We start from the raw sequence: 72,089 nt of genomic DNA on the forward strand, positions 1-72,089 counted from the left end.
CAAGGAGCAGACCCTCAGATGTTCTTGTAGGAAGTTTATTAAGATGTGTTAACTGCAACAAACCTGTAAGGGAAAAAAACAACAGAATAGATAGAAAAATAAAGCCAACTGTAATATAATTATGCAAGGAGCTGAGATGATCCAAAGTTACTACAAAAGTCCTGGGTATCCTTAAGCTGATGTGTATTTTCAAAGATATCACTAATTAAGGAAAGGAAACTGGAATTCATACTCTGGTAACAAAAAGTCATTGAGGACAAGGTACCCATGAGGGGAATATTAAATTTAATGAGAACTTGGGAATCAGAATTGAAGTATCAGCAGTCAACATTACTGACATTTGAAGAAGCAGAAGATAGTGGTAGAACACCATACTATTTATACACATCTTCAAAAATCAGTCATAATATATACACACACTAAATCTTCTGAACTCAGTGTGATGTCTTCCTCAAAATTCCAAATCAAACCAAAAGGAAAACATGTTTGTGTGTGCTTGAACACACCTGGAAGGGCAGGAGGGTGAGGAGAGGAAGATTGAGAGGCTGAGGGTGAGAGCGAACCAAAAGCAAGGACATTTGAATGCAAAGTTCTTATTTAATTACAAGAGAATGTGAGAAAATAAGAAATGTCTAAGCTTTATTTAAATAATCAATTGAATATTTGCTTTAGCTTTGGAGATTATCAACCAGAGCTCTCTAAAGCAATATTGTATTCTCAAAAGTAATAAAAATTACATGTGGTTGCAAATTATTTATAGCCCTGTAAAGAACATTAAAATACATTTTTAAAATAGAAAAAAAGAATCCTTCATACACAGAAAGTACTAAAGTGAATCATTGACCTAAAAGTTAAGTATGAGAGTGATTGTGATAATTTGCAAGTGTAATTTTTTACAAAAGCATCAATATTAACACTGTAATTCATTTTCTTAATTTGATGGAACACCCATTTCACTTGTTTTATGGTATTAGAAGGTATTGGCAAAGCTAAAGTTGCTATTTTGTCAATTATGTTTTTCAATTAGTGGGAAATCTGGGTCCTTGGATGCAATTTAATATGGATCACTGTGAAAAGTTAAGTAAGCTAATTGAGCATATCAAATAAACTATACCAAATAAGGAAAAGTAATAAATTCTATGTGTCTATTGATTATAGCAGCCAGTCTTTCCAAAGCCTACACAGATTTTCCTCCTTAATCTCTGTGAGCTCTTTAAGGAGGTATCTTAGTGCCTAAATTATATCTGACTATTCAATTGGGCTAAAAAATGCCAAGAAAAGAGTCAAAAATATTTTATTGTGACTCAGATTTCTGGTTGAGAGCAGTCAGAGAGAGCACTTTTATCTGATGGAATGAAAACAAACAAACAGGAACATTTGCAATACAATCATGGAATGAAAATAATAAACCTAAAACAGAAAAACAGTTTTCAGTGAGGTGTCCTTCATAAATATTCCTAGTTATTTTCCTAGCAGAAATAATTGTCTTTAAAGCTGAAATGGCTTTCCTACTTTCCCATTGTTTAGAATTAGTTATCCTGTTTTGGGATTATAGAATAAATATATTTGGTTATAAAAAACTCCAAAATAAAGTGAAATATATAATCACATACAATCTGAGTCTGAGAGTTAAATTATTTTGACTAATAATCATCGGCATCCTTTTTCTATGTATGCCATATATACATGTACATATAACTAAGTATGTGTAATATATGTACATATATATATATGACTGTACATTAACCATACTTATGGTACTGTAGTATAGTACACTTTTCAATTTAATTGATTAGACCATTTTCCCACTCAATAAATGGGCAAAGATCTTTTCTGGGATTCAATGTGTCTTAATATTTGTATCCATTTTTAATTGCTGGTAATCATATTTATTTGTAATCATTCTATATTTGATATTTATGTCATTTTAATCAAAGCTATAGTAACTATTCTTTTATCTATATCTTAATTGATTTCATTTATTTTACCAAAGAATAAATTTCTAGAAGTGGCCAGATTATTGTGCTTTTTAACATTACCTTGATACACATTTTAAATTAAAGTTCCCCCATTTTCATTCTTATTTTCTTACAGAAGAATTTCAATTTCTAGTGACTTTTTAAGTTCAAATGTTTATGGGTCGCTGCATTTTATCGTTAATAAATATATTTTGTTCATTTTTCAATTGTAGTTTTGTCTTTATTATTAAAATTTATTTATATATTAAAGGCATTAAATCATTCCTCCATTGTGTCTAATTTTTATTTTCCAGTTATTTGTCTTAACTTTGCTTAAGGCATTCATTGTGCATTATCATTTATTTTTGCGATAAAGAAGTTTTCAATTTTTTATGTTGTCAACCATTGGTATGTTTTTAAAATAATTCTGGCTTTGCTGTCATGTTTAAGATTTCTACTGCCTGATTTTCTGTTCAAGATTGGTTTTGGAACATGTATGTGTTATCTAAACTTCCTTAAAATTTTTCTTTGAAATGCCAGAATATATTAAAAAAAAGAACAAACATAACACTCTAGAATCAAGGAACGCATCAACTATCCACTAGAATATTTAAGAATTTCTACACACAACAAAATAAAACATGGACATTTCCCCACCTTGGACCAATTAGCTGTCTAGTCAAAACCTTGTGTTGATGCTGAAATTAGAGTAGAAAATGGAAGCTCATGTGGGTTGGACAGCTAATAGTTTTTTTTTTTATATATATATTTTCTTAGAACAGCTGCTCTTCTAGTTAAGTGCAAATTTTTGTATTTGGAGCAGAGCTCCCAATAACTTTAAGCATTTGCACTGAAAGCATTAGAGTGAGAACTGAGGCAATAGAGACAAAAGGGTGAAATAGGTGCAATAAGTTCCAAACTTTAAGATGTACAAGGTGGTCCTGAATTCAGAATACTTACTTTTCAATAAGAAAGAATTGGCACAGAAGTCATCTGAAATTTATAACAGGCAGTATTCTTATAATCAGTTTCTGTATTTAAGGTTTTCAGCACAATAAATTTGAAAATACTAAGGAAATTTATCCATGTTACCAAGTTATACCATGTTAAACTGAATCTGTACCCTCATATGAATTGGCAAGAATTACCAGTTTTTGAAGAAAACCAATGCTATAAAATAGCAAACTGAACTACAGAAGTAGTGAAAATAAAGTCCAAAAATTTTTTTGTAATGTTTATAATTTGACATTGGAGAGATTTTAGAACATATCCAATCCCAAAGTAGGCAATATAGAAAAAAAAAATCAATGACTTTAGAAATTAGGAAGATATCTTTAAGATCACTGTTGTTTAAAAAAATCTATATATATATATATATATATATATATATATATATACGCACACATAAACCTTTAGTAACTCTAATATTTGATTTTAAGAGATGAAATAGGTATCTAGTTGTATTTTATTTTAACTTGTTACTTTGTATAATGTCATCTACATCTCTGTTCTATTTCATTCATTGTTCATATATTTTTATGTTAGTATAACAGCATTTTAGCTATTATAGCTTGTGTGCTTTACTTTTTTGCTATATCTTTTAACTATTTACTATCTAATATGTTGTAATTATATTTTTAAAGATATTAATATTAAATATTCTTTGTGCATCATAACAAAAATGACAGAATTTAAAAAAACTATATTAAAGGGATTCTTTTTGAGTAATTGTGAAGATTTGATTTGGATTTAATAATATTATTTGGAAATATTCATAATCATTTTTCTTCTCTTCTTTTTTTAAATCTTATTAAAATTTTTGTTGCTAACATTGCCCAACATCATGATTTTTAGATTTTCTTTGTTTCAGTGAAATAAACTTCATAACTTGGACTTTTTCCCTAGACAATGAACATAAATGTTTGTGTTTATGTTCTCTAATAAACAAGTATAAAGAAACCAGCTTGGATATTTTATTGTTAAAGATAACATTTGATGTCAGTTTCAAATAGTTCCCTCCTTTTACATTAAGTAAATATTTTCATATCGTGTTTGCATAGTGAGCAAATTTTAGAACAGAAATATAGACATTTGTAAATGACTTTTTTAGTAATATTTAGATTGTGATTGTTTTCTTTAACCTATAATTGAATTAATATCAAAAATTCCATTAATTGCTAATCCAGTATTATTTTATCATTATGTTCCCAAAATACTGCTTTGAGGATTTTAGATTTATCAGTTTTTGGATATCAGGTTTTACAGGTAAAAAAATTTAGCATTTTTATTTTTCTTAAATACTGCATATTACATAGACCACATCTTTTGCTTTATTTAAAAAACTTTCCACTAAATTATTTCTATTTATCCCATCTTGGTGAGAAGGATTAGGTAATTCTTTAACATTTTCTACAAGATGGTTAAAAATTATTTCAGGTTGCCTGAATCTTCTTGACTTGATATTTTTAATGTATTCTTTTGAAGTAATCATCTCAACATTGTCCAAAGCCTGAATATCGTGATCTGCACTATCAGATCCTTCTTTGCTTTAGATCCAGTTATTCAGTAGTCCTCATTTGTAGTCCTTGCACAATCTTGATGCTAAGTGACATGTAGGAAAGAAACTCTCTACTTAACCATTAAAATTTCCTCTTACTCATCACTTTCTCATTTGTAGCAATCCTCAGGAAGGAGTTAGATGTTCCATTTTCAGCCAAAATGTGACCCTTACCTAGTTTCCAGTGAAATAAGTTTTTTTTTTTTTTTTAATAGTATGGTTGGTGTATTTTAGTGAGACATTGAAAGAATATTGATGCAAATAAAACTTTGAGAACCATCTTGATATTTTCATAGACTTTAAATATGCTGTTTTCAACAAAAAGAAATGAGATTCTAGCTCTATGTAATTTTTCCTAATTGTAGGTTGTAATGTCTAATACTTCTTTAAGGAAAATATTTCATTGTTTATTGCATTTTTCAAAAACAACATCACTTTAACTGGTTTATAATTTAGCAAAATATAAGGGATAAATTGTTTTAAGGATAGCAAAAGGACAGAAGACAGATAGCGACTATACATGAACTGATAGGTCTGGATTTTATCTATGGAGTTTTTCCCTTGAAGGGGTGGACTGTGAAGGAGATGATCTTCTCCAGCTTTGGCATTCAATGCTTCTATGAACTCTCTCCATTCTTAATAACTCCTTACACAAATTTAATATTTTTCACATTAAACCATTAATAGTAAGATAAAATAGTATCTTTATGGTCAGATAGTCTTGTATTTTTTAGGTGCTCAGTTTAGATGATAGGTCATATAATTTCATTTTGCAATTTCAACTCATCTTTCTGAAATGAAATTGGCATTAGCTATAAAAATTACTTTAGAAAAATCACCAAATCCTTTTAGTACTGCATATTTATCTCTAAATATGTCTTTTTCTTGAATAATAGATAATTTTCCATTATTCTCTAATTTGTTCCTATGTCCATTTTGCATCCTTTTTCATTTTTCATTCATTTTTGATCACTGACTGATATGATCTTGCTATGTTCATGGTGAGCTTTTCTTTTAATCATTCTCATTATTATTTGAGTGCATGTTCGAGAAAGAAAAGTCTTGGGACTTTCTTCCTTTAATTTCCTAAGAAATGTGAACATCAGTGAAAATTATAGTTTTATATGCTGTCCCTTCAACTTATCAGTAGTATGTTATATGCATCCCTTTAGCTGAAATTTTAATGTTTAAGTGGGTTTTTATTAGGATGGGTTCTCAGAGTTTGTAATTCAGATGTCAGAGGTTGGCAGCAATATCAATAAGAAACCATCAGCATGGCCCTTATTCCTAATTCTCATCTTGTCATGTTACAAAATAAGCATGATAATTTTATGACTTCTTTTTCTGCCTAAAATGTAACTACATTAATCTGAAAGACAGCTGATTTTTCAAGGTCAAAAGTGCTTAGTTACAAATTGATGAGCTATTATGCGTGTCTGTGGTTTCCTTGATGGCACTATATTAATAATACACATGCAGAACAGGCCATAAAAATTCCATTTAAAGGTATTAAGGCATACTGGGACATTTAATCAGGCTAAAATTCCTGTCAGTTGGCTCCAGGCACGATGTTGTTCAGTCAGTGATTAACAAAGTGTGTGGAATATAAAGATGCATGTCTATTACATGAGTTCAGATTTCACTGAAATGACCTTTTTTGTTTTCTGCATCTAGCAAATGATTCAAGTAAATGCATTACAGTGATATTCATTGTTTTAAGTAGTTCCTGCTGTTTCCCAGTCTGGATTGTTTTGATTAGAAAATCGGGAGATAATATACTTGTAAAGGTGCTGACATTCTTTCTAGGTAGGAAAAAAGCACTAAATGATGAAATGTTTGTAATATTTGAATTAAATTGTAGGCTTTCTTTCTTATGTGATTTATAAAAGCTATCTCACCAGGTATGCTCTTACAAAACCAAGAAAGATTAACTGAGAGAAAGCTATTGAAAGCAGTCTTCTGATACTTTCATGTTACACTTTATAAGTCAAAGTAATGTATAACTTAAAATACAGAATATAATGTAGTAGAAATTATAATTAGTCTGCAGGAATATGTGTATTTTATAAAACAAAGTCACAAAAAAAATATTTGCAGCCTCTGAAAATCTCACTCTTTTTTTCAGTAATTGTCAAAAAAATTAAAGAACTATATGTGTTTTTAAATATTTATATAGCAAGCAAATTGCTAACTGTTCAGGTAGCAATTATGGAGTTGTAAAAATTACTCTTCATTTTCAATTGTTAGTGAACATTCAAAATTTTCATGTGTTTTATACGAATATGAATTTATTTTGATAAATATTAAACCAATTAAAAAGTAACTGGCTCAGTAACCTGAATTATCTTGTCCTTAAATTTGAGAAGAATGAGCATTTCAGAGATAAACAGTATTGTTTCCCATCTCAGAAACTGAAGTTCTCTTTTGTATGATGTCTTCCATCCATATTTTGTTTTAAATTACTAAATTCTTAGAGCAATTTTGGGCTTACAAAAAAATGAACAGGAAGTACAAAAGTATCATATCCTTTTCCTTCCACAATTTCCTCTAGTTGTTCTGTCACATTTGTTATAGTTGATGAACTGTATTGATACATTATGGGCTAAAGTCTATAGTTTACATTAAGGTTAACCTTTTGTGTTGTGTAAGTCTATGGGTCTTACCAAATGCATAATATCATGTCTACCGTGACAGTAACATATGGAGTCGTTCAGTTTCATTGTCCTGGAGATATATATAGATTTACATAACAAAGTCTAATTAAGATATTATTTGAATAATGAAACGAGCTAATATTTGATGAAAGTTACTATGTGGTAGGCATTTTTCTAAGCTTTTTTTTATCATTACTGAAATCCCATGTGGTAGTTAATGCTATTATCACTATTTGTAAAATAAATTGAGACTGAGAGATTAGGTAATTTGCCTAAGGCCACATGTAAATTGTGCATCCATAAAGTAATTCAAGAAGGATAATTTCAGGAGCTTTCAATACTCTATAATACCTAATATTCTGTACTTAGTACATCTAATTATCTGTAATCTATACATTTTGTGTTGTAGATCATCTTCTATTCTGCTCACTGTATCTAATACTCTGTAACATCAGATAGTAAGATGCAAGAAGGTGGAAGGAATAGTGAGAACAGATTATAATTAGTACAACTCTAAGAAGTCTTCTATCTCTATGTCTATAAATAATGTCCAAATAGCAACTTGATGATAAGGCATAATCCTAGCAAGCATATGCAATATGGAGATAAATATAATTTTTCTAGAATTACAGAGACCTGATTTAAGACTATAACAATGAAAATGCAAAAATGGAGATAAATATCATTTTAAATCAAAAGTAGGCATAATTGATTAACACATCTCTCTTTTCTCTCTCCTTATATAATATTAACTGAATGTCTCTTCTGTGTGCTGAACACTATACTATATTGTTGTACAAAATAAATAGGACATCACTTCTGTTCTTAAAGTTTACCTGGTACAATAACAAAGAACTTTTTACATTTCTTAAGAATTATTCCAATATTTGTTAGTCTAAATTAATTATAATTAAAAGCAGCAAGGAAATTATAACAAAGATAGGCATTTGTAATTTGTATTTGTCCTTACTGTGAGTACTGGATTTTGAAAGCCATTATCAGAGAACAGACAATGGAGTTGGAAGTGTAAAACTAACTCATGTTTATAGCATTATACATTGTTTTTAAAAATTAGAAAAAGTGTATTTTATAGCATCAACAATTAAATGCAACATCTTTTTCAGTTGCCTTGTAATTTAGAGGAAATTTTAGAAACCTGTAATAATAGAGGGGAGAATCAATAAAAGAGATCAATAAAGCATAAAAATATAATAGCATTTATGAGCATTACTTTGGGGGAGTCTAGAGGAAGAGTATATGTTTTCCTGTGAGAAGATGGAGAAGACTAGAGAGAAAGTCAACTAATTTTGAAATGAGTTTTTAATAAGTAGGTAGATGGGAGAATACATTCCAAACAGAGGATAAAGACATGCAAGGCACCTTAACCAATGGCTATTAGGGAATGATGGGTAGTTATTGGTGATTGGAATGAGAGATTCTGGGATGAAGTATTGAGTTCATGGTTGGAAATGGAAGTTTCACTTTGTAAGTAGGATTATAAGAAGATATAAAAATACTGCAAAATAGGGACTTAGATGATGACAGTTGTTTTAATAACAAAATTCTATTATTTATTTGGAAGATGACTTGTTCAGAGGAGCTAGTTGTAGGGAGCTATAGGGCAATTTGGAGCTATTTTTGGGGGTTAGGATATGCATATTTTCATTTATATAATAATATATAATAATCTAGCTATTGGTTACATACCTGCTGTCTAAATTCTTCAAAGTGTCCTTTATTATTTAGTTTTCTTGGCCTTAGATTAAATCAGTTTATGTATGTAGAACATAGAAGCTGGGTTTTGAAACAAAAATGAATATAAATTTCTTTAAATGATTGATAGACTGAACTTCAATCTTACCCTAAACTATTTAGCCTAGTATGAAAAATAATAATATATTATTATGCTAGATAGTCTCTCTTAATCTGAAATTAAAGTTTTTATTACATTTAAGAACTCATTTGACAAAGTTAAAAATTCAGTATAAAACTCACATATAATACTATTTTATATACTTTATTTATGACTGCCTGCATTAATTATTGAAAATTATACAAACATGAAAGAATAAAATCATGTTTTACTTCCTCAATAATAAAGATAATATTATCCACCATTCACTGATTGCTCCTTAAAAATGAAAAACTGCTATATGCTTTTTCCATAATTTATTATACCTATATTTCAAATAATGAAATCAAGGCTGAGACAATTTTTTAAAATTCATTAAGGTGACATTCAGCTATCCCTCAGAACTGGGATGCAAATGTAGGTCTACCTACTCCAAAGCTTATGCTCCTTTAAACTAGATGATGTAGTTTCCCTTATTGTTCTCTTTGTATTAAAAATGCTTTTTATAATAACAAGTCTGTCTTTAAGGATAGAGTTTTGCATTTAGTTGATTCTGTAGTTTTTGCTATCTTGTCATGCCATGTCTTCATGGGTCTAAAATATGTCAAAATATATTTAATATCTCTCTAGTCATTACTAAAAGTCTGTGCCACATAACATTTCCATTATGAAGAAATGAAATTCATCTTTTATGCACCTTCACCAATGGCTGTTACATGGGAAATATCTCTCACTTCTAAAAGCTGTTTCAAGCTTTGTGGAGTTTGATTTCAGAACACATTATTCCTATTAATTATTTTTTCTCACATAGATGAAAATGGTATAGTAAACTGTATCAATTGCATGTTTTCAATTTTAATGTTAGATTTTTAAAAAGAAAAAATCTGTTATATATTATTTTCAACAATTTTTATATACTCATTAAAAAGCATTGCCCTTTCATTTAGTGATGTGATTTCACCTAATGCTTTTTCCTTCCCAAATATTTCACATGCTTTTGTTCCATTGACAAATATTACATGTGTTGTCAAAGTTCAACCATTTATTTGGTGACATTTTCACTTTAAACTATCCCTATTTTCAGTATCTAAGAGAGAATTTTAAGAAATTATTTTGTGTCTAATTATGTCAACAGTTTATGAAAAGTACTTTGTGTAATTTATTTGAATGTTGTGCAGGAAATGTCATGTTAAAGTTTAGATAACAAAATGCAATTTTCATATATAGGATAAGCCTGCTTTGCCAATTGAACATTCATGGTAAATGTCATTAATTCTTAATTTAGAGATGACTGATGACTTGTTGATAGAGTCAGTTGGGATAAATAATTTTAGCATTTATTGGTGACACATGCATTAATTAAAAATAGTACAGTAATGGGGAAGCATTGCAACTGATTATCATTTTATATATATTTGTATGTATATATATAAATATGTACATCAAGCAATTTGATGAGAAACTATAAACTTCTGATTGCATTTCTCTTGTGCATTTCTTTTCACATTTTTAACTGTCTTCTCTTTACATCATCAGTTAAGGTTACATTCCTAGAACAAAGATTCCGATTCTTCTGAGTGGTTAATGAAGATTGAGGTCATATGTTTTTACACAGCTATTTGCTAATGCAGCAGCAAGATGCAGGCAGACTAGATTAACTCATGGGGCACTCTTCTTTTGCCCTTTTTAACCAGGTGTTTGTGTAAAAGTCCATGTGTATGTGTAGAAGATAGCAAGAAAAGGAAATACTCTATTTAAATTCATGCTATTCCATAGGGAAATTAAAAAAAATCCTCTTTATACATCTTATAATTTATCTTATATTAAACAATTTACTATGGCAGACAGTAATAATTTTGATCACTAGATAAATTTTTCCTTGGAACCTGAAGACATTTCTTAAATTATGCTCTGATAATACTAAAATATATATTCTTTTTGCTCCTATAGCACATGACTATCTAAGGGTCCTTTGAAATAAGCTTTAAGTTTTAGCATTTTGAAACCATTATTGCATAGCAACACCTCGTGAAAACTGGTCATATGTCAGAATCAAGACAGGATAGGATGCAAGACAGAGCCTATCATTCGCCAAAACTGAAGAACAAAGACGGAACCTTATTTTTAAAGGACCAGAAAGATAGTGAAGGTCTATGCAGGCTCCAAAGCAGGATGACTCAGTAGCATTTGCACAGTTACAACATTCACCCTCTTTAATGGAGAAGCTGTGAATCCATTTACAAGGATAAGGAACTGTAAGACAATTTTGCAAAGGACTTTTGGTAGTCGGGTTCTCCACAATAGTACTACTGCTCTAGAGCAACACTGAAGATTGAAACACTTTACTTTCTATTACATTAAGTGACTCAAGATCTTTTTGTATTACAGTAGCCAGATTTTAATGGCACGGGCCATTGCAATTTGGAAATTTTCTGTGTGTTTTCTGTTTCCTCAGAAGTCCCAGTTTTAAAGAGATTTTTGAAAATGGTTTTCTTCCTAGGGCATCCTAAAGTTAATAAGTGGAATCTGATAATACATATTCCATTGTTGGCCAAGAATAGCTATTCAATACTAAAGAACAAACCTTGAAGAATTTAGATAGCAGATATGTAAACAATGGATAGGTTATTACATATTATTATATATAAATAGATGTACATATATACAAAAGTTACATGAGTGCTGAATATTCCACTATCCAGAGTATTTAATGTAAGAACAAAACAATATATTCTATAAAATGAATACTTTGTTATGGAATATATTATAGATATGAAAATTACCATGTAAATATATATGTAGACAAACACACACATACATACATACATACACACACATACACACATATCACAACCTCCTCATCCCTGGTGGACACTTAGGTTATTTATATATCTTGAATGGAATAAGTAATGCTGCAATGAACATGGGTTACACATATCTTTTACTGTTAGTTTTTTTTTAAGTACACAAAAGTAGAATTACTAAAAAGTATGTTGGTTCTAGTCTTAAATATTTGGGGAAGGAACCTCCAAACTGTGTTCCAGGCCTGTTGTTTTTTTTCTTAGAGAAAATTTGCTGCACTTTATCAACAGTTACAACATCTTTTCAATTGTTTTATGATTCAGAGAAAGGTTGTGAAATTTATAATAATAGGATGAAAGTGGATGAAAGGAGATTAAGAAGTCATGGTTAATTTGAGTGCTAACCCTCATAATGCATAAGGCACAGGATAGATGAATTTAAAGGATTCCAAAGTACATGTTTTTAAAAAGTAACTATAAAGGTAAAATATTGTTACATCTTAATTTTATATATTTAATGCCTCATAAATTATCTTTTGCTTTATAGTAATTTTTAAAGTGTCACTTGACAGATTCAATACCACATATACTTATAAAGATAAATGAAAAATTTAGAGAATAGAAATAAAATACAAAAATGAAATTATATAAGTACACTATTTATGAAAATAAATATTAAACTTTATCTTTTATTAGAATAAACTGAAGTGAAAATAAAATTGTTGAAGTTAAATTGTATTCTTTTATAAGATCCATAGTCTAGAAGATTTGTCTTGAACTTAAAAATGTTATTGAATGATTAATTTGAGATGTTATCCTTTCTAAATTTTTAAATAATTTTAAATCAGTTGTTTTCCTGTTATGCAAATGAACAAATTAACAACACACATTTGCTTAACTTTCATCTCTCTTTTGTCCTGCCAAATTTTGTTATTCATATTTTTAATTTTTTACATTTTAAATATTTATAATTATGGTGTACATTAGTGTCATACACAAATATTTCTGGCTCTCTGCTCTCCAAGCATATGGCAGAATGTACTACCCCTTTCTTAATCTGCTCAGACTATAATAACAAAATAGCATAAACTGGTAGTTTAAACAATAGAAATTTGTTTTTCACAGTTTAGGATGATGGGAGTCTGAGTTCAAGGTGTCAGTATTGACAGACACAGGTGAGGCCTCTTCCTGGCTTGCACACACCTGCCTTCTCTGTATGTCCTCACATGACCTTTCCTCCAAGTGTGCATGTGGAGAGTCAGATCTCTTTCTCTTCTCCTGATAAAGCCATCAGTCCTACTCTTAGGCCCTCATTTAATCTAATTTACCAAGTGATTGCTCCAAATACATACAATGGAGTTTAAGGCTTCGGGATAAGGGGACAATTCAGTTTGCTGAAATTCCATTCATATTTATTTCAGCCTTTTGATTTCTCTCATGAAAGAGCTGTGAGTGGAATTTTTTTTTTTAAGATGTGTTTTATTTATATATGCAGATAAGAGCTGGGTGTAGGTCAGAGGTGTGTGTGTGGTGGGGGGGGGAGGTGTGTGAAAGGATTCACCAGAGACAGAGTGGGGAGCAGAACAGGCAAATCTACTGAAATGCACTGCTGAGGAGAGCAGTGGGCAAAACAGAAGAGGTCTGCTGCGCCTTGTGGGTCAGCAACCTGGCTGGAGATGGAACTTGTGCTGCAGTGGCTAATGATAGCTTTATAGTACTGAGACTTAACCACTTGTGCCTCCAGGGAGATCCTGTGAATGGAAATTTTAAAAAGCATTTATTAGATTTTATTTCTACTCTTGCTGCTGCTTCAGTAAAAGAACTTCCATTGAGATGTTTCCTCTGATTTTCCGAGGGACGACTATTGGCAGAACACCACTTCTGACTTGCATAGTTATGTAGTATATAAAGAATTAAACAGTGTTTGCTGTGTTAAGTCACTGAGATATTACACCATGTGTTACTACACTATTACTTAGCTCATCTGGATATATGGAATGAAATAAACAATTGGGTCTTTATTAATACTTTCCTCATATTTTAGTTTTGCAATAGCATTTGCTCAATTTTCCTTAACTTTTTTATTCACTTCAATCTTATGTTATTTAATTCATTATTAAGCATATGCCTTTAAAATTTTAGCATTCAACTTAGGCATATCTATTTTCTTCATGAATATGAGAAATATAAATTAGGTTCATTTTATTTTGGTTGAACTCTGAAAGTCTATCTTCTCTTTTGTCTTTGAGCTCTGTTTTAGAGAAGTCTGAGAACAGTTTTATATTTTGCTTCTTATATTTGATGTTCTTTTGGCTGGAAAGAGCTTGAATGTTTAAATTCTTTGTATTGACACATATTATACATATATAAAAAAGTACACAAAAATAAATGATGGCATGATAATTATGCATCCAACTTCTAGGTCAAAAAGAGAATATTGCAAAGATCATAGTCTGCACTTGAAATGACCTAACTTTTATGATTATAATTTTTTGTATTTGTATTTCACCTCCTCTGTGTGCATATGTAAAAAACATAAATTAAATTTTTAATTTTCAAAAATGGAGCTATATAAAGATCTCTATTTCTCCCGGAGCATTCACATAGGAAAGTCATGGGAGGATACAGTGAGAAGATGGTTATCAGCATTTTAAATAATAATATTCCTTTGTCTTTTTTCCTCCCTCTTTCTTATATTCCCTCCCTGCTTTCTTCTCTCTTCCTTGCCTTTTCTAGTTCTTCTTAATAGACTAGATAATAGGTTAATGGAGAGAGCCATTATGTAGAGAGAAGTTGACAATCTGTTAGAATGTTAGATCTTGATTGTTAGTATAAAACACTCTTACTATATTCTTTGGCCACTTGAGTGTCATAAAGCAGTTTTACAATTTTGAAAGTGCAGTGGAGAGAGATAACAAGAAAAGTTTTATTTTAGTAGCATTAAGGTGGAAACCGTATATTGGAGAAACTACTGGAGTAGATAGAGGAAAGATGGTAAAATGGTGTGATATGTTTATTAATAACCTGTCATGAAGACAGAGTAAATAGAAATTGTTAGAAATATATTTAAGGGGGCGGAGCAACATGGCAGCGAGGAGACGCTGCGAGTAAGATCTCCCATTAATAAAAGTTAATAGGGAGGAAAAGCAGCAGGTCCCAGTGAGAACTGGGACACGGAAGATAAACAGACGACTCCAGCAAACTGCCCGAAGAAGAAAGTTGCCATAAAAGAGGACTAGAAGGGAGGGAAGCACAGAACCCTGCTCCCCTCCCCCGCCCACAGAGGCGGCACTCGCCGACCCGCAGAGAGGAGGAAACAACAAACCAAAACGGCCAACAAGAACAAACAACGCAGCAAGTGGGACTGTGAGTGGAAAGGAACTATTGCAGCCACCACACCCCGTGAACGGGAGCTGTGGAGAACCCTGCAGGATCCGCCGCGGAGGTGAGTGAACGGCTCCGGGCGCCATTAGAGAAGAACAAAGACCCTGGGAGACGCGCACACAGCCCGGGCTGCCGGTAAGCTTGCGTGGAAAAACGGCGCGCTTGGAGGCGCGCTTGAAAAGCAAGTGCAGACCGGGATCGCCGCTGCCCAGGTCCCTGCGCCTGCAACCTAGGCTTGCGGGGAGACGCGCGGAGGCCCTCACGGGGGGCGAAAGTCCCTCCCTGAGTGAGCAGGAACCAGGTGCCCAGGCACGGGAGCGGGTGCAAAAGGCGCCATTCCCGCGCCACTGAACTGGGCTACAGCCCGCATCCTGGACCTGAGGGCTTTGAACTGAGACCCGGGGCACGAAATTTGGGGCGTGGGTTCTCCACGATGGTGGGGCACAAGGCAGACACAGCACCCCAAAGCTGTTGAGGTTTACCCTACCATTCCCACTCTGTTCCCTGTCCCACGGGGTGGGGGGAGGCGAAAAACAGCCCCCCAAGGACAATAGGAGAGATCTCTGGCGCCACCTAGCAACCAGAAAAAAAAAATCACTAACACCCCATAGAACAGGAAATTTCTTAAGACTGCTTGAAAAGGGCAGAAGGCTTCTGGAGGACCCAGTGGCCAGCCGGGAAGTTAGCCCACGCCAGGCCCCTTCCGACCAGCAGTCTGAGCCCACAGAGGGAGCAGGCACCCACGTCCGGGGCACACCGGGTGCGCAGAAGAGTGTGCCTGAGACCGGAGGCGCAGGGACTGCATCCCGCTTCGCCATTTTAGAACAGGGACATTTCTTCAGTAAAAACTGCCTAAAACCAGCAGAAAGCTGCCCCAGAAGCCAGAGATGGCTCCTGGAGGAGCCACAGGGGAGCGGAGAAGTTCACCCAAGATGCCACCCAGTCCGAGCAACACAGTGTCCCAATGCATACGACAAATTAGAAAACACAGTAGGGAGTAGAAGAACCACACGCAACCTAACAACTCCTCAGGAAAGAAGCACACCACAAAAAGAAAACCACTCCCCAGATTGCAATGACAGCAAATTGGAAGAACTTCTGAGCCTTTCAGAAAGAGAATTTAAAATTGCCATGATTAAAAAAGTGATAGATCAGAAGAAGGAAATTGAGTCCCTAAAGAGGGAAAACAATGGTCAGAAGAATGAAATTGAGTCCCTAAAGAGGGAAGTAAAAGAAATGCAGGAGATCAAAGAATTAACAGAGGAACTAAAGAACTCTGGGAAAAGCAATGAAAGCAGAATAGATGAAATGGAAGAACAAATAAGTACTCTTGAAGACACAGAAATAAAAAGAACCAAAACAGAAAAGGAAAGAGAAGTACGAAGGAAAAAGAATGAAGAAAGACTTCGGGAATTATCTGACTCCATGAGGAAAGGAAATATAAGAGTTATAGGAATTCCAGAAGGAGAGGAGAGAGATGTAGGAACAGAGAAAATATTCCAGGAGATCATTGAAGAGAACTTCCCAAATGCGAAGGAGCTGAAAATTGATATACAAGAAGCAAGAAGAACACCAAACTTCCACGATGAAAGGAAAAACACAGCAAGACACATAATAGTAAAGCTCCCAAGAATCCAGGACAAGGAAAAAATAATGAATCTGACAAGAGGGAAGAAACAGATAACATTCAAAGGAAAACCAATCAGGCTGACATCAGACTTCTCTGAAGAAACACTACGGGCAAGGAGAGAGGGGAGGGACATAGTCAACAGACTCCAAGAAAACAGATGCCAACCAAGAATACTCTATCCCGCAAAGCTCTCTTTCCTCCATGAAGAAAGAATATGGACCTTCTCAGACAAAGAGAAACTCCGGAATTTCATTACGACTAAACCCCCACTCCAAAAAATACTACAAGGAATCCTAAAGCCAGAACCTCAGAGGGACGGATAACAATGAAAGAAGACCAAAAAAAAAAAAAGTTATTAAAAAAATAAATAAATAAAATCAAAGGAAAGACAAACACAATGGCAAATACCGATGCTAACATATCAATATTAACTCTAAATGTAAATGGACTAAACTCTTCAATAAAAAGACACAGAGTTGCAGCCTGGATTAAGAAACAAAACCCAACCTTTTGCTGTCTCCAGGAAACACATTTAGCTACAAAAGATAAAAATAGGCTCAAAGTCAAAGGATGGAAAACAATCCTACAAGCAAATGGGCAAAAAGAAAGCAGGAACAGCTATACTTATATCAGATAAAACAGACTTCAAACTCAAAAAAATAAAAAGAGACCCCAATGGTCACTACATTATGATCAAGGGGACAATACTTCAAGAAGAAATAACACTCATTAACATATACTCACCAAACGAAAGAGCACCAAAATGTATCAGACAACTGTTGTCCTCTCTGAAAACAGACATCAGAGAAAACACATACGTAGTGGGAGACTTCAACACACCACTATCAACAATGGATAGATCAACAAGACCAAAAATAAGTAAAGAAACTAAAGCTCTAAATAAGGACCTAGAGCATTTGGGCTTAACAGACATCTATAGAACACTAAACCCAAAAAAACGGAGTACATATTTTTCTCAAGCGCACATGGATCATTCTCCAGGATCGATCACATACTGGGGCACAAGACAAACATCAACAGATACACCAAGATTGAAATCATACCAACCATCTTTTCTGACCACGAAGGCATCAAACTAGAAATAAACCATAAAAAGAAGGCAAGGAACTATCCTACCTCATGGAGATTAAAAACCACACTACTGGAAGACCACTGGACTAACGAGGAGATCAAAGAAGAAATTAAAAAATTCTTTGAATTGAATGACAAGGAGGACACCAATATCCTAAATGTATGGGATGCAGCAAAAGCAGTAATAAGAGGAAAATATATAGCAATAGAAGCTCACATCAAAAAACAAGAAAGAACTCAAAGAAACAACCTAATCTCAAAGCTCAAAGATCTAGAAAAAGAACAACAAAAAAAACCCAAAACCAGTAGAAGAAAAGAAATAATAAAAACCAAAGCAGAAATAAATGAAATTGAAACTAAAAAAACAATCCAAAAGATCAATGAAACCAAGAGCTGGTTCTTTGAAAAAATAAATAAAATAGACAAACCCCTAGCCAGGCTCACAAAGGAAAAAAGGGAGAAAGCACAAATACACAGGATCATAAATGAATGAGGAGAAATCACAACGGACACAGCAGAAATCAAAAGAATAATCAGTAACTACTAAGAACAGTTATATGGAAACAAGTTCAACAATCTAGAGGAGATGGACAAATTCCTACAACTCTACAATCACCCAAAGCTAGATAAAGAAGAAATAGAACACCTAAACAGACCAATTACAATTAGCAAAATTGAAATGGTAATCAAAAACCTCCCCAAAAACTAAAGCCCAGGACCTGATGGATTTACAAATGAATTCTACCAAACATTCAGAGACGAATTAGTGCCTATCCTTCACAAACTCTTCCAAAAAATTGAGAAGGAAGGGACAATACCAAACACGTTCTATGAAGCCAATATTATACTAATACCAAAACCGAATAAGGACAACACAAAAAAGGAAAACTACAGGCCAATCTCCCTAATGAACACTGATGCAAAAATCCTCAATAAAATTTTAGCTATCAGAATCCAACAATGTATCCATAAGATAATTCACCACGACCAAGTTGGATTCATCCCAGGGACACAAGGATGGTTTAACATCCGAAAATCAATCAACGTTATCCAACACATCAACAAAAAGAAATATAAAAACCATATGATAATATCAATAGATGCTGAGAAAGCTTTCGACAAAGTGCAACACCCATTCATGATAAAAGCCCTTGAAATTCTTGGGATACAAGGAACATACCTCAACATCATAAAGGCCATCTATGACAAGCCAACAGCCAGTATCATTCTCAATGGTGAAAAGCTGAAAGCAATTCCATTAAGATCTGGAACAAGACAAGGATGTCCACTCTCACCACTGCTTTTCAATATAATACTGGAAGTCCTAGCCAGAGCAATAAGACAAGAGAAAGACATCCAAGGAATCCAAATAGGAAAAGAAGAAGTCAAACTATCACTCTTTGCAGATGATATGATAATATACATAGAGAACCCCAAAATCTCCACAGAAAAACTAATTCAACTCATCAATCAATTCAGTAAAGTGGCAGGATACAAAATCAACACGCAAAAGTCAGTAGCCTTCCTATACACAAACAACAAATCTGAAGAAGAAGAAATCAAAAAAACCATCCCTTTTATTATTGAAACAAAAAAAATCAAATATTTGGGAATAAATCTAACAAAAGAGGTAAAGGACCTATACAAAGAAAACTATAAAACACTGTTAAAAGAAATAGAAGAAGACACAAAGAAATGGAAAGACATCCCCTGCTCATGGATTGGAAGAATAAACATTATTAAAATGGCCATCCTCCCAAAAGCAATATACCGATTCAATGCTATTCCAATCAAAATTTCAATGTCATTCTTCAAAGAAATAGAACAATTATTGATGAAATTCATATGGAATCACCAAAAACCCCGAATAGCCAAAGCTCTACTGAAAAAAAAAGAAGGAAATGGAGGCATCACACTCCCAGACTTCAAACTATACTACAAAGCCATAATCATCAAAACTGCATGGTATTGGAACAAGAACAGACATACAGACCAATGGAATCGAATAGAAAATCCAGAAATAAACCCACAGATTTATGGTCAACTAATCTTTGACAAAGGAGCAAAGACTATGCATTGGAGCAAAGAAAGTTTGTTCAATAAATGGTGCTGGGAAAACTGGGTCGCTACATGCAAAAGAATGAAGCTTGACCACTACCTCACACCATACACAAAAATCAACTCAAAATGGATTAAAGAACTAGACATAAGACCTGAAACCATAAAATACATAGAAGGAAATATAGGCGAAACACTACGGGATTTGCACATCAAAGACATCTTTACAGACACATCACCCAAAGCAGTGATAGTGAAGGCAAAGATAAACAGCTGGGACTACATCAAATTAAAGAGCTTCTGCACAGCAAAAGAGACAATAACGAAAACAAAGAGAAACCCCACCAACTGGGAGAACATTTTTGCACCCAACACTAATGATAAAGGACTGATCACAAAAATCTGCAAAGAGCTGATGAGACTCAACAACAACAAAGAAAATAATCCAGTCCAAAAATGGGCAGAAGAGCTAAAAAGAAACTTCTCTGAAGAGGAAATGCAAATGGCCAACAGGCATATGAAAAAATGGTCAACATCCCTTGTAATCAGGGAAATGCAAATCAAAACTACCATGAGATACCATCTCACACCAGTGAGAATGGTACATATTAAAAAAACTAGCAACAACAAATGTTGGCAAAGATGTGGAGAAAAAGTAATTCTCCTGCACTTTTGGTGGGAGTGCAAACTGGTCCAACCACTGTGGAGAGCTGTGTGGAGATTTCTGGACCTACTAAACATAGAGCTTCCATATGATCCAGCAATTCCACTGCTAGGTATTTACCCAAAGGACACAGAAACATCAATTCCAAAGAGCACCTGCACCCCTATGTTTATAGCAGCACTGTTTACAATAGCTAAGCTTTGGAAACAACCTAAATGCCCAAAAATAGATGACTGGATCAAGAAGATGTGGTACATATATACCATGGAATATTACTCAGCATTCAAAAAAGATAAACACATGCAATTTGCAGCAACATGGATGGCGCTGGAAGGGATCATGCTCAGCGAAATAAGCCAAAAAGAAAAAGAAAAATACCGGATGGTCTCACTCATAGCAGGAATCTAGAAAACTTAAATAAGGGACCCGGAAAATGAATATAAGAAAGTGAAAATCAAAATCAACAAAAAACTATGAACCAGAGACACTTTTTGGGGGGTGGGGTGCGGGAGGGGAAGGATTGGGGTCAGAATGGGGCGTTTGCAATTGTATGGGGGAATATAAAAATATAATTTATTATATAAAAAAAAAAGAAATGTTATTTAAAAAAAAAATCAGCTACTCTTTATGAAAATGTGAATGAGGGCCTTCCTGGTGGTGCAAGGGGTTAAGTCACAGCACTGTGAATGAAGCTATCTGCAGCCACTGCAGCACAACTTCGATCTCCAGCCAGGGAGGTGACCCACAGGCACAGCAGACCTCTCTTGACTTGCCCACTGCTTCCCTCAGCAGTGTGTTTCAGTCAGTCTGCCTATTCTGTTCCCCACTCTGTCTCTGGTGAATCTTCTCACCCCCCATACCTCTGGCCTGTACCCCAGTTCTTGTATGCATAAATAAATAAATCTTTAAAAAATGTGAATGAGTGGTAATATTTAAAATAAATAAAAAATCCCTTCATGGTTTGTTGTTAGTTATGTTGGAAGGGTAAAAATACCATTCAAACCTGATAGTTTAAAACAATAATCCCATTCTACATAGATTGTAAAGTTATTTATGTATGTATTGTATTTGATATCCAGGAGATGGAAATAAATTAACCTTAAAACATGAGAACTATATTCTTTCATGGACAAATATGGAGTCTCCCTATGTGTACATATGTCTTTTGGAAAAACTCTTGTGACAACCTGAATTGTCTAAGCAGACATTTCTGCTAAAAATAAAAAGTGACGTTGGTATTATTTCTTATTAGAAGTACAATCTGATGTTCTCCCTAATTATAAAAATAAGCAATATTTCATCATATAGTTCAATATCAGCATGCTGTTTTTTTTAAAGTGCAACCGTGTAATAGTTTTTCCCCAAAAGACCAGTACTGTATGTTCATGAACAATCTGAAAATATTTTTATATTTTTTTCTCTGTGGTCTGAGTTGTAAATTTATTTGGAAGCCTAAAATGGATTATATTTACCAAGATAAAATGGTTTTAGAACATTCTAATAGAAATATCTGACATGTTGGCTTTTCTTCATTGTGAGCATATACCAGATTAATAATGGAAAATACATTTAGTACTTCAGATGTATGTGGGTATTGGCACTGTGATCCCAGAAATGGTGCTACAGACTTTTAAGAGATGCCTAATGTTTTCTCTATAATTAAAGTGTTGAATGTAGGTTTTATGTCACATAGATTTTATATGGATCAACTTTTCTTGAAAGATGTCTTTATTATGATATTAATAAATCACATACATTTTTAATGCTTCAACTCTTCTAGAAAATATTAGTCTTCTTTTAAAAGAGTTATTCAACAAATCACAAGTTTTCCCCCACATTTACTATATTTAGTGCCTTGAAATTTTTCTTTTCTTTCTGACCTTTACAAGAGCACAAATTTAAAGCATTAAGTAGTGAATGTCAGAGTACTTTCCTGGAGGCATACGGGGCTCACTCACAGTATAGTTATTACACAACTCACATACCTTTATATAGTTTCTGCTTTAGGAAATAAAAGGTTAAACATGCTTTTTATAATGCAAAAGTCAAACAGTGACAAATGGAAGGGCATGTTTTTTAACCTCCTTTTTATTATCTGTAATATTTAAGAAATGCTACAGTAAGTAAAGCCTTTTAAATAGAGAATTATATCCAAAGGATTGTGACGGACTTTCATGACAACTTATTGACTAGCAGCACAGAAGCACATTTGGAAATCACCTTAATCTTAAAACTAGCACAATGAATTTTAATTACAGGGAAATAATTTGATGTGAAGGATAAATGGGAAATTTCATCAAGTTAAATTCAAAATTGACAAAATTAATCTCTGTTGCTAGGCAAATGTAGCATATACCCACTGCATATATTACATTCATTTCAATATTCAGATTCTGTTTTCCATTTGTATTATATGGTAATTGATTTCTTTTTTCCAAGATTGACTCAGTTCAATTCTAAGTAATTATTTTTAGAGTAAGACATGGAGAATTTTTTATTCAAATACTATAGTAGCATTTTTTTCCTTTTTTGCTTTCATTTTATGTCAAAACTCCTTTGGAGGTGACATTGTATAAAGAGAGAGTGGTATGACTGTGTCTTAATATTGCTGCTATTTGGAGATACAAGAATGATTTAACAAAGATTCCTATGCTTTGGGAATCAACTTTAAAAACAAATTTCCACAATAATTTTGAATACTTTTGAAAAGTATGCAGGTCAATAAAGAAATTAAACAAGATCTCAATTATTGATAGTTGCTTGGCAAACTGATGTAAAAAGAACAATTGTCTAGTTTATTGCAAACAGGGACATCCAAATAGAGAACACAATCCATAACTGTTAAATCACAGTAGGTCAGATAAAGTGTCAAAGGTTAGGGAATTTCAGATTTATGTCATATAACTTCCTGGTACTGAAGTTTGTCAGAGGCATTACCGTGCTGTCTATTGCAAATCTAGATAGGTATATGTGTAAAAGTTACTCTATGTTTCAAAATGTAGTACAGGGTCTGTTTTGGGCACTTTTGTTTCCATAACTTGGCTATTGTGAATAGCGCTGCAATGAGCACTGGAGTGCATATGTCCCTGTGTTTGCTTCTGTTGTAAATGGACAGTGAAACAGCAATGTGCTAGGAGTTCCTGACGTTATACAGCGCCTACAGAGTTGGAGATGGGAGGGAAAAGGAGGCGTGCAATTTATTGAAATACTTAATTTGAAACAGAGCTCTAAAAATGTGTGGTTTCTGGTTTTATTTTGAAAGAAAATTATTCTGAATGTGTAATTATACTCATTTAGGATAAAATTTTAAGATGATTATACATTAATATGATATTTTGAAAATTAAAATTAATATCACCTGCTTTTTACCTTTATAAAAATGGCATGGATAATTGCAAATAAATAGATGGTTACATTATTGTTAGTCAAATGTGACACACATTTTTTCCCGTCATTGTCATATTTATTTATTTATTATTGCAGTTTCATTGTTTCACAACATTGTATGATTCAGAGGTAGATTCACACCTCTTCAGATGTGTATTACTGCATCACTCCCCACCTCCATCACTAAAACACCCATAATCATTCACCACAGCTCATTTGAAACTCACTTCCACTTTGCTCTACTTTCTCTCTCTTCCTCTTGTACTCTCAATATTATGGTCAGATTTCTAGGATTTGTTTTTGGCTTGGCTTTATCTGGTACTTTGTTTTATTTCTCTATAGTCTACATATGAGTGAAATCATCTGGTATTTGTCTTTCTCCTTCTATCTTGTAACTCGTAGCACAATCTCCTCTAGTTCTATCCTTGTTTCACATGCAAGAATATATCTTATGTTTAATAGCTGAGTAGTATTCCATTGTGTATATATCTATATATCACATCTTCCTAATCCACTCACCTGTTTTGGGCACTTTTGTTTCCATAGCTTGACTATTGTGAATAGTGCTGCAATGAGCATTGGAGTGCATAAGTCCCTTTGAATTAGTGTTGTTGCATTGTTTGTGTAGATACCTGGGAATGGAATGTTGGATAATATGATATATCTATTTTAAAAGTTTTGTGAACTGTCCATTCTGTTATATATAGGGGTTGGACCAGTTAATATATAGTTTTCAAGATTCATCTTTATTTTGTATAAAATATATGCTCCCTAAGCTGATTAAGAAGCTTGACGAGATCTCTCCAGGAATGGCTTCAGAGAGTTAGAGAGTTCACAGGCTTCTTCTGTAAATGATTCACAAGTCTGTTTTGGGAGGGAGTCTCTTACCTTTTTTTAGAGAGCTTCATGTCAGTATTTTAACAATTGTATGTAGTCATTTATTGTATTTGAGATTCTTTGGGTTATCTGTGTCAGTTAATTTGTAAGGAAACTTGAGAATTAAAGTTAGCATAAAACACTTAAAACTTCAATGTAGTTTTAGCTTTCTCTTAAAAAAAAATAGTTTCTATATAAAAGAGAATATATTAAAATTCTAAATCATCATCTCAACGAATTTTTGAATGAGATTTTATGAACCAAACAGTTGGTTACTGTTCTAGGTTTTCTGAAAATGTATAAGTAAAATATTAATGTAATTCATGTGCTATTCATAGCAAAATTATGGTAGCAACCTACATGTCCCCAAACAAATGAGTGGATAAAGAATAGGTGGTATATGTACACAATGGAATGTTACTCAGTGATCAAAAAGGATAAACTCATGTCGTTTGAGCAATATGGATAGAGTTGGAAGGGATAATGCTTAATGAAATCTGAGAAAAAGAATGATAAATACTGGATGGTACCACTAATATGTGAACAAAGAGTAACTGAACTAAGAGTCAGATAAAGATAGGGTTAAAACTAGCCCTTGAAGCTGTCTATAGAACTGAAGCATCTAGAGGGGGAGGAGATGGGGTAGAGATAAGAACAAACAGGGAAGGAAGCACAATGAACTATGGTGGTGGACTATGGGTGATTCAGTGGTGGGTGTATTTTGGTGCCAAAACCTGATAGGAGTACCCACATATTGCCTCAATTTACAATAAATATATAAATAGAAAATTTGAATACATATTTTTAATGTGCTAAGAATTCTTATGCTGGTGATTTGTATTATAAATTGTCTAGAAAGGTAGAGAAAATGTGAAAAAATGCAAATCACTTGCACTTTTCAGCATTTATGAATCTTTGATCTTGAGTCAGATTCATGAAAATTAAATTTAATTTTATAAACACACTAATGTGCTTTTACAATGTGATAATGTTTTTGCAAACTATTTAGAATGCAGGAAAATATCCAGCCATTAATTTTTTTCCCCATGACTTGAATTCTGTCATCGGGTCACTTTCAGTTGTTTTTTTTTTTTTTTTAAGATTTATTTATTTATTTGTTTGTTTATTTATGCAAGCACTGGGTACAGTCAGAAGTGCGGGAGGGTGAGAGAATTCACCAGAGCCAGAGCAGGGAACGGAACAGGCAGACTGACGAAGCACACTGCTGTGGGGAGCAGCAGGCTGCAGGAGAGGTCTGTGTGCCATGTGGGACCCTCGTCAGTGGCCGGGATTGAACCGGCCCTGCAGAGGCTGCGGGTAGCTTAGCAGCCCAGCACTCAACTGCTGCGCCACCAGGGGAGGCCCACTTTCATTTTTTTTTTAAACTTTCTTCTTGTGCCTTAGTAATTGCTAAATAAATTTCTTGGTTGTGCACATTTCAATATTATAGAGTATGAGTTATCACATTTGATTTAAATATTAACTTCTCAACCAGCCATCAGCCTTGCAAAATATTAAAGTTTATATTCAGACACACATTTTGGACAAAAGAGCTCTGAAAATCTGTTGTTTTTTCATTGCTACTTTAATTTTTTTCAAGTGAAAAACAGTACTAAATATTTAAACAAGTATAGACTATGACTACTACTATTGATTACTCGATAGTTATATTGATATAAAATATTTTTATTATACTGTTTATATCAAGATTCTTCATGTCCTCAATTTCTTATCCTGAACTTCTAAGAAAAGTACATATTATGTAGATGTAAAATTAATACAGTTTATGTTTCTATAGCAACTGTTTCCAAAATTTTCAAAATTCACAATGATTAACATTAAAAAGTCATACGTAGAATAAATAAGGAAATATATAGATTACTATTCCTTCATATTTTTGAACAGCTTTGATGAATAAAAATGAGTTTCATTATTTAATGAAAATGAAATCGATTATTAAGTAAAATTTGTTCATGTTGTTTTACTTCATAATTTTATATGAATACAAACAGTATATAAATACTCATACATAAGAGACAATTGTGGAACCATTCAAGTTCATATCTATATAAATATTATTTAGTAAATGAGGACATATCAGGAATTAAATTATTACTTAAAGATGGAGTAATATAAATTAGATATTGAAACATTTTAAACATTCATACATTGAATCCCACTCAGTCCAAAAAAATGGACTCTTGCCATTTGTGAAAATACGTTTAGAAATGGAGCAGATTGTAGTGAAATAAATGAAATAAGTCAGGAGGAGAAAGACAAATACCAGATGATTTCCTTGATATGAGGAATACAGAGAAACAAAACAAAGGAACTGACAAAACTAAACCAAAATAAACTCTAGAAATATCACAGAATTGGGACTAAAAACAAATATATATATATATAATAAAGGGTAGGCAGGCTGAGGATGGGAGCAAAGGAATCAGGTCATCCAAAGGTCTCTGGTAAAGTACTCGGGGTGTTAGTGATGGGTGTGATGTGACATGCATCTGAGAAGGTCTGGACTACTCCCCTTTATCTTACACAGTGTTATAAACCAGTGTTACTTTAATTAAAAAAAGAAAATAAATCAGAAATTGAATAATAAAAAAAGTTCTAATTTGTGGAAAGAGGAGAAAAAAAATTTAAAAAAATAAAGTAAGTTCCACTAAACAGTAGTACTATTTGGCAATGGGTGTATTCTTACAAATGAAAATCACAGAAACATCAATTCCAAAGAACACCTGCACCCCTATGTTTATAGCAGCACTGTTTACAATAGCTAAGCTTTGGAAACAACCCAAATGCCCAAAAATAGATGACTGGATCAAGAAGATGTGGTACATATATACCATGGAATATTACTCAGCATTCAAAAAAGATAAACACATGCAATTTGCAGCAACATGGATGGCACTGGAAGGGATCATGCTCAGCGAAATAAGCCAAAAAGAAAAAGAAAAATACCGGATGGTCTCACTCATAGCAGGAATCTAGAAAACTTAAATAAGGGACCAGGAAAACGAATAACTATAAGAAAGTGAAAATCAAAATCAACAAAAAACTACGAACCAGAGACACTTTTAGGGGGGCGGGGGTGGGAGGGGAGGGATTGGGTCAGAATGGGGGGGCTGCAATTGTATAGGGAATATAAAAATAAAATTTATTATTAAAAAAAAAAAGAAAATCAAATGATTTTTTATTGTCTCTTGCAATAAATATTTGCCAAGCCACAAGGCTGATTACATTCAGGCTGACAAATTATTTCTCTAGGAAAAACTTACATGTACACATAAGGTGTATGCATTACATGCTGGCATGGTGTGTAAAATTGCTGAAATTCAGGCAGGCCTATAAAACATAAGCATGTTTTATTTATTAATGGGAGGTAGAAACTGTAATCCAGTTCAGATCAGAGTTGCTCAAGGAAGAGCTTTTCCTTTTAATACATTTTTATTAAACATTAGCACTTATAAAGTTTAATATATAGATGTGAATATATATAATTTAAACAACATTAAATTACATAAGAAGATAGAGTGCATACATGGCAACAATCTATTAGACATTACGTATTTTAAGTCTAAAACTGACTTCATCTTCAAACCTAAGTTTGTTGCACACACAGTTATTCCCTAATATTAGTCTTAAAATTGTTTTTAAATTTCACATGAATTTAGAAAACATATGCAGAAATTTTTATTTGCTTCTTTTTGGATTAAAATATCTCTCTTCATGTTCAGTGTCCTGAGCATCAGAAGCAGGTTAGAACAGAAGTTGTACATGTTGGAGCTCTGTGTTTGCTTCTGTTGTAAATGGACAGTGAAACAGTAATCACTGGTTGTGATAGGAATTCCTGAACTCATACAGCACCTACAGAGTTGGAGATGGGATGGAAAAGGAGGCATGCAATTTATTGAAATACTTAATTCGAAACAGAGCTCTAAAAATGTGTGGTTTCTGGTTTGATTTTGAAAGAAAATTATTCTGAATGTGTAATTATACTCATTTAGGATAATTTTATTAGTTCTTATATTTACAAATTTGAGAAAGTTTATTGGTAAACTTATGAAATTTAAATATATGATATTATAAAATACTTAATGCAGAAATAAAGATGAGCAGAAACAAATTAATGGCCAAAGAAAAGTAAAGTGGATTTCTGTTCATATATAGTCTTTATATTTTAGTGTTCCCTCTGTTATAATAGTTTATGTAAATACTAAAAACCACTGCATTTAAAAGAAAGGCGGATAGATAGATAGATAGATAGATAGATGTGTGTGTGTGTGTGTGTGTGTGTGTGTGGCATAATGGTTCATTTCAAAGAGTATTAAAAACTAAAATTTTTAATTGACTTAATTTTATAATACTTTGAGATTTGTAGTATAAAAGTAATAGAGATGGTACATTTGTCAGTTAATGAATCAGCATTGATGCTTATTAATAACTAATGTTAACTGTTTATTTAGATTTCCTTAGTTTTTATCTATTGTCTCTTTATTCTTCTAAAACCAATCTAGGATACTATATTATATTTAGCTGCATTGTCTGATTGGGCTCTTCTTGGTTGTGACAGTTTCTCAGACTTCCTTTATCAAGTATTTTGTATAATGTTCCTCTATTGGAGTTACCTAATGTTTTTCTCATGATTACACTGGGGATATGGGTTTTGAAAGAAATAATGACAGAGGTAAAAATATCTGTTGAATCTTATCAAAGGGAAATGTTATCAATATGACCTCTCACTATTTTTTAAAAAAAATTTCATAGACGAACTGGGCCAGAGGTAGGGGGATGAGAGGATTTATCTGAGGCAGTGGAGAGCAGATTTACTGAATACACTGTTGAGGGGCGAGGCGGGTGAGACAGGAGAGGTTTGCTGCAACATATGTGGGTTTGCTCTGGCCTACTCTACCTAGTCTACCTGATTTCTCATTATTGATGTGATCTTGATCATATGACTGAAGTAGTGTTTGTCAACTTTCTTTCTAAAAGTTGCTCTTCCCTTCCCCTTCTATAATGTATTCCTTGTAAGGAAATCACTATGGTAACTCACTGAAAGAATGAGGAGCTATGTTTCACTTTTTTTGAGGGTAAAATATCTACATAAAACTATTTAGAATTTTCCTACATAGGAGTGTTCTCTCTTCTCTCCCCTTTGTTAATTTATTCAGTCATTTGTTTATATCATCATGGGCTGATTATTTTGTGCTCAAATTGTTCTAGCTTTAGCCATTTGTAAGCTCTTTCAGTTCTCTTTTGACATACTCCAATTATTATGTGTGTACATGAGTGTGTGTATGGCCATGCACGCACACACATGCATGTATGTTTAAGCACCTGCTTACAATATAGTACTAATAGTTGTTCCAGGCTTACCTAATCAAGGCTCTTTACAGATTAAGCAATTGTTCTCTACTATAACATGGGACATTTGTTTGGAGAACCATTGGAATGATATGGTGTGTTATTAAATTTGCTGCTTTTATAATTAAAGATATAGCTGAGGAAATAATTCAGCCTCTACTGGAAAGCCTTTGTATGTTTTCAAGACATCTTGAAAATTCTTCTTTGGATTTAAACTATTTGAACCACTTTTCATATTGAAGGGTATTTACTAACCCTCTGGCAAATAAAAAGAAAATATAAATAGATTGATTTCTGCTTAGGAGCAAGGAATCTTAAAGATATTCTATTTGTGCTTATTTTGATGCATATATTTATGTACAGGATAATAATGGGCAATGTTAGAAATAAAAATTGCATCATCCATTTTTTTTAAAAATTTGTTTCTAACCAATATGCAACCCAAAATAGGATATCAACAAGGCAAGGTTGTGGTGGGAGCAAAGTATACTTTGCGTCATCTGGTCTCACATTCAAATGTACCTTCTCCTTTCTAGAGGCCTTGCAGAAGTGTGATTTCTGAGTTATAAAGTTTTCTTAAACACAGCGTAATTTTAACAATTTCCAACAAAGAAATAGATGGGTTTTTTTGTTGTTGTTGTTGAATAGGTTTGCTATTTGTTTTCTATTTAAAGTGGAGTATAATGTCTTCTGTTTGTGAAAACTCTGGTAAATTTTGACTCCCCATTCCTTCTGGGTATCATTTTTTCTTATAAATTTAGAGGCAGTGAGAGCTCACAGAATTGCTTTCATCTCCTTATATTTGGGATGTCAGCTTGTAATTAAAATCTACGTATGTCAAGATATCATACAAGATACTGGAGAACTTTCTTGTGTACTTATACATAATACATCCCTGCATTTTAGTCCATATCTGTTCTATTTAACTAGGTTTATAGAGCTCATGACTCTTAGAAATAATTTGACAGAACTTTAAAAAATACTATTTTTGAACTGTAACTGAAATGTAATATTACATTTTTTCAGTAGAATGCAGTCACAACACAATTAAACCAAAAACTGGATAGCTGCATTTTTCTATGTAGTCTTGGATAATTCTAGTATTAGCAATGATCATTGCTTTATTTTCTTAAATAAAAGTCGATCCAGCTTCTTTAACTATCACTCCCAGTTCAACAATATTTAAAAATTTTATATATTAAAATATTTTATAGTCTGTTGCAGTATATATTCTGATATTAAAACTCTCAGAGCAAAGTGAAATATCATGATGTGTATGTAGGTAAGACCTTTGTTTCTGAGTCAATGTCAGATAAGAAAATTAGAAAGAAGATAAATATTGGAACTCATTCACTGATTTCCCATGATCTCTCCTAAATTCCTAGGATTTTAAAAGAAAACATAACAATGCATGACAAATTTTCTTAAGGAAGTCATAAAAAAACACCCATTGTGAAAACCGTTAACATTTTCAAATATTCCTACCTTCTGCTATCCCAGCCCTTTCCCATATGGTTTGTCAGTTCTTGTCTGCATGACTGATGTGGGACTGAATATTATGACTTGATCTGGTTAAGGAAGTGCTGCTGGACAGGAAGTGAGCAAAGTCTTGATATGAGCTTATGAAGATGTGTTTGTCCTCTTGCGTTTCTGTCAGTACCATGACTTGTTAAAATACCATTTATAATTTTTAAAATCAAGAAAAACTAAGTAAATCACATACTGATTGCAGATAAACACACAGTAAAACAGAAATATAAAATTCACAATGTATTAATATGGGGAAATGGAAAAAGCATTATATTAGTGGAGAAGACATTAGGCGGCTATAAAATCATTAGTAATATCCTGTTTTATCAATGCTAATATTACGGATGGGTGTTTTTATTATTTATAAATAATAATAATTAAGATGTAAATATATTTTATGTATAATAGTCTTTTTAAAACTGAATGTGATATAACATTTTTTTGAAAAAATGGAAATCTTGGTGATGTGCCCACAATAAGTCATGGCAAAACTGGGAGTTAAGCTTCCATATTCCCTCCCATCAGAATTTATTGTAATTATTAATTTTTTATATTTGGAATATAAATACTATAAAGGGAATTCCATTCTTATTTATCTTTTAGCCCCTTGCACTGAGTTTTAGTAGATTGGAAATTAATAGACTGAATTACAAAGGGCAACAGATTGAACATGTAATTTGGGGCGGTGGCTGCAACATTAATTCAAGTACATAAGCAGCTCCTTGCCCACTCCTCTAAATATGGTGTCATGAAAAGTGAGAGAATGCAGAATAATTTTGCTGATATATTGGATTTTACTTCTGCAAAGAAATTTGAAGTCAATTAGGAAAGGACTGGATAGCATCCCTCTCCTTAGTAGGTGATAAGGAACAATTTACAGGAGGACAAGATTTAGAGCCAAGAAAAAGGCAGGATACAGGCTGCACAGCCAGTGGGTGCTCATTAAAACTTATTGCTTCCTTGATTGACCTGAAAAATATTTCAGAGAATCTTGATCAAAGTACTGGGTTTCTAGTAGGAGTTGCTGTTACTAAACTTAGCCAGTTCATATGTTAATAGAGAAACTGAAGCTTGTTAATAATGTTATTCAGGAGATTCTATTTTTGTGTGGGATAGTATATATACTTTTGAAATGGTCACTCTTTCTGAGATCAATCCTTTGAAAATCAATGTCAGGTCATTGACAGTAAGAATGGCATATCCTATAACACTTGAACAACCATCGCTATGAAACCCTGAACCCACAAAATAAGAAGTTGTATTTAAGACCACTGCTCCATTAGAAGGTCTCTGCTTCTCTGGTTTTAATTGGAGTATTGACTAAATTCTAAAATTTATGATACCTCTTTTAATTTTTTGGTCAGTTTTAACAATTTATATTGTGCTAGAAAAGATTTCCTATAGATTTTTAAACATTTATATTCCTTGTGACATTTCTGATATCTTCATGGCTGTATTTGATTTTTTTATTCTCAATGGCATATGCTTATTTTTTTCTCCCTAGCAAACTTAGGGATGTCAAAGGCTTGTGCATTTGTTCATTTATTCTGGGGGGGAATTATATTTTTTTCCTCTAATATTTTATTCTTCTACTTAATTTCAACTTTAGTGATTCCATCTTCATTTTTCTTTTAATTTATTGTTCTTAATCTAAGCCAATTTAATACTTAGGTTAATCATTTTTACTCTTCCTGTTGTTGCAGATATTCAAAGCAACTCTGTAAAATATTACCTAGATTCAATTTTATTGTTACAGCTTTTAAGTTTTAGCATTGAATAGTCTCTTTTCTTGTGTTTATTCCATTATGTTGTAAAATTTAACAGTTCTTTTTCCATTTTAATATAGGAATCATTTTTAAATGTTCTCTTAACTTTCATTTTTTAAAAATTTTCATCATTTTCTCTTGCTTATTTTTATTTTATTGGAAAACTATGACTTAGTTTTCTAAAAAGTAATTTTTGCAGAATATATCAGTAAATATTAACTGATCTATGTATGTATATACTATACACATACACATATTCTATACACATACACATATAGTATATGTGTATACTATACTATATAGTATACATATAATTTAATCCTCACTTTAGCTAAAACCTGTAAGGGAAATTTTTTAAGACAGTACATTTTCATTAGAAATAAAGTAATGGTTCTCAGTAATGCTTTTTAATATTTTAATCAGAATATATTTGGACTAAAATATTAAAGTAAATGACTAGTTAGAATATAACTTTATTCAGTAGAACATGCAAAACATATTGCCACCTTTTTTCTTATAACCTGTTTTCTTTTCCTGCTGTTCATGCTCAAATAGAGAAACTAGTTTCTTTGTGGAAATAGTATAACAAGAAAAAATCGAATGATAGAGTCTTGGATAATAATTCTTTGGAAAACTAGCCAAATAGAAAAGTAAAAGTCCAACAGAACAACAAATTTGAGGCAATGGTCTGGAGAGTCAAAAATGGAAATTGGAATGTTGCTGTGTGTGAGATCCATCACGATGGCTTTTCGGTTGTCATGTGAACTTGGACCTCTCCGGTAGTACTACATCCTTTCTCTTCTATTCAGGTCATTTATTCGCAGAACCATTTGTAATAACATTACCTTCTTCCTTTTCTTTACTACGACCAGTTGAAGTATCTATAACTTTATCAGGATTTTAAATTCTCTAACCTAACAGTAATTAGTGAGCTATTTTTTGCCTCTAGAGTAAATGTAGGCAGTGTTGTCATTGATCACAATTAGCACTCTATATCAGTGTATAAAACTTGTAGTCATATGTTCTGATTTATCCTGTGAAATATGTTAATGTATATTTTATAACTTCTATGAAAATTAGAAAACCTGTAATTTTACAATTAGGGAAAAGAGAATTGACATTAAATGGAATAATAATTTGCTGGTAGTTAAACTTCCTTAAGCTCCAAGGGAGGAAAGTTAATTGCTTTCCCTGAAGATTTTTTTAAAATGATGAATTTAAATTTTTTCAAGGATTTTTTTAATGTAAAGTCATGCCTAGAAGCAGGGAAGTGGGTGAAGACTTTCTAGATCTATAATTTTATGAGATTAAAAAAATTTTGTACTTAAACTACTACCTTTTCAGAATTGACTGTTTCCATGTTAATATAATACAATCAATTTCATAGGGGTTTTTCTGAGAATTAAATGAAATTGACCTGTGACTTACATATAGCTTTTACTCAATATCTATCATTACTCTTACTTTAAAAAACATACTAAAATACAAGTCAGAGTATAAATTTAATTTACATTTAAACAATGACAAGCACTGGATTTTTTTTATATGCTTATACCCCCTGCTGACATAATGTGGTGCTATATAATAGAAATGTTCAGCAACATTTTTGATCCAATAAGGAAATTAGTTGTGGTCTTGGTGACAGTTTTTTGTTTGTTTGCTTTTTCCATTTCATCTCCTCACTTTGTTTCCTTCTCTGTGTTCCTCCATGAGAATTTCTAATTTTAGTTTTTGTGGTTCTAGAGTTGAAGAGAAATTTTTTATTTTATTATATAAAAATAGAAATTCAGAATTAGGGAAATAATCTTTTTATACACTTATAATAAATTGATTTTAGGATACATAAAGAAAAGCACATACTAGTTAAATGACTAAAGGTCATAAATTCAATTCTGAAAACTGAGTACAAAGTTCAGATCTCTGCATCCCAACCTAAATTTATTTTCACCATAATGAACTGAACATACAAAAAGTATCATTTAATAGACTATTAACAGGTTCAAAATATACTCTTCTGTTTCAAAGTTGCTCTGTACCAGCATGATGAAATACATCTTTAGCAAACACATGTTTACTCATATTCATACCTCGCATACATATACAAAAACATATGTGGCATATATGTCCAAGCATAGCTGTATGGTTATAGCCACAGGGAGCATGCACCTTTAAACTGAATGTTCAGAACTATTACGATAATATACAAGAAGCTGTGATAGATAGTATTGAATGGGAAAAGTTTTGCTAATGTCTGTCCCAAAACATAGCTTTTCTTAATGATGATTACCTTTTGATGTTTTAAAATATTCTTTCAATTTAAATATATGAAATATTCCACTTTATGGATTCCTCTACTAGTAAATAATTCTAGAATTCATATCAAGGAATAGCACAACATTATTTTCAATTCTATTCCAGTTATCCATCATTTTGTGTTGTATAGTGTATCTGAACATTGATTAATAACAAGGTGTCCAATGGCAAGATAAACATGTATTATTGGCCATTAATTTTTAGCACTCACTAGGTTCATTAGATATAAGAAGTAGTAATCCAGGGCTTTAAGGAAAAAGAAAACAAAACATAAAATCTTAACTGGCATACATTCTATTTAATTAGGTTAGGTGAGAATTATATATATGCACATATAGGTTTATTGTTTAAATTATGTCTTAATACAGCAGGGTTTTCTCACACATATAAATTTTTCACTGAAAGCCTTTTCCTCTTAAGTGTATTATTTTATAGAAAATATGCATGTAGTAAATAAACTATGTAGTTTTTACATTTAGATCTTGTTGAGCTAAGTCAGTTGTCTCCAACAACATGATTTTTCCTATTGTGTTGATGGAAATGCTCTTACATCTAATGATGTAAGTAATCATTAGATAAGTATATTTGCTATATAAGTTGTGTCAAAAGAAAGTGCTCTAAAATAACTTCAGTAGAACAATCTGGCTATCAGTTCTAATCTTGTCAAAATAATAAAAGGGAAAAATGTTATAAAGTAACATTCTCGAATTACAATAAATTGGGTTGTACAAGCTAGGAGACTTGATAAGGTAAGAAACAAGACATAGAGATTTGAAAGAATATATGGGGTTACTAAAGAAAATAAGGAAAGATACACCTAATGAAATGGAAGGCTGAACCCAGTAAAATATTGATAGGAAGGTAGATTCACTTCAAAGACTGTCATAACCTCTGTCATGTTGAAATTCTTTTACTTTAGAAAAAAAATTTTCTGAAATTTAGTAGACAGAAAACAGGGATTAGGTTATGTAACTTTAACGGAATGGTGCTGGTTGTTGGCATTTAACTTGTTCTCAATACTTCGTCAGTGTGGCCTTGATATGTGTCATTACCTCAGAAGCAAAATAGGAGTGAAAAACAAGTGAACCTTATATTTAAAAGTTTTACACACCAGCAGCAAATATGTAGTGCATATTTACCTCAAAGTGAATATGTAATGTTCATCATTTGAAAAAAATTTCATTGCTATGGTTTTGTACTTAAAAAAATTATTTTTTTAAAAGATTTGTTTATTTATGCATACAAGAGCTAGGGTACAGGCCAGAGATGCGGGGGGTGAGAGGATCCACCAGAGACAGAGTGGGGAACAGAACAGGCAGATTGACTGAAATATACTGCTGAGGGGAGCAGCGGGTGAGTCAGGAGAGGTCTGCCTCGCCATGTGGCTTTCTCCCTGGCTGGCCCAGGATCAAACTCGTGCTGCTAGGGCTGTGGATTGCTTCATAGTGCTGTGCTTAATCCCTTGCACCAAAAGGAAGGCCCTTAACAAAATTCTAGTTTGTATTTTGAGTGCTAAATTGTAATATAAGTTATAGCCTTTTTATTATTTTTTATTTTTTTATTCAGGTAATGTTGGTTTACACCACTGTATATAATTTGGAGGTATAGGTTCACATCTCTTCAGATCTGTTACCATACCAAATCTATGAACAGTCTTAAAAAAATTATTTATTTGCAAACTTCTCAACTTAGTTCTAATAACAAAAAATATTTAGATCATTTTACTGTGTTTTCCTGAGTGCTATAATTATATGATAATATAGCCCAGCCAGAAATATTTGTCTAATTCCCCCAACCACTCTTTCTGTGTATAATATAAATGCTTATATCCTGATTGATAAAAAAAGTTAATATTTTTATGACTATTTCCAATTAAATGAACTTCAGAATTCATTTTCTTGAAATATTGCAACTGTTAGAGAGTAGTAGCAATGTTTTCTAAATACTTATCTACTCTTGTCAAGATTTTGCTCATAGTGAATCTCTATATAGGCATCTAATCAAGGCCATTTTGGTCTGTTTATAATGTGATTACATCTTATTTAAGAGCTTTAAAAGAATGAAAATCCCATGATACTCATATAAAGTAAATATATTTCATTAATGGCACATCTTTGATCTGTAAATGATATTCTTTAATGTAAAATTATAATAAAAATTCAGTAGGAAAATAACTTCCCTTTCTTCTTTTCTACCCACAATACATTGAAACTCTTCTAACTACAGCACCTACAGGAATTTACCTACTGTTTCCTCAAAACATCCAGTGGTGTACAGATACATTTTAGAGTTTTGAATATAGCTGAAAACTTAGAGAAAAGTCTATATCAGAGTTGAGAACATAACCTATTTAGAGGGGAAATTGACCTGAAGATCTCATAAAGCAGAACGGAAAGTGATAACTAAGTGATAATTTGAGGATTATATCCATCTCTCCTGATGGGTGCATAAAATTAAAGATGGATTATTTGGTCTATCCAGGTTCTTTTGACATGTACAGGTATTCAGATGGCATCACAGGGGAAGGATGAAGGACTAATACCACAAATCCTCACCTAATATGATCATAGCTTATATTGAATACTCATTAATAAGACACTCACTGTCTCAGGACAATCCTTATTTATGCTTCCTTTTTTTCCATTTCACTCTTTACAATGTTCTTAGTTTTATAATAAGTTATATGGGAAATCTGTCAAACCAAATATAAAAATCAAACTGATCCATTAAACAGGAGAGTTAGGTACAAAACAGAAAGCAAGTTACATAGTCAAAACAATGTAAAGAGAGAAACCAGGAAATCTGAGACATACGCATAGGCTAAGAGGAAATGAATCAGAATCTCTGTATTACTAGAAAGGAGGCATTTCCAACAATGTTTCGTGCAGTTGCATCTCAGGTTATTTCAGTTTTGACTAAAATATCTCTTAGTGAATGAATAAGCAAACTGAAGGAAAAGGGTCTAGATAATATGATGACATCTGTACTTGCCAAAGACAAAGAAAGGAATGCAATCATTCCTGCAAAAGAAAATAACTCTGCCACAAGAGACAAAAAATATAAATAATCAAGTGGTATATTAGTTATAAACAGAAATTACTATCCTATGTAGACATGGAGTGGTGTGGTGTTTCAAAATGGAGTGCTTCAAATAACAGTGTGGTCTCAGTAGTTCAATAAAAGCTATCAAAGCTGGTCAGAATAAATTGGTAAAAAACTGGCACTGAAATAAATTTGTGTCCTGGTCATGGGATAATTAAATGTGCAAGAAAATATTAAATATTGAATGCTAATTTTAAAATGCTTTTCACAAACATTTATGGCTAAATTACATTAAATAACACAATTGATTTGCAAGAATATTTTTTCTGTTTATCATTAAACTTGATTAGTAAAGTCCAATAAAACATTTATGACAGAAAATTTTGAAGCTACAGTTTTGGTATACAAGGGACATAAAGAGTGATTTTTTAGAAAAAATAAATGAAGCAATAGACAAGTTTTTTATATTTTTCTAATTGGTAAATATTTCTATGTATGAACAATATGTGGGTATATACTTAATTTAAAATGTATTATGTAAGTATGTGGCAGAAATGATTGAAATTTTATAACATAGATTCTTACATATTTGATTTTTCTTGGGCCTGAACATACTTTTATTTATGTTCAGCTTATGTTGACAAAGACAAAATTTTATTGCATTCCAGGGAATCATACATGAACTGATGCCTTTTAAAAGTAGCCTGCTTTTACTGTTAGAGATAGATAGAAATATACAATATTTTTATTTGTGTTTCATTAAGTTATGCTGTACCCAATATGCAGGGAACTGATGCAGTGTAGTTTGAAAGGTGAACAGATGGGATTTTATTTTTAGTTCACATTAGCACACCCCATCAAACATTCATTTGCCTGATATATCAGTATAATATAGCTTACAATTTTAAAGTATAACTTTGTCAGTCATGTAAAGTTCAATAATAAAAGACAAATATGGAATAAATATTCAGTTATAATTCTGATGACCACCGAGTTGTTAAAACTATTTATTGTAAACAAATAGTTAAAGAAAACCCTTATATTACTGGAACATATTTAGCTCTAAGCAATGGAAGAGTAGCACAAGTTCTTTCATTTATAGTTTTTTCAAGCATGATTTACAATGGAGAAAGGGGAAAATTACATAGATACCTGTGCAAGCAAACTAATGCAACAAGTTTCTGTATTTCAATATTAAAAAAAAAATCTGTTCCAATTGTGGTATTATTTTTGTTGTAGAATGAACTATCAGTATAAAGACATTCAAATACTTAATATAGATGATATTAGTGAATAAAATATTTTTGGTCTATAAAATGTTTATGCTTATTTTATATTTATTTGTCCTGAAACTTTAAATGACACTTAAGCTGTTAAGTTTCAATGTTTCAAGAAATTAATTTTTTTTAACCAGTTGCTCATTTGGATATGCTATGGAGTGGGGGAGTTATGGTTAATTTTTAAATAATACTTTGATGTTTCTGATAACCTACTACATAACTCACTTAATCTAATCCATTCATTTTAAGTGTAGGTAGGATTGCCCAAGCAAGTGACAGTTCTTAGGGAGGAAGAAAAATAAACAAAACACAAAACCTTACAACTATTATGTACAAAACACAGATATATCACATATATGGAGACAATGTGTGTGTGTGGGGGGGGTGATATATAGAGATAGTTAGATATTGGTAGATTTGTGATAATAAAATTTCATGGTGGTGATTAGGAAACATGTCTAAAGAGCCGCTAATGGAGGTGATAATGAAAAAAAAGATTGAGAAATGCTACTCTTGTCTTTAGTTCCCTTCTCTTTTGAAAATGAGATATATTTTACATATCATACTTTAATCTTAATTATGGACTCAAATATATCTGGCAAATGTATATAGCACAATCAAGGACAATTTTTTCTGTCTAGAAATTCCTGTCAATTCCTTTCTAGGAAATGACCTCAGAGGCATATGGTTATTTGGGTTATTTGTATTTTGTTTATTTAATTTTGTTATTATTTTTTCTGTTCTTGAGCTTTTTTAAAATAATTTGAATCAGACAGTATCTAACCTGTTACTTTTTTCTTAACATATTTTCTGTGAAAATTACATGTTTCTGTTATTGAACATTCTATTTGTTTCTAGTATTTATTAATAAAGCTTCTATGAGCATTTTGTATAATTTGTATAAATATGTTATCCTCTCTCTTGGGATATAACAGGATGCATGTGAGATTGCCAGGTTATAGATAAATGTATTTTTAACTTCATTAAACTTAGGTAAGACATTTTCAAAATGGTTTTAAATTATATATATTTACCATTATTTAGGTGAAAAATCTAAGATGGTTTTCTCCTACTTCTGATGTTTCCTTCAGAAGAAAGAGATGCTTTTTCTAGTAATGAGTTTAGAAGGGAAAACTAAAACAAAATCCCAACACCCAGCCATGTTGATTGCAGTCCCTTCTTTCCTTCCTTGTGGGATAAAGCCAACTTTGCCAGAAGTTTTAAAACTTCTTGCATGGCAGAGTCAATATAATGTTGTCAGTGAGTATGTATAGGCAAGTGTGTATAAGTTATGAATTTTTAGTTCGACTATCCATATATACCTCTGCCCTGCCACAATTTACCTGAGGTGAGGATGTTGGGATTTCATATACTGATTCAGTCATACTCTCCATTTGGTTGTGAAGTCAAGTGGAGAACTATGTGTGATACCTTATAATATGACAGCAACCATGAAACAGGGAGAGAAATGAGGTGAAATGTGAAATGTTTACGAGAAAAATAAAATATACTCTAAAAACTTAAGACAATAAATCATAGGCCTTATCCAGTGGTTCATATTAATAAAAAATTGTTTTGATTTGTGAGTTTTAATTGAAGCATATTAAACGTATCGGATATGTAAAAATCTGGAAAATGTAATTTCATAACATAAAAAGTCATAAAAAATCAGACAAATGTACTATGTTGTATTCTTTATCTTTCACCATTAGGCATATACTTGCAATATTAAAAAATGTCTAAACTTACAATAGTCAGGCAAATGGTATACAAATATTTCTACTATGTTGCACATGGTTGATTGAGAAATAAATCACATAAGTTATATAAAATCAGGAAAATATGTATTCAGATATTTCATATCTGACTCATAGTTACATCTTCAAGAAACTTTTTTCCTCACTAGCTTTCAGTTTTTACAAGATTAAGTGTGGATGCAAAAGCAATAATTAGGGGTATTTTCTTATAATACAAAGATGTTGATTACATTTGTAATTTAAGTTAATTTAGCAAAGTTAAACTTAAACAAAAATTTGTTCATTGTGAAAAACAATAAACTAATCCAACTGACAAAACAAATTGCAGAAGTAGTAGTATTGTTTCCTAAGGATTGTCTCTACTCTTTTCAGTAAGTTACCTTCTAATTACTACTATTAAATCTATTTAAGAATATGTTATAGTGAGGATATGGAAAAAAGTTTTAAATTCCACAATTTACCATTCAGAATCATTGATCTTATTTTTTCTAATTTATCACATGTAGTTCTAGATTCAACATTTATTTTACACTAAAAAATTGTTAAGTATTAACCATTTCTTCAGTAACACACAGCTTTTTTCAAATAAAATTAAGAAATTAGTCTTAATCCTTGCCTACTTCTAAGGAATACTTTGCCATACACCAGTGTAAGCTTTAAGACTTAACTATACTCTGTGCTTCTGTGTAGTCATCAATCACTTGAAAGTCTCCTATAACTGACCATTACCAGCAGCTGAAATTTTGCAATTGATAATATATGGTATAACTTTACTGGAAAAAGGTTATTTTTATCAAAATATTAATGCTTTATATTGCATCACAAGCAAACTTAAAAAAAATGGATTGCACAACAAGAGATGTCATCTAAAACTATAAAACTTTGAAAAGAAAATGTAGGAGAAAAATCTCTGCGACCTTAGGCAAGAATTTCTTAGTTACAGCACTAAAAGCATGGTCCGTTAAAAACGACAAATTGTGCTTCATCAAAATTAAGTTTCTCTTGAAATGACACTATTAAGAATAAAAAAATAAACCCACATATTGAAAGAAATGTTTTTGTTTTATTTATTTTTATTAAAGTAGAATTCCATTAAAATTATGTTTTAGGTTTTACCTAGTTGAGAATCAACATGTATATATCCTACATTAAGATCACTACTAAAAGTCCAAATGTATTCCTCATCATAACATTGTCCTCTTTTTTCTAATTTATATACCTTCTCTTCTCCCTCACCTTCTGATAACCAGTAATTGGTCTTACATTCCAAGTTTATTTTTGTTTTATTTATTTCATTCTTTGATTTCTTTTGTGTATGATATGTAAGTAAAATCAGACCATGCTTATCTTTTTCTGTCTATCTTATTTTATTAAGAATAATTCCCTTTAGGTCCATCCATGTTGTTTCAAATTGTAGGATTTCATCATTTTATAGCTAAATAGTCTTCCACTGTGTATGTAGACTGTATCTTCTTTATTCATTTGTCAATATCTAGGCACTTAGTTTCCTCCAGCTTGTGGCTATTGTAAATAGTACTGTAATAAACATACCAGAGTATATGTCTCTTCACATTAGTGTTCTTGTATTTGCAGGTAATTAGCCACAAATTGAATGACTGGATTGTATGGCATTTCTATTTTTTAATTCCTTGATGAATCTCCATACTGCTTTCTCCATACTGGACCAATTTATAGTCCCACCAACCACGTTTAAAGGTTCCCTTCTCTCCATATACTCTTCAACATTCATTTCTTATCTTTTGGATAATAGCCATTTTCACAGGTATGAGGTGATATCTCAATGTTGTTTTGACTTGCATTGCCCTAATAATAAGATATAATGAACAACATTTAGTGTGCCTATTGGCCATCTGTGTGTCTTCTTTGGAGAAGGGTCTATTCAGGCCAATGCCCATTTAAATTTTTTGTTGTTGAATTTCATGTGTTCTCTCTTTATTTTGAGCATTAATGTCATGTCAGATGTTGAATGTACAAGTATCTTCTGTGATTCAGGAGGATGTCTCCATTTTGATGGAAGTTTTCTCTCCCAGAAGAAACTTTTTAGTTTGATGAAATCCCTTTTTGTTTATTTTTGCTCTTTGTTTCCCTTGATGTTAGAGTGGACACCCAAATATAGATCTGAGGCTAATGTCAAGATACATATAAGCTGTGTTTACTTTTATGTATTATATGACTCCAGGTCTTCAGATCTATTCTATTTTGAGTTACATTTTGTTTATGGTATTAGATAGTAGTCTAATTTCATTCTTTTGCTGTTTAACTTCCTCAGACCATTCATTGAGGGATCTTTTCTTGCTCCATTATAAGTGCTATATTCCTTTGCCACAAATTAGTTATTCCCTTGCGTGCGTGCATGTGTGTGAGTGTGTGTATGTGTGTGAGTGTGTTTATTTACAGGCTTTTAATTCTGCTCCATTAATTTGTGTGTCTTTTCCTATTCCAATACCATGATATTTTAATTACTATCACTTTCTAGTATAATTTGAAGTTGTGAAGTGTGTTACAATCTAAATTTAACCACAGAAGTATAAGACTACAAAATATTGTTGAAATAAATAGAGGACACAAAGAGATGAAACGGTATTTCATACTCGTGTTGGAAGAATAAACATTATTGAAATATAAGTTTCCTACAGCATTTTACAGATTGAATGAAATCCCAATCCCAATGGCATTCTTCATAGAAATAAAACAAAATATCATGAAATTTATTTGAAATAAAAGACTTCAAATAGCAAAAACATTCCTGAGAAAAAAGAACAAAATTGGAGGGAGGAATGTGTTAAAACCACATTTCTGTTAAATGATTTGTTTCCAGAATGCCTGCAGAACACTCAAAACTCAATGAATAGCTAGCAAGCTATTTAAAATAGGAAACATTTTGACACAGATAAGTGACCAAATTGGTATACATAGCATATGAAAATATACATAACATTACTAGGCATTTAAAATATTAAAAGTATTACCATAAGCCTACTAGAATGGCTAAGATTTTAAAACAAAACCTATTTAGGGCCTCCCTGGTGGCACAGCAGTTGAGTGCTGGGCTGTGAAGCTGCCCTCAGCCTTTGCAGTGCCAGTTTGATCCCTGGCCCGCCGGTGAGGGTCCCACATGGTGCGACTGACCTCTCCTGCTGCGCCCACTGCTCCCCTCAGCAGTGTACTTCGTCAGTCTGCCTGTTCTGCTCCCTGCTCTGGCTCTGATGAATTCTCTCACCCTCTTGTGCTTCTGACTGTACCCAGTGCTTGTATAAATAAATAAATAAATCTTTAAAACAAAAACAAAACCTATTTAAAAACTAGTGTAACATTTTGTCAGAGACATCATGTGATTGGTAGTCTCATATATTTTGGTGAAAATGAAAGAAAGGCACACTCATTTTAATTAAAAAATAAAACAAGTAATATTATAATATACTTGCTAAGAAATCTTATATCCCTAATAATTCAGATAGGAAATGCATGCTGAATATCCAGTAATTTGAGCATAAATTTTTTATTTCTATTTCAACATTACAAAATCACTCTCAATGAGTGCTGAAAAAATTTACAAGAGACACCTAAATAAAAGTCAGCCTGTAGGTTAATCACCCAAATTGACAGCTGTGTAGCATTAGACATCCTAGTATTTCAAGTTCTTAAACACATATGCCATCTCTTATGCCAGATAGCAGAGATATGGAGCAACTATTTAGATAGTGAATATTCTACATTAGGAAATATATAGTTTCTGCCATAGACCTGGAAAAATTCCCTTAGAGAATTCTTTTTTTAATATTAATTTTTAAATTTTTTTACCTCATTGTTCATCTTAAAACAATATTTGCTTCCCCCCACTCCCTCAGGTGTAGTCCCCATAGAGTTTCCTTCACCAGTGCACCCGGCACCATCACCACACGTGTGTGTGTGTGTGTGTGTGTGTGTGTGTTCTCTTTGGGGAAAATTTCAGATGTCACATAAGTGACATCTATACTTACTCTTAAATTATTGCTACATTTTGGAGCCCATAAATGTAGATTTCAAGTTTCTAAAAAGTTCCTTAATGATTTGCTTGTCTTTATTTAAATACATTGATTTTTGGAAGACTCCTCAGCTATGTCCCTGGGCTTACTATTTAATCTTGTAGGCAGTTCAACATCATTATTTAGTAATACTTTGGTTATTTTATTTTTAAGTTTTAAGTTTTGGCCATGATTTCCTTTTGTTATAACAGAATTTTGGAGTAAAGGAAATCTCTGTAGATATGACTTCTACATTGTTTTAAGTGTTCTTCAAAGTCTTCCATTGTTTCATTAGAACTTTATTGTGTTCAGGTGGGTTTGGTGCTCTTCCTTGGCAATGTATTCTCATACTTATTCCTATCTTTGATTTTCTGTTAGTGTTTCTTTTTGAAACTAAAAGGAAAGCTATCTGTAACTATAGTATATTTACTTAGCTAAAATAAGTAAATGGTCTCTTATTTTTGTTCAGAGTAGTCTACCTCTGAAAATTGTAGTTGCATGTGAGGGTGTGGAATTATGGAGAAAGGTAGTAATGATTCTTGGCAGGGGTTAATAATAGATGAGCTCGGGGCCTCCCCGGTGGTGCAGCGGTTGAGCGCTGGGTTGCGAAGCTGCCCGCAGCCTCTGCGGCGCTGGTTCGATCCCCGGCTGCTCCCCAGCAACCGGAGGAGGGTCCCACATGGCGCACAGACCTCTCCTGCTGTCCGCTGCTCCCCTCAGCAGTGTACTTTGGTCCTTCTGCCTGCTCTGCTCCCCGCTCTGGCTCTGGTGAATTCTCTCACCCTCCCACGCTTCTGACTGTACCCAGTGCATGTGTAAACAACACAAACAAACAAATAAATAAATAAAACATGCCTCTAAAAAAAAAAATGGATGAGCTCTATGTTCTCAAAATGTATAATGTCATGACTAGCTACATTGTTTCCAAGTGTAGTAACAAAATGCATATCCTTTAGGTAAGTTGTAAATTGACAGGAACACTGGCCTTTGTTTTGATCCAGTATATATTTGAAAAGTTTATGTAGATGCCCTATATCTACATGAATTTGGTGCCTGATTTGCAGTGCCAGTATCAGTTAATTGCTATCATTTTAGAGAAATAACCAAGTGGGATTCTTTCATTAATTTTTTAATAAGAGAATAGTATTCATTTCACTTCCTCTTCTTTTGATTTTTAGATTGTTCATTGACTCTGTCAGGAAAACTTTCTGTATAATTCTTATCACTCAACTCAAAGAATTGATGTGAAAATTTAATATAATGATGGGTATAGGACTTAGCCAATATATACTGAATATATATTCTTGTTAGTGTAGATGTAGTTTTCGTGTTTGTTATATTACTTTAAAGTATTGGTAGCAGAAAAACTAATTTGAGATATTAATGTGAATAATCATTTTAGTAACCTGTAGAGCAGTGACTTAGAATATATTGTAAATGGCACAATAATGCTGAGATTCTGAAAATAAATGGTCTAACTTTGGGAAACAAGATTACATTAAGCTAGGTTTAAACATTTCTATAGAGAAAAATGACCAGGCAGTTATATGCTCATACTACATGTGTGTGCATCTCAAATTTGATTTTTTGACACAAGTGTAAAGAGGCAATCTTTGATATTGTTATTTTTTATTTAGTCATTCTTTTTCTTATTAAAAATTACTTCCATTTTTGTTTAATTTTATTCCCACAGACAATGTTTTAAGTCTTTATTTAAAAAGATAGCGATTATAGGAAAATGACTTTATTTTTCTTTGTTCTTGGTGTATAATTCATATTAATTTTTACGGCAAAATATGTAATAACCAAATAAAGCACTAGAGAAAAGAATTAAACTCAATCTTTATTTTTAGTTCCAACTGCAGCTGTAATGGGAAAAACAAAACATAGAAAGACACATAACTTGGAAATATTAATGATGAAAATTCTTAATTTATTTTACATGTGAATATTTTTAGTTAATTGAGCTGATCTGTTCTGTCAATATAAGTATACATATGAGGTCAGAGAGAATCTCAGTTCTCTCATCCAAATATCATCACTTTTACTAGCTTTATCTACTTAGGTGAAAGATTGACACAATTAAAACATTATGCCAAAGAGTATATGCAAAAAGCTGAACAACTAACTATTCTGCATCCCTTTAACTTTTTCTTTTCAGGGTCATTGAAGTACAATTTACATTCAGCTAAAAAAAAAAAATGACCATTTTAAGTTTTCAGTTGATGAGTTTCAGTAAATTCATAGGTTTGAGCAACTTTAATCATAACCCACATTTAGAATAATTAACCTCCAAAAAGTGTTCTGGAATTAGGGGAAGATAGCAGTGAAAGAGTTTCCATGTTTTACTCATGGAAGAGTAATCTAAAATAATTTCAGACAGGCAATGACCTTCAAAAAATTCCTTGACTTGAAGTGAAACTAAGCCATCTTCTGGACATCATAGAGCAACATTGCCTGGATGTGACAAAAGCAAAAGACTGACAAAATTCAACTAAAGAAAAACACAAAAAGGGGGTGGAGAGAGGTGCCCACCTGTGCAGAAACCAGGGTTCAAATCTGTACTTTATGATCTGCAGTCCTGGGGAAGTAGACTAGGTTAGTGTGGAAGTGTACTCCAAACAGATAGTTCAAGTGCTGGGTTAGCCAGGGGAACAGGACCCCTGCAGTGAAGAAGACAAAACACAGAAATGTGTAGCAAACCACCTTCCCTGGAGGGATTGAGTGGATATGGGGAGAGAGCAGATACAGTTAAATTGCACTGCAAATTGCCCACAAGCTGCCCTAAAAGGCCAGTCTGTAGGCTATAGAGACTTGGATCTGAAACCAAAGAGGGAGGGGGACCATCAGGGGAAGGTTCCTTTTTTCCTTACTCCCTCTCTCTCCCTCCTTCCTCCCCTCTTTCTTTCTCATCTGTTTCATATTTTCTCCTAGTCGCTATTTTGTCTTTCTACTCTCTTAACAGTTTTTAAAAACAAGTTTTTAATTTAAAGTTCTATTGTCAAAGCATTTCTTCTGTTAGTTATGCTTTTCTGTGTTATAATGAAGATATTGTTTCCTAATCTAAGGTGATAATGACTTTCTTTTACATCTTTTAAAATTTTAAAGCAATTGCATTTAGATTCCTGACAAATTGAATTCATTGTTCACAGTGGAGGGAAGGCTGAATATTTTTGCCTCTAGATATTTAATTGCTATCACAAACTTGTGGAACAACTCCGCTTTCCCCACTGAATTATTTCTTTGTTGATATGATTGTCCATTTCTGAAATCTCATTGATCATATATCTATGCTAAGAACAATACTTACAGTTTATATTATTGAGTAAGTTTTGAAATTGAATGTTAAGTTTACTCATATATAGAATGTTTACTCATATACAGAAATACAATTTATTATGGGATATAATTTCTCTATCCAAGTATATTGTCAATTTAGTTGTTATAGATGTTTTGGGGATCCCATTGAATTCTCTACATACAAGATCTTGCCATATCCTAATAATGATCAGTTTAATTCTTCTTTCCAAAATTTTTCTTCCTTTATTTTTTTCTTTAGTATATGGCCAGTGGTCTTTAGTACCCTGATGAGAAAAACGGTGAAAGTAGATGTCATTGCTTTATTCCAGTCTTATTAATTAAAAAAAAACATTATACTTCATCACTATTAATATAAGATATTATTAAAGATTTGTTATAGGACAGGGAGAGGGGCAGCCCAAACCCCGCAAACCTGCCTATTCTACATGGGTTCTGCCATCCGCCGCATCAACACAAAACATAGGAGACTTTAATGGGAAGGAACTTTAATAAAACTAGGAAACAATACAGGTAAGGCAAAGAGTCTAGTTTCTAAATGAAGCACCCAAAGTTACCCATCCCCTCGTGGGTAAAAGTCCATCCAAATGGGATTGGCCCAGAACAAGGCCCCAAAGCCTGCCACAAGTCTAAAGCATCTTCCAGTGGGGACCCACAGAAAAGGGTCACAAACAACCGGACAAGCCCGGAAGGAAAAGAGCAAAATCAACATCAAGATAAAAGCTGCCATGGTCACCTCCCCACGGGTCTCACCCACATCTGTGTCACCCAGTCCACGACCAAAAGACAAGCGCAGTTTCTTTACGTGTCTCTAGGCTCCATGCGCCTCCTCCAGGTCTCCTGGCTCCATCCTGCTTCCTTCCTTCCTTAGTCTCTTCTTCAGCTTCTCCTCTTCCTGCTCAGCTCCACCCTCCCTTGGGTGGGGCAGGGAACCTCCCCCTTTCCTGGGGACCACCCTGTTGCAACACCCAGGAAAGGGGGAGGTTCCCTGTTGCAGATTGATTCCCTTTATCAGAGAAAGTTTGCTTTTCTTGTTGCCAATAGCTTTTGTCATGAATGGATGTTATGGTTTGTAAAATGACTTTTTTTAATATCAGAATTATCACATGGCTTCTGTCTTTAATATGATGTATTATTTTTACTGATTTATAAATACTAATCCAAATTTGCATTTCTAGGAAAAAAACCCTCTCCCTCAAAATATGTTGTCACTGTTATATCTGTCCAGTTTTTTTGAATGTATTTATTATTTTTAATCCTGGTTTCCAAAGGTTGACATATGTGTATGTCTGCTTAGTGATGAACAATGGTTTGGGGTGATTTTGATAAGACATCTCATATGTCTTTGTTAACTCTGACTGCTGTATCAAATGCCTTAGAGTAGATGACTTAACAGAAATTTATCTCTCTTAATTCTGGAGTCTTGAAGTCTTCCTTCTTGTTGTGTTTATATGGCGGAAAAAAGAGAACACTTTGTTCTTTTATCATGTGGCCTCCACTTTCATGACCGCATCTAAATCGAAGTACCTCCCAAGGGTCCTACTTCCCAATACTATCACATTGAGTGTTAGGGTTTCAACATAGGTATCTTGGGAAGACATACTCAGTTTATACTATTTTGCCTCCAAGGCATTCATTCATCTTCTGTCAATTCAGCTGTATATACATGGAAGAGTTTAGTCTATGTTGCAGGCAGTTATCAAGGCTTCATTGACTGTCACTATTTACCAGAATCTATCAGTTCTCCATCAGTACCTAGGGATATTTGAAGAGCTTATCTCAGAATTTCTGTGGTGTTCTTAAACTTCCAGCATCTTCTACAAAAATATCTAGTTGTACTGTTGCTTGTCTTGACCTAGAATGCAAAGCTATAGATTCTGAACTGATTCTTTCCTGTTGAATCACCAAATCCTTGGGTCGCCTTTTTCAAATCTAATGCTTAACTTCTATAGACAAAAAACTTGGTTTTTATGACTAACTCTAAACTGATAAAGCAACTGCATTCACAGAGAGAATGGGAGTATGGAAATGGGAATAAGTCCCGAACAAGAAGTGCAAAGACTTATTTCTTGCCGAATGCTATAACTGTTTTTCAAGCCAAAATACTCTTTTAATTTGTAACAGTCTTTGTTTAATTCACAAAGAAATTGTTATTTTGATAACAACTGAAGTTTATATCTTCATGAACTGTCGTATACTGACAATACCACCATCACTGTACTAATGAATCAATGAATTCAGTTGTGATGTAAGTGACATTTGGCAATACTTGCGGTAATTTGAAGGAAATTTTAGTCTTTTGATTTTATAGAAATTTTCTGAGAGCTGATAATCTTTTGAGCAATGAGGACAAATAATAGTTTTGTATGTAGGTTCAAAGAGCAAGTTGAGTGACATAAAAAAACACCAGTGGATTCCATCAATGAGATAACTTCAAGAAGTATGTATCAGTGATGAGTTGTAATTTGAAAGTTATAAAGGTTAGACTCAGCATTCAAATTTAGTAGTTTCAAAAGTTCTTATCTCTATTATTCCATCTTTAAAAGAAAACATCAAGGGTCTCCATTGTCTAATTAATAAGGACAAGATGAGTCTGCAAAGGTGTTTGTAATAAGCTTCCAATGTATTTTTCAAATTCCTAATTTTCATGTTGCTATTTACAAACATAGGGATATGTTTTCAATGATGAAATTTGAAACAGTGAATTCCAAATAAAAATACTAAGAAGTTAAAAACCATGAAATTATTGGGTAGGTGTAGCCCAGGGAACTGAATTATAAAATGATTTTGAGACAAAAGAAAATTACGTCATTTTGAAAATGGCATCAGCTGTGCTCTGAGTTAGTACAATGCTGGGGAAAGAGAGAGAAAGGGACATGTCTGATGATTGAAGGGAAACTAGAAGTACATCAAAGAAATGTCAGTTCTTAGATAAATAATGTAAAAGTGAGCTAACTAAAAATATTCAATTTGTTCAATGATCAAAACTGTTCTAGAATGAGCAAGTTAAAGTTGCTTTTTTTAAATTTGCATTGAGAGTAGGCTCCCTGGAGTGGTTTCTCTAACTCTATAAAGCACTGTACTACACTTTGTGAAACTGTAATAGAGTTATGTAGTCGACTGTTTTACCGTTAAGATTGATAGAAAATTATTTTGTTGGTAATTACAATTTTAAAGTTAATTGTACTAATCTAATTATTTTGTGACATCATATAAATATAAACTCCTCAAAGGAAAAGTCATATTTCATCAGATGCTGGTTTGAGCTGAACATCAGAACAATAAAATGAACAAAAATAGCTGGTTCTTATTTACTCAGTAAAATGGGATTCCTTTTTGTAGTGCAAGTGAAATGACAGTTAATACATTTTTTTAAAAGTCTCTTCAAATGGTATAGTATGGACTGGAATGGTACAAGACAGACAAGAGCAACCTGAAAATGTCATAACTCTAATATTTATTTTTTGACAATTTTAACATCATTACATCATATTCCCTAATCTATAATGTGAAATGTAGTGTTTCCTTTCTAGAATTATTCCAGCAATATTATTGAGAACATTTATTTGACATACTAATTATCTATTAGGGTTTCAAAACATGTTGGTTCACTTCTCCTTTCTCCTTTATAACTTAGAATCCAGAATTATAAAAAGGCCAGACAGATATTTAATGAGATGTCTTATAATCAGCAAATAGAATTAGTCAAATAAGACAAAACTAATGTGGTTGACAGCATCTGAAAAAGATGACTAGAACTACAGACTATTTATTTTTTATTTTTATTTTTTTTTATTTTTAAGATTTATTTATTTATGCACACAAGAGCTGGGGTATAGGCCAGAGGTGCTGAGGGTGAGAGGATTCACCAGAGACAGAGTGGGGAACAAAACAGGCAGATTGACCGAAGTACACTGCTGAGGGGAGCAGTGGGTGAGTCAGGAGAGGTCTACTGTGCCATGTGGGTTGCTCCCTTGCTGGCCAGGAATCAAACTCGTGCTGCAGTGGCTGCAGATTGTTTCATAGGTTGCGTCTTAACCCTTGTGCCGCCAGGGAGGCCCACTACAGACTATGTGAAACTGTTAAGAACTGAATGGATTAGAATTGTTGGTTAAATGAGTTGCTATGTAATCTCTACACAGGTGGGGACATAGCAGCTTTACTGCTGTCTGTATCAGCAGCATCTAATACATGAAGCTTTCAATTTAAGAATTTTTTTACATATTGATTGAATTGTGTTTTATTTACTTCTGAATAATTGAGGGTAATATCAAAATATACATTAAATATTTTTTTAGCTTTAAATCATGTGAGGTGATCAACATAGACAAAATGATTATAAAGATATTGGTATTCATCCCTAATGCTTGTTAAAAAGGGATCTGTTTGTAGCATATAAGGAAGGAATATAACACAAAAGAAATTCAGATTCAATGCATTTTAGATCTTTTAGACTCCTTAGGGAACTTTAAAAGATGCCTGCTGCTATTTCTCTCTCATGAAAATGTGAAATGTGATAAGAAAGAGCTCAGAGTCTCAGAGGTAACACAAACAATTCCAATTACCAATTTATTGTGACATAATCTCTTGCTTTCTAGTCTCAGTCTAAAATAAACTAAGTGCCCCATACTAAGCTTCAAACATGCTCTTTCGCTCTCGCTCTCTCTCTCTCTCTCTCTCTCTCTCTCTCTCTCTCTCTCTCACACACACACACACACACACACACACAAACACACAAAAACACACACACAGATTTTTAGAAAATGCTATTTTTGGTTTTATTTTCCACGGAAAATGTTTGAACATATGTAGACAACATTAAATTTATCTATAAAATGAAGTAGAAAGTTGTTGATTATACTGTTAATCTGATAGATGCAGGAACTAAATCTAATAACTTATTGAGTCAGGAAAATAATATATTCAAGGCTGATGAAGTTGGAATATCTATTTTTCCATATGGCATTATGAATAGTACCATACATGTTTGTCTAGCCAGAGTGAGAAATAGTCACTGAATGTAATTTTCTACTAACAGTGTTTGATTATTCATCAATAAAGATGAGTATGCAGAGGTGCTTGTAATGAGCTTCCAATGTAATTTTCAAATGGCATATCAAAGATGATTTCTAACCAATTTTGAAAAAGATAAGACAGAGCATCACCTTTATTACTGATATTCCTTCGCATATTGTTTTGCAAAATCTAAAGAATTAATATCCCTAGAAATAAGGTTGGTATTACAGTCAAAGATGGCTCTACCACATATGAAATGTAATTCATAGATTTACCTATTCACATTTTTATAGAAATTATTGATTGCTTCTAAATCCATGTGTGCAGAACATATTTTATAGATTTGTAACCATTTTAATATCAAATACCTCTCAAAAATATAAATTATATGAGAATAAGTGATAATCACAAGACTGAGTTGTCTTGTGAAAAGATAGGGTTTAACATTATTAGAAAAATTGTGTGGTATTAAAAAAATGCCTGAAAAATAGTCTATGACATTTTATAACATTTAAGCTGTTATCTTTCCCCATTCCTGTGGAGAATTGTCACTAAGAATATAAAATTCTGCATTATTAATGGAAGATTGATTAGCTGTGTATGGCAGAAATGAATTGTTCATAAAAATTATCCATTTGCATATACAGAAATGCTTTTAAAAATAATTATATACACATCTATGCATGCAGACAAGCATGTGTTTCTGTATATAGATTATCTATAACCACATAAATCCAATGAAAGCCAACTATAATCTATCTACTTTTTAAAATAAAAATTATTGAATTGCCAATTCATTTTCTTATAATTTATGCTAAGTAGTAAAGCAAGGAGCCAAAAGCACATTTCTGTTGTACTTTTTAAATACTTAGGAAATAGAAATTTTATTTAGAGAAGTAGATATTTTTAAAATCTGATTTTCTCTTATAAAATTCATGTGTCATAGAATTTTCAGTTAGAAACTAAAGGAATTTTAGGAACACTCTGGTGTATTCTTCCAACAAGGGTCTGTATGTTGACTTTTCGTAGGCAGTTTATTTTCTTTTTTGAGAATTTTGTTAACTTATTGTAAGCAAAATCCATACCTCCTGCAATCATAATAGTACATATTTGAATATTGATTTTTCAAATGCATTATATCTATCTTTATGTCCTCTAACAAAATGACATTTCATTTATATTTTCTAACTTGAACTCAGAAAATATGCATGGTATCTCATTGAACCCTTAGAACAAATCATAATCTCGTGTTTTAAGTAATCTGTTTGATATAAATACAATACCCCCCCCCAATTAGATACCTTTTGACATAATCTCAATACCTAAATTTTGTAGACTATTTTTAAGTTGTTGGTAAAGAATTCATATGTTGCAAAATGCTGATAAACATTACGAGTGCTATATTGAGAAGGAAGCCGAAGGAACATCCACAATCTCTTGGTATGAATGCTGGGTTATGTTAGTGATACTGGTTTTGGTTCAGAATAGGTAAATACATGCATTCTGTATATTCAACTGTCCTTTTTTATCGCTTAAAATATTTTAATTTATGGTAGCTTATAAAATCCCAGTATGTTTAAATCTGTCAAATATGAAAATTTAAGACTCCTAAAGAATTTGCCTTATAAAGGTAGGTATTTTTAATTTTTAAAAAAAATATTTCTACCTATGTACCTAGAATTAATTAAGTTGGAAGTAATACAGTCTTTTAAAAAAATATGGTAGGTCATGGATATCAATGTTAATAAAAATGAACTTCATCCTACATCATTCCATATAAAAATAACTGAAAATATATCTTAGAACTAAATCTAGTGGTTAAAACTACAAAACTTGTTTTAAAAAAATAAAGAAATCTTTGATTTCTTGAGTTAGTGAAAGATTTGTTAGATAGGACAAAAAAATCTAAGAACTGTAGAGGAGAAGAATCATTAATTTACTTTATAAAAAACTTAAACATATTCTTTTCAGTAGAACCTGCTAAACAAAAATAAAACTCAAGCCATAGAATGTGGGAAAATATTTATAAGTGTTTTTCTATACAACTTTAAAATGCAATAATGTGAAAACAAGTAATCAATTAAAATGCATGAAAGATTTGAACTAGCAATTCAACAACATAAAAATACAAATGGCAAAGGAAGAAATATGTGAAAAAATGATCAACTCCATAAGTTACTGGACAAAGTCAAATTAAAACCATACAGCGCAGGGCCTCCCTGGTGGCACATGGGGTTAAGTGTCAGCACTATGAAGCTATCAGGAGCCACTGTTTGATCCCAGGCCAGGCCAGGGAGTTGCCCCACATGGCACAGCAGACCTCTCCTGTCTCGCCTGCTGCTCCCCTTGGCAGTGTATTTCGGTAGATCTGCCTGTTTTGTTCCTCACTCTGTCTCTGGTGAATCCTCTCACCCCCACACTTGTGGCCTGTATCCCAGTTCTTGTATGCATAAATGTATGAATCTTAAAAAAAAATACAGGGTACCACTACATATCCTAAGGAATGGCTAAAATTAAAAAAGTGACAATATCAAATATTGGCAAGAAAATAGAGCAACTGGAACTCTGAAGCATTGCTGTAGTGAATTGAAAATAGTGTTAATTTACAAAACATTTTTTCAGTTTATGTAATTGTTAGGTATATGCATCACTCATTACTTTCCTAGGACTTGTTGCTTTCTACATTCTCAGTTATTTACTCAAAAGAAAAGAAAAATATATCAAGGATAATACTTGTAATTGAAAGTAGCCATTTTATTCATTATCACCACAAAATGTGTTAGCAGCATAACTACTAATCAGTGAGCAAATGAGCAAATTGTAGTTTATAGATACAGTGGTAAACTAATCAAAAATAATAATAAAAGAAATAATTAATAATATATACACAAACTTGCAGAAATGTCAAAAGCGTAATGTTAAAAAACCAGTTGCAAAAACAACATACTGCATGATTGCATTTTCATGAAATTTTAGATAAGGCAAAGTTATAGTGACAAAAGTCAGGATATAAACGGTCACCAGAGGTGATGTTGAGGGTTATCAATTGAGTGCAAAAAGGCATGGGTAGCATGTCAGTTTGCTGCAAATGTTCTAGATTTTGATTGTTGTAATTACTCAAACATAGACACATGTATCCTGAGTACGTATGTGTGTGTAATTTAAAGTAAAATTAGTTGTACTTCAGTGTTTTAGTATTATGTAAGCTGATTTAAATTCCAATTAACCAAAATTAAACATGAGGCAATAACTGAAATATCTATATGAAGAAACTAAAAGTAATATCAATTAAGTGTTAAACCTTGTCCAAATACTGAATGTACATTTTTTGATAACGTATTGAACTACTTTGAATTTCCTTATTTATCTTCTCAAAGAGGAGAATAGGCTATTAAACAAAATCTTCATTGAGTTTCTCACTAAATTCAAGGTCTTGTAATTTGTTCATGTCCTTTTATATTACCCAAATTGAAATTTTGTAATTCTCAACATTTGTTATGGTACTATTTTATTTTTGTGCAGTTTCCAAGCACATGGACTTAGAGTTATTTCAAAATTTTAGAATACATCTGTTTAACAACCCATGATGGTTATTTATTCATCATTCCTCCATTATTATTAACTTCATTACAAGCGATATAATGATATTACTAAATATTTACTTATCTTTGCAGAAAATACAATACTTTGCATAAATAACAAAGCAGTTCCCAGATGGTATTACACATGGATGTCCAGATGAAGACACTGAAACTTTTATACTTTGTGAATATTAGTAAGATGAAGCAATGAAAAAAATTATTTTTGATGATAATTAGAAAAACTTACAGAGAATGGGTCATCACTGTTTTTGCAGTAACCAAAACATTACACCTTTGTTATTCCCTATTTAAATATCTATGACTACTTCTGTATCTCTTACTAGTAATTATTTATGAAAATTAATATTATTGCTTTGTGCTTTGTGTTTTGTCTTTAAATAATATAATTCCACACATTTTGTAAGCAGGCCAAATAACAAACCATCTTTAAAACTATCCAATAACTCAGTCACACTAGGAAATATTATAAAGCAGTCTCATTTTTGTAAGATAGAAAATATCTCTCCTGGATAGTTCCACAGGTGAAAGATAGAGAAATGAAACAAGGATCAGATAAAAAAAAAAAAAGCCAAACTTAAAAATTGAAAGTTCTGAAAGCTAGCTGTAGAAATGATTAGTCCAGAAATGAAGAGGGAGGTGTGAGAACAAAGTGGGGAGGCAACATTATGCTGGTGATTATGGGCACTTGGTGCTATGTGTGCTATGATAATAAAAGAAGAGGGTATCCTTTTTTTCCAAATATAAGCAACATTATAAACCAACATAACCACAATAAAAAATGAACAAAATAACTCTAAATTACATATTCAAAACATATAAACTATATACATATGTAAGAATAAATATACATATACAGGTCTCTGCATGTCAGAAATTCTTTATAGCATATAATTTTTAGTTATTTTGGATTGAAAATAACTGGATTATAATAATTACAATTAAGAGTTGAACAAGTTATTTAGCAAAAACAATCTTATCGAACTCAAAAGGAAAAAACTTAATGAGAAATATGATTTATAAATTTGCATCTGCAAAAATAACCTTTATTTCCATATATCAACAATGAATAGTGAGAAATGAGATTGAAGAATATACCATTTATATTAGAAATCTCACAATGAAATACCGAAGTATAAATTTAATAAAATATATTAACAAGATCAACATGAAAAAATATAAAACTGATGAAGGAAATCACATAATAAAGGCATTTACTCCATGTTCATTGATAGATTCAATATTATAAAGATGTCAGTTTTTCCCATCTTAATCTAAAACTCAATACAACCCTAATCAGAATTCTAGCAAATGCTTTTATGGGTATCAACAATCTGATTCTAATGTCTATATGGAGACATCAAAAGCCAACGCCCTTAGAGCCAACACAGTATCGAAGTAGAAAACAAAGTTAGAGGAATGATACCACACAACTTCCAGACTTACTGTAAGACTAATGTTATCAAGACAGTGATATGTTTGTAAGAGAACAGCTAGAACCATGGAAATGAAAAGAGAATCTAGAAATGGACGCATAGCTGTCAATGTTCGATAAAAGAGCAAAAGCAATGGAACAAGGCAATGTAATGACAAAGATCTTCAAAAAATGGTGTTGAACAAGTGAAATAAAACAAATATGAAGCAAATTTTATGACTTCGTAGAAAATTTATTTTTAAACTTTTATAATGAAAAATTTTATGTACATGTATATATAGAAACACACACATGTAATCTCAGACCAAGCTATCTAATTATTCTTTGGAAATCACTAAAAATTGTCTGGTGTCATTTTTCAAGAGTATCAAATTTATCAGTTCATTGTCTAAAGGGACCTCTTATTAGAAACTATAAATCATGGTTTTATTCAACTTGAGCACAGAGGTTCCTCCCATGTCATTTTACAGTCATTACTGAATCCTTAAAGATACAGTATTTAGAGGCCAACAGAGCATGTGGCATTTATTTTCTGATGAAACTTATGGAAAATGAGTCACATTGATTAGTTTATAATGATGCAGAATGCTAATGCTAAATGGGTGCATGGAAAAATAATTTAATAAAAAAGAATGAGGCATGACTGTGTAATCAGAGTGGCACATGGAACATTTATAATTAAAGTAATTATAAAGAGTAGGCTGATGCCTGAGTCAAACAATTGATATAAGGTAAAAATATAGACGAAATAAGCTTCATAAAGGCAATCCTCTATAAATTGTGCTATTTGACTGATACACAAGCACACCTCAGAGAAGTACTGCATTCCAATCCATACACTTGAAGCCTAAGCACTACTATTACTAGAGTAACAGTTCTTCAAAGAAAATTTATACCAGTATTGTAAACCAATATTACCTCAATAAAAATACAATAAAATTATGTCCAGTAAACACTTACTTATCTGTATGATTATTGATTTTTGATCTCTACCTCCTCCTGCCTGAGACTTTATTCACTATAAAATCTAGAGACCATAGAGCACTTATATAATAAGCTTTCAAATAAATATTTTTTAAAGATTAAGTTCTTAAATGAATTATCAGAAAAACTCAAAGAGAACCCTAATTTTTCTGAGAATTTTCCAAGTGTCACCTCAGGAAAAAAATGCTTTATATGCTGCTTGGGTAAGCACTGCTCCTCACATTTATTTATTTTATTATTATTTTAAATATTTTATTTATTTTTGCATAGATGAATTGGGGTGCAGGCCAGAGGGGCAGGGGGAGAGAGGGTTGAGAGGATTCACCAGAAACTGTGGGGAACAGAACAGGCAGATTTACCAAAATAAACTGCTGAGGGGAGCAGCAGGAGAGACAGGAGAAGTCTGCTACCCCATGTGGGTTAGTAACCTGGCCTGGGATGGAACTCAGGCATGGAATTGCACCTTCATATTGGTAGTACTGAGACTTAATCCCCTAGGCCACCAAGGAGTTCCCTGCATCTCACATTAGATTATTTGTATTGAACAGAACTTACTCTGCTCCTGAATACACTTGGCTGCCACTACCACACTAATGACAGAGATGGGAAATCCCATTGCTAATTCAGTCATTTTTACCTCATTATTTTAAGTCTGACAACATGACAGAGACCAGACCAGGACATTTGACATTGGTTTATGGAAGGATAGATTATACTCAATACAGCACCTGGTGCAGAGAATGCTACTAAATAGATTCTGTGAGAATTCATCAAATATTTGCTTTATTATTAATTATACATTCTTTTAATATCATTTATTTGTGATTGCTTGTAATGTAATAGAATTTATAAATTAATTTTGCCACTTCTAATCAATATTAGGATCAAACAAAAATTCAGGATCATTTGCTACCCATTTATTGACTTGTGCTATTTATTGTCAATTATTTAGATTCTACATTTGTTTGGTCCACATTTGATAAGCCCACAAGCTTATCAAAGAATACTGTAATGCTTTGATAATAGTAACAGGCATGTTACTAGTCTTAAACATGTATTTGCTTCTCATTGTTATATTATCATCTTACAACTTGCATTGCTTTTTTTTAGTTTCATAAAATGTATTTAATAATGCTTTTATTACTGCTTTACTGGCAGCATTTTCTCTCCCCTTCTTTCTGAAGACCTCTGATTTTTTTTTTTGGGGGCTGGGGAGAAGAATATTTTCCATAGGACTAAGAATATGTTTGTTATTTTTCTTTTAGCAATTTAAGATAGTTTTTTTTTTTACTTTCATTATTTAAAATGTCAGCTTTTTTTTTTTTCCTTTAGAAATAAGTTGTAACCCTCATCATTTTAATATTTTAGTCTTCTTTTGCTGTGGGTTTTTTGTATTTTTATCTGTGAATTTAGACTGCTTGAAATTAGTTTAATTGTATGGCTTGAAGTCTATGTTCAAATTTATTTGAAAATTCTAAGTTACTATTTCCACAAAATTGCTACATCCCCCATTCATTTCATACTGAAGCATAAATTTGCATATATGGTAGGTAATTTTACCTTATTTCATGTCACATATATCTTTTCTATATTTCTCACCTTTTCATAATGTCTTTCTGTACTTCAATAGGATATTTCTTGTGACCTCTTTTAGTTCCCAAATTCTCTCTACTTCTGTATCTAGGCTGTTATTTTATATTGCATTGAACTGCATTGTATTGTAGTTTACATTATATCCACATATCCATTCATAAATATCCATGTTCTTCACTTCTAAAGAGTCTGTTTATCTGGTTAAATTTTCCATCCTTTCTGTTTTTTTGAAATGTCAATTATGATTATTTTAAACCTGTGGAATCTGATAAGTCCACTATTTGGATCTCCTATGACTGACTTTCTTCCTTGTGTCTTAGATATTGGATAGTTGATTCCATTTTCTATGTGAGTTATGTTATTTTTTTTTGAATTTCAAGCATTCTGTATGAGAAACTAAGACTCTGTAGTAGCACATTCTTCTTTTTTTCTCATTACGATAAAATATCGGCAGGTCAGCTTAATCCAATTAGGGCTAGGCTTTCTGACTTTGTAAGGGGTGTTCTTTTTCTGGTTTGTGCTTGCTCTTAGGGCTTAGCCCTGAAAGGGTCTCAGCTAAAAGTTTGGCATGCTTCCTAGGACTCTATGTTCTCACACTTTGAACTTCAGTCTTTAGCTCTCCATCATCGATAGACACTTATCACCTTCCCAACAACTTTCTTATTGTGTCTTAGAGTTGGGAATATCCTGGGGGAAAAAAGTTGGAAGCAATATATTGTGTTGAGTTCCTGTGATTTGTTTTCCTAAGGAATATGTTAGCTACTCACACTGGTGTGCTTTTGCACACAAAACTCTAAACCCTATCTATGTAGTCCAGCAGATCCTAAACCACTCTTTTTGGTTGTCCTCTATCCCCAACACAATGTGAGGGATATATATCAGAGGTGAGTGTTTTCCTTAACGTGCATCCTTTCTCTGCTGAATTTTAGTCTATCCATTTCTGGCTGTATTGTTTTACCCTGACACTTTCAAATAGTCTTTTTTATTTGGTTGGTTGGTTTTGTATTTTATTGAGACTTTATTGTTGTTCTCTCCAGGAAGGTTGTTTTGATACAGACTAGTCTGTTATTGTCAGAGACAATTTAGCTTTAAATAGCATTTTATATAGGTCATCAAACCTGCAGTTCACTTTTTTTTTTTTTTTTAGAAAAATACCTAGTTGTTATATAATATAGCTTGGCTGAAACAGACCTATTGGACATTTAGTCTAAATATTTCTATTCTTTTAAACTTTGGCTCATTTTTCTCCAAAGAACACATATTGATATAAATTTTATGTTTGTGTTATTAAAGAATCTAGTAATGATTTTTTTTTAATTTAATTTTTTTATTTTTATATTCCCCATACAATTTCTAGTAATGATTTTATCAGATATGTAATATAGATGAATTTTATAGAAAGGGAATGCTATAATTAATTCAAAATCAATAGGTTTACAAATTTAGGTTTATGTATGCTTTGAAAATTCTGAAGGTCTGCTCTTACATGAAGCACCTTGCTACATAGATAGTTATCTCTCCGTATGTGTAAGTTTCCTCTTCTTTCCATTGATACAATTTCTTCAGAGAATTTATTGGAGGAAATTCCAGACTTACTGTTACTTTCATTCTATTTCTATTTTTTTGCAAGGGGGGGTAAGACCATCTCTTATTTTGGAACTAAGGTCAGGCTTGGGAATGTAATACTAATCTTCAGTATGACTTTCTCTACAGATGATTACAAAATGCTAGGGAGGAAAAAAAGTAAAGCAACAAAGCAGGTCAATGGCATTAGATATGAAAGGAAAATCCTCTTTGCAGACTTCCTAGAAAATCAGACACCAAGTCAGGATTAACTGGATACCTGATAAAGGAGGAAGTTATTCAAGTGAGCTTTCCCTGTAATATGATTTTCTCATCTTCTGATTTCACTTTTTCACCTAAAATAAAAGAACAGAATAGAATTTCAGTTAAACAAGATTTCTTGACTCACTGAGAAATATCATTCAAAGTAAATAAATATTAGTTAAGGATGATGGAAGAAGTACAGATAAGAATATCTATCTTTGGAATCATGTTACTTAAATTGAAATTGTTATTTTGAGACCTATAAACTTTAGCAACTTGAATACACCCCTCCTTAAAGTAGTCATAAAGTAATATCCATATGTAAGGTTTTACATTATTTAAGTCAGCAAACCCAGCATGTAATAAACTCAATAACATTAGATACTAGTTTCATTATCTTTTTTCCCCCAGTACAAGGGATACAAGGTATCAAGTATACAAGGTGTCAAGGTATCAAGGGGTATAAAGTCTCCTATTAGCAAAAATTTAAAGATGTTTCTTGTAGCTTTAAATTCTATTTTACGTTCTATTTCCAATCAAAAGTGTTTCATTAGATTTAATTTACATCTTCCCTTAATCTATTTTTTAAAATCAAATCAATTGAAGTAACATTTACTTTTGATTAAGGATTCAGTCTATTAAAACTTTGTTTTCTCTTTGCTGATGCATTGATCATAATTATCTTGTCAGATGTCACTAAAAGCAGTGACAAGTTGGTAATAAAGCTTTGCAAGTTTAAAATAAACTCAGTCTTTTTATTACCAAATCTGTGAACTCTGAGATATTTTATCAAATATTAAAAATACTTTAAAGAATTTTTGAAATTAATCTTGTGTTAAAAAGTCAAAGGATTTTGCTTTCTTAGTCATGGTGTTATTTAAGTAGTTATTAATAATGTGTTCCTACACACTGTACAAGATACAGCATATGGTACTTGATGAATGCTTAATTGTAAAATCTAAATTCAAACAAATTTTAGGCAGGTGAAGCTGGGACACTGATAATTAGATGTAAATGAGAGATTCCAAAATGATGTATACATTTAAGTTAAAGCAGATGTCAATTCTAGTGTGCTCAATTAGATAAACAAGAAAGGAAAGAAATACAGCCATGTAGATAAGGAATTCAGGAGGGTAACAAGAGTCATTCCCAATTTTTTTAAACACTGAGATAACATTAGTTTATATTTTTTGATGAGCTTCAGGTGGACAGTAATATATTTTAAATTCTGTGTATTTGCCTATGAACATCATGGTGGTTTCTGGCCATCACCCTACCGGTTTCTAGTGTTACCCATATCCCTTCCCCCTTCTCCTCTGGAAACTGCCCTTCTTTTTTTTTTTTTTTTTTTTTAATCTTAAATTTTATTTTTATATTCCCCCATACAATTGCAAATGCCCCATTCTGACCCCAATCCTTCCCCTCCCGCCCCCCACCCCCCAAAAAGTGTCTCTGGTTCATAGTTTTTTGTTGATTTTGATTTTCACTTTCTTATATTCATTTTCCTGGTCCCTTATTTAAGTTTTCTAGATTCCTGCTATGAGTGAGACCATCCGGTATTTTTCTTTTTCTTTTTGGCTTATTTCGCTGAGCATGATCCCTTCCAGCGCCATCCATGTTGCTGCAAATTGCATGTGTTTATCTTTTTTGAATGCTGAGTAATAGTCCATGGTATATATGTACCACATCTTCTTGATCCAGTCATCTACTTTTGGGCATTTGGGTTGTTTCCAAAGCTTAGCTATTGTAAATAGTGCTGCTATAAACATAGGGGTGCAGGTGCTCTTTGGAATTGATGTTTCTGTGTCCTTTGGGTAAATACCTAGGAGTGGAATTGCTGGATCATATGGAAGCTCTATGTTTAGTAGGTCCAGAAATCTCCACACAGCTCTCCATAGTGGTTGGACCAGTTTGCACTCCCACCAACAGTGCAGAAGAGTTCCTTTTTCTCCACACCCTCGCCAACATTTGTTGTTGCTAGTTTTTTTAATATGTGCCATTCTCACTGGTGTAAGATGGTATCTCATGGTAGTTTTGATTTGCATTAAATGGCCAACAGGCATATGAAAAAATGTTCAACATCACTTGTAATCAGGGAAATGCAAATCAAAACTGCCCTTCTATTATCAGAAGCTAAAAGATTGCTCTTATTTATCTTTATTTGTTCATCTGTTTTGTTTCTTTATCTTTTACATATGAGTGAAATCAGGTGATATTTGTCTTTCTCCTACTGTCTTATGTTACTTAGTGTGGTCTTCTAAAGACCCATTTATGTTGCCACAGATAGCAAGCAGCGCTCATTTTAAAATGGAGATTATTTACTTTCTGTCCTTCTTAGTATATCGCTGATGGAAATGGGAGGTGCTGGATCCAAAGCTTAATATTAACTTCATGCAAAATAGAAATAGTAGTAAATGTGATCACACACTAAATATTGGCCTAGAATATAAAGGAAAACAACACATTTATACCTAAGATAGGTGTTTAATTATGATTGAAAAAATAATCCAAATTGGTTAAATTCACAGTATTGACTCAAAACTAAACTTCACTGCATAAGATATGTATATTATATACATTTATATACTGTATAGTTTTCCCTTAAGGAGCTAAATTCTTCAACATTTTATCCCAAAACCTTAATTTTGTGACTAAACTATGGTTATAAAATTAAATATGCCTGTCATTTAACAAGGTAATGCTATAAAAATTTTATAGTTACATGTAGAAAATTTTAGGTTTCATATGTAAAAAAGTAATATTTTAAAATTAATGTACTTGATGTCATGGGCATTTCTTCTAATAGCTATGTGACCCTTAGAATCATTAGAGTTTCTTTTAAGACATGCACATGTCTGGGTTACACACAAAATATTCAGAATTCAATTGTCTTGGGGCATGCATCAGTACTTTTTTTTAAGCTTCCAGTTACATCCACTGCATCCTGTGGTTTAAGACCAAGTAACATAGATAATATAGCTCAGATAAATGCAATAGCAAACATACAGAAAGTGAATTTAACAATATATTAAGCCAGGGAAGAGTAAAAGAAACAATTATTAAAGAGTCACAGATGAACCAAGTTAGGTAGTCCTTAACTAGCATGAAGAAATCTATTCTGTCCAGCAGGGAGAGCTAACTACTTGTGCTTAAACATCTTAGAAAATCCTTTTCATTTTATTTCTCTTTCCTTTTAATATATGACCTAACAATGTTTTAAATATATAATATTTCTTTTGATGACAAGAATAAGAATTATGGATGTAGGTCACAAAGAAAAACCCAGTCAACTATGAGATGGGAACAATGTACAGTATGTATATTTGAAAACTTTAAAATGATCAATAAGTATATAGAGAGAAGATTCAGCATTAAATGAGATCATCTTTCTTGTTCCCTACAACTAATTAGTCAATAATTAATTTAATAAAATGTAAAGAATATAATTTTATTTAGGAAATTAATAACAGGTTGATACTAAATAAGCAGACTTAATTAAACTTTTGGAACTATATGTTATATTAAACATCCCTTTGCCTCAAAGCTATTTTAATCATGTTTACCTAAGTAATTCTATCTTAATAGAAAATTGAAAAGCAGATGTGCGATATAATAAAAAGGCCATTTCCCCCTAAACTGTTAGAACTGTGATAATCTTTGCTAATAAAACATTCATATGATTTCTCATATGAAATAAATCCTGTGGAAGAAACAAATTATGATTTAAGTAAATGAGAGAAATTATATCAAAGAATTCCAAATTTAAATTAAAACTTTAGAAAATGACATCCTACATTTATATTGTTTGCTTTTTGAGTAAATTAAAGAATTATACAACTTCAATTAATTAAAAAATATTTACAATTATGACATTTCCTAAAATGGGAGGAGAAGGAAAGTTTTTAATCAGATTTAAATTGTAAAAATATCCAATATTGTTAAACCTTCTGCTGTGTCATTGAATTATTCTATAGACTCAAAAGACAAGGCAGTAATTTGAGATCAATGACTTACACAAATAACAGGTGTGTTTTTGTTTTAAATAAAATATGTTTTACAAGTTACCTTATCAAAAGTGAGAATTTTTATTCCCTTTTCTGTTCCTTTCTAGTAACCACCATTGTGTACATATAATCTCAGAGTTTGTTTTTGCTTTGTTTTGTTTGTTCATTTGTTTTGATTATATATCACAAGTGAAAACATGCTGTATTTGACTTTCACTGTCTGGCTTTTTTCACTTAAACACTTACCATGCCTTCTAATTCTATATTATTGCAAATGGTAAAATTTTACCTTTTTTTAAAATAGCTGAACAGTAGTTCATTGTGTATATGTATATTCTTTATTTATTGATGGTCATTTAGGTTGTCTTGGCTATTAAAAAAAGGTTGCAATGGACATAGGGGTAAATATTGCTCTTCAAACTAGTGTTTTTGTGTTATTTGGGTAAATGCCCAGAAGTAAAATATCTGGACAATATTGTATTTCCATTTTTAAACTTAAGGGTTTTCCATTCCAGTTTACATTCCCACCAATAGTGTACAAGTGTTTGCTTTTCTCTACACCCTTTCCAGTATTTGTTGTTTCTTGTCTTTATTGACAAAAGTCATTCTCTTAGGTCTCTCAAGCATTTCCCTAATAACAAATGATGCTGAATATTTTATCATGTGCTTATTGGTGGTATGTATGGCTTCCTTGGGGTAATATCTACTCAGATCCTCTGTAAATTTTTGATAGATTTTTTTTTTCTTATTGAGTTGTATGAGTTCTTTATATGTTTTCAATACTAATCCCTTGTCAGATGTGGGAGTTCCAATTATCTTCTCCCATTCAGTAAGTTGCATTTTCATTTTTTATAATGCATTCTTTCATGTACAGAAGGTCTTTTAGTTTGCTATAGAGATATACCGATTCAATGTAATCCCTATCAAAATTTCAGTGGCATTTTTCACAGAAATATCCTTAGAAATAAATGGAGGTACTATGCTCCTCAACTTCAAACTGTTCTATGCAGCTATAATAATCAAAACAACATGGTATTGAAATTAAAACAGGCACACAGATCAAAGGAACAGCATTGAGAACCCATAAATATATGGTCAGCTAATTTACCATCATAAAGAACCAGGAACATACATAAGAAAAGAAAATCTCTTCAATTAGCTGATGTTGGGAAACCTGAACAAACAGCCTCATCCAAAAAAAAGAAAAGAAAGGAAACTAGGCCAGTGTTTTGTATATTACACAAAAATTATTTCAAAATGGATTAAAGACAAATATTAAAACTGAAATAATAAAATTCATGGAAGAAAACATAAGAGATGCTCTATATGACATAGGTGACATACCCGTCAGAAATATCTTTGGGATTTAGATTCCAACAACAGTGGAAACAACAGAAAAATAGAAATGTAATTTTATGAAATTATTTTCATTTTAGATATACTGAGAAGTAAAGTGCCCGAGTTTACACTGTTAATGAATAGTGAAGCTTTTGAATCTAAATCTTATTCTTCTTTTTGACATCTCATTTATTTTATTTTTAAAGTAGTTTTTGTTTCACAGTAAAATTGAATGGAGAGAACAAAATTACAATTTATCACCCTGCCCCCCCATACAAGCACAGACTTCCATTATCAACCTCCTCTATTAAAGTGGTGCATTTGTTACAGTTGATGAAGCTACATTGACATATCATCATCACTCAAAGTCTATAGTTTGCATTATGGCTCACTATTATACATTCCATGGGGTTAGACAAATGTATAATGACATGTATTCATCATTACAATATCATACAGAATATTTTCACTTCCCTCAGAAACTCTTCAATTCATGTGCTTCACTTATTAATTCTCTGCCTACTAACTCATGGCAACTACTGACCTTTTCACTGTCTACATAGTTTTGCTCCCCCCTTTTTTGTATGCCATGTAACTGGGTAGCCTTTCAGATTGGCTTCTTAACTTAGCAATATGCATTTAGATTTTCCCCATGTCTTTTCATGGCTTGATAGTTTATTTCTTTTTAGTGCTGAGTATTACATTATCTGTATATACCAAATTTAATTTATATACTTATCCGCTGAAGGGCATTTTGTTTGCTTCCAAGTATTGGCAGTTATGAATAAAGCCTCTATTGTGCAGGTTGACATCATTTTTTACCTCCTTTTGATGAATGCAGAGGAATATGATTGCTGAATTGATCATGTGGTAAGAATATGTTTGGATGTTTAAGAAACTACCAAGCTGCCTTTCAAAGTGGCTTTACCATTTTTCATTCTCACTAAAACAAACAAGAATTCTTATTGTCCCACATCTTTGCTAACAGTTGGTCTAGGCAGTTTCTGGATTTTTGTCATTCTAATAGACATGTGATCATATTTCACGGTTGTTTTGTCTTGCATTTTTCTTATGCTACAAGATAAGGAAAATCTTTTCTTATGTTTATCATATCATCTATGGTAAGGTGTCTGTAAAGGTCTTTATCTCAATTTTTATTCATATTTGTTGTTTCTTAGTTGGTATTTTTTAAAGAGTTTTTGATATATTTTGGGTAACAGTCCTTTTTCATTTACGTGTTTTGTGAATGTTTTCTCCCATGATTTTTAAATAACTAGACAATTGTTTTTACTTGCATCAAATTATTGGGAAAACCAAAGAAGCAGACAAACAGCAATTCAGAAATGATGAAATATCACCTGCTGGTGTTGATTACCTTGAAACATCTACCCACTAGGTCTCTGCAATAACTTCCTATTGCTCTGTAACAAGTTATCACAAACTTAACGGTGTAAAACACCACCAGTCTATTCCCATACATATTTGGAGGTTAGAAAACTGGAATGGAATGTGTCTTTATTAGGATTACTTTACTGTTTTCTATGGGATGACTTCTTCTGATTTTACTGGAGGAGAATTCACTTTGTAAATTTCAACTTCTAAATGTCACCTAAACGTTCCATAATCACTTCAACTTTTTGCTTCTGTAGTCATGTATCTTACTATTCACTCAGATCACCTTCCTCTTTCTTATAAGGACCCTGGCTAATTCAGGTTAATGTTCCCATCTCAAGACCTTTAACTGAGCAGTATTACAAAATACATTTTACAGTGTAAGTAATTTTTGTAGGATTGAGATGCAGACATTTTGGAGAGCACTGTGTGAATTACAATCTGCCAAAGTATCCTTGTTGTTTCTCAGAATGTGAAACTCTGTGTTACTATTCCCATTTGTTACTGTATCTTATATCTATCCACCTGAATCATAGAGCAGGGGTTCCGACAGGATCTAAATTTTTAACAAATAATTTGTATAACAGCAAAGACTAAGATAACCTACTACTTGGGAGATAATTTGATTCAAATAGTTTTGCTTATTATCCTTCTAAAAGCAAGAGTAGGTTTTCTAATGACTGGCCAAACATTGGGTATCTTCCTAGCTTCTGTATTACTGTCTTTAAGTCAGTAGGGACTGGATCAATATGCTAAGGATTCTAAAATATTTTTAGGAGCAAATTTATTGAAAATTTCATTTAACTATTTAGTGTATATTTATATCAGTAGCTAACTATTTACCTCTGTACCTAGTTAGATATGTATATATTACTATATAAAGCTGTGTCAGGATCAGTTGAGGAACATAATATTGGACCTTAAGCAAAGTACAACTGCAGTTAAGACCAGGAAAAAGGACTATGTGAATAAAAAGACTATAACTTTGGCTCACCCCTTAATAAAGGAGGATGATTAATGGAAAATGACACCTATGGGCCTAGATAATGGATTCTAGATCCAATCTAGACATCTTGGAGTCAGGCCACAGGAACAATACTATATAATTAAATCCAGAAAACAATAATATTGGGAGATGACCAATTTTGTCATGATGTACCAAGGGAGAGGTCATTCTCTGCCAGCCAAGCAGCAATGACAGTGTCTGGAGCAGGAGTTACAGTTTTAGCTATATAGTGTCAGAGATGTTAGACATAGAGATGCCCTGACATCAGTGGAAGGAGTGACAGACTGGGTTAGAGATGTGTGAGTTTCAGTTATGACAATAGACTGTGACAGTATTAGGGTATTCATGCACCCAGCCTCCTATCCAGATTATGGAGAATGTCACATGCAACATTTTATAACTTTTTGTATGTTTTGCTATAGTAATATTAACATGTTTACAGAGTGCTACTTTAGATCCTAGTAGGGGTTTTATATAATATTTTGTATGTATATTCTATAATAATTTTAAACATTCGAGAAATTCTCAATTATAAAATATGACTGACCTGAAGGGTTTGTGGACATGCACTGGATATGAAC

The sequence above is a fragment of the Talpa occidentalis genome, unplaced genomic scaffold (genome assembly GCF_014898055.3).
Source record: "Talpa occidentalis isolate TD23 unplaced genomic scaffold, MPIMG_talOcc4v2.1 talOcc4.3, whole genome shotgun sequence".
NCBI classification, from domain to species: domain Eukaryota; kingdom Metazoa; phylum Chordata; class Mammalia; order Eulipotyphla; family Talpidae; genus Talpa; species Talpa occidentalis.